The sequence below is a fragment of the Pinus tabuliformis genome, chromosome 6 (genome assembly GCF_031772625.1).
Source record: "Pinus tabuliformis cultivar Carrire ecotype Pingquan chromosome 6, CPIR1, whole genome shotgun sequence".
NCBI classification, from domain to species: domain Eukaryota; kingdom Viridiplantae; phylum Streptophyta; class Pinopsida; order Pinales; family Pinaceae; genus Pinus; species Pinus tabuliformis.
The window spans coordinates 1,613,380,012-1,613,452,100 of NC_142292.1; the positions used below are offsets into that span (position 1 = coordinate 1,613,380,012).

The 72,089-nt window shown below is 37.3% G+C and overlaps 2 protein-coding genes and 3 pseudogenes across 2 annotated transcripts; 2 read left to right on the plus strand and 3 right to left on the minus strand.

The window, feature by feature from the left end:
• Positions 1-13,858: 13,858 nt before the first annotated feature.
• LOC149265055 (uncharacterized) lies at positions 13,859-20,091 on the minus strand (annotated as a pseudogene).
• Positions 20,092-29,808: 9,717 nt separating this feature from the next.
• LOC149265056 (uncharacterized) lies at positions 29,809-30,942 on the plus strand. The gene is made up of 4 exons (XM_089401643.1): positions 29,809-30,445; positions 30,540-30,630; positions 30,714-30,789; positions 30,880-30,942. The coding sequence occupies exons 1-4, from the start codon at positions 29,908-29,910 to the stop codon at positions 30,940-30,942; spliced, it is 768 nt and encodes a 255-aa protein (XP_089257769.1). The 5' UTR covers positions 29,809-29,907.
• A 192-nt stretch (positions 30,943-31,134) lies between these two features.
• Positions 31,135-36,200, minus strand: LOC149265057 (polyadenylate-binding protein RBP45 pseudogene; annotated as a pseudogene).
• Positions 36,201-46,323: 10,123 nt separating this feature from the next.
• LOC149265058 (uncharacterized) lies at positions 46,324-50,002 on the plus strand. Its single transcript, XM_089401652.1, has 3 exons — positions 46,324-46,861; positions 49,631-49,690; positions 49,929-50,002. The coding sequence occupies exons 1-3, from the start codon at positions 46,324-46,326 to the stop codon at positions 50,000-50,002; spliced, it is 672 nt and encodes a 223-aa protein (XP_089257778.1).
• Positions 50,003-50,217: 215 nt separating this feature from the next.
• On the minus strand, positions 50,218-55,914 carry LOC149265059 (polyadenylate-binding protein RBP45 pseudogene; annotated as a pseudogene).
• Between the last annotated feature and the right edge of the window lie 16,175 nt (positions 55,915-72,089).

Consider the following 72,089-nt stretch of genomic DNA (forward strand, 5'->3'; position numbering starts at 1 on the left):
TGTAGCAGCACCATGTTACTAATGTTTTTGAGAAGGGATATGACAAAGGACTTGGTCTAGGGTTTGGGTCTTTGAGTCTCAGTATTAAGCAGATTCTATAAGAAGAGAAGAGTTTACCAGGTTTTACCCTTGGAGGGGTTTTTCAATGGCTAAGAGCCTAATTTTTGTGTCCTCTAATATTAATATTTCGTTCTTGATTTTTTTGATGAAAATATCTAACCAAAAAACAAAAGAAGATTAAGCAAGTTCACAAGCAAATATTAAGGCTAAAGAAAATAAGCTTTAATAGTTTCCACTTTACATTTTCCAACATAAACTCCTTATCATATTGCCACTATATCCCAAGAAATATGTGGAAAACATCCATAGGCATGATGTCACATAACACTTCATTCTTGTAGCTACCAATCTAAAACTCTACATTTCTCTATTCATTTACCAAGATATGTTGTCCTTTCTACAACCAGGACACTCAATAAGGAGTTGGTTGTGCCACTTTTTGTAGTCCTAAATTCTCCACCATCTTTGTAGAGACAAACATGTTAGTGATTCCACTATCTATGATCACTTTACAACATTTTCCCAAAGCTTACTTGTTCCAATCACTATAAGGAAAAAACCTTCTAGGGAAGGTTTTTGCGAAAGGCCCTATAAAAATAGCCCAAAAGTTAGTTTTTAGTGGAGGTGTGTGGGCAGATGTTTTTTGGATGGTGTGTCTACAATCTACAAATGCACCAGTGATTTATTATCCATACAAGCACCAGTGCCACATAGAACATGGTGCACTGTGGAAAAATTATTTTTATAAAATAAAAAAGCACAGTGAGCTAAATAACACAACATAACGATGCCTGAACAATCGATAGCACTAGAAAAATGTTACTTTTAAATTTTATTGGTGTTATATACACTCGTAGCACTGATGCATTCATGTAGTAAAACACCCCGATGCATACCAAGAAGGATCACCACTATAGTTTTTAAATTTAAAAAAAATGAAGTGTTATTTTCCAACAATGCACTGGTGAGGTAGATGTACTAAAACGCCTAAGGCGTCTTTTAAAGAGCACCTGTAGGTGTCTTTTAATTGTAAAGAAATAGCAGTGCTATAGTCAAACAAAGCACAAGTGCAGTACTTGTATTATAATTCCCCATGGCATCTTAACAAAAGCACCGCTATAGATTCTTTAATTTTGAAAAAAAAACGTGGTGCTCCTGGATATCTTCTACACTGGTGCAGTTATAGTAATTCACCAAAGGTGGGTTAAAAAAAAATCCCTATTGATCGTAAATTTAATTTTTACCACCTACAATGTTGGAGAGCTCTGAAGCATCAATGCCACTCTTTCCTCATGCAGGCACCCTGATGTCGGTGCTTCTCTTGCTCACCATCCTTCCAAACTGTGCTCACTGCCTAACTTTCCAATTTCTTCAAACTATGGTAAAATTTTCTTTCCTACATTACATGTCAATAATGCCTCCCCGATGACATAATGTCTAGGTAATGTCTATGTTTCTCTCTAATTTAATTTTTTACAAATCAAAATTGCAAATTAGCTTAAAATTTCCATTTCTTTTGAAAAAAAATTGTCCCTTCATGGTGTACTCGATTTGTTTAGTTCACACTAATAGAAGTGCACCCTGTAAATTTGCAGGGTGCACTGTAGTTTGTTGTGTGAACATAATGCACCGCTATTGTTGCGGTGCATTTTGTAAATGAAAATTCACCTAGAAAGGTAAAAATTGTACATTGGTACATTATGCCCGGTGTGTTTATATTTTCCAAATGTACCACAAAAATAATATTTAAAAATATAGTTATATATCGGTGTGTTCGATAACTTGAACGTTTCGTACATGTGCGAAAGGTTATACGTGCGCACTAGTGTATAAGTGTGATGCACCGAGATGATAATTTTAAATTTTTGAACCAACAATGGTGCGTCATACATATGTGTGCACCAATGCCAGTGTGGTTGTGTTTGACAACGCACCAGACACAATGCATGACTGTGTTTTGGGCGCATCGATGATTTTTTTTTTCAATTGAAAGTTATGTTTCCATATTTATAAATATTTTTTTCATTTAATAACAAAGTTTGTATTTTGTGTATGAGGTTGATGTATTTTATCTATCAATCATGTAGCAAAGTCGCCAACAGAGGGAGCAGCACTAGGAGAAGGAGAAAATGGTAGACCTATACAATATGGTCCGACCATGGGAGGCCAAAGAGAGGTAGAGAAATTTATACCCTCTCCCTATTACTGCAGTGACCTTAACGCTCTTAAGTAATGTAGGCCTCCTAAAGTACTATGAGGAGGCTACATCCTTGAAGGTGCACTATGTCTTATTGGCACATCTGATCTACCAATGGAGTGCCCAAGAATAGGGTTTTTGTGTTAGTCATGCGGAATGGTATAGGTCCTCTGAGGAGGACATATAATTTATCATTGGCCTATCCAGGAGAGGGAAGTATTTTCCCCAGTTCCTTGATGTCGCCCATGGGGTTGCAGCTAAGGCTCAACTTTCCTACACTCACAGATATGTTGGGCCTCATGTAGTACGTCCAACAGATTTTTAGGTGCGTGGAGGAAAATTACAACTTTCTTCTTTTGATGCACAGAAGGTTAGGTGCCTCTCGTTATTAGTCACTGCCATTATATACACTCTATTAGTGTTGGAAAATGCATTAGTTTCCCTCTTTTGTATTATGTCGATTCTTTGATTGAGATGCCACATTGTATTAGACGATTTGCCATTTTTTTGAAGAAGTTTTGTATGGCTTTAGATAGATGTCGTGCATTGAGACATGGGAGGACGAAATTCTCTTTCGCTTCAGAGATTTATTATTATTTTTTGAGAGGTTTCTAGAGACAAGGCCTACAATTGACTGTTGTCCCTCTTAGGTCAATCACTGAGGTCTGTATGTGCATGTGGGGGTAGATGATGCCAAACAGGGGTCTTCCAGAGTATCCAACTAGGATTTCCGGTGAGGAAATGATACTACTAGCTAGTGAGGATGACCATGTGTTTGTCTCGTTGGCATTTCCATACGTGGGGATTGATTGGATACAGTGTCCCAACATCATCTTCACACTGGCTGAGCCTACAGATGATAGAGGTAATATTAGTGTTTTCTTTAAATTAATATAGTTTTAGTTTATCATTTTAATTAATTAGAAAAGAAATTATTCTAGCATGTTATTTAACTTTTTTTATTAAATTGTTTAATGAAATTGTCTAATTATTATTGTTTACTATATATTTTGTAGACATCAACACATTCAATGGGGACATGCCTCCTCCACCATCGCATGGAGGAGATGAGGAGATGGGCGAGGCCCAAGAGGGTGAGGCACATCCTGAAGGGGGCATGGGAGTCTGGGGCCATAGGTATGGTATGCGATTTTCGATGGATTACTGTGATAAATTGGCCAAAGTTTTGGTTGAGGAGGGAGTTCACCCTGCGAGGGCTAAAGATCTCATCACAAATGTTATGTTCGTCGATCTCTGCAAGGATTATCTGTGGAAGATGATTTATCTTATGTGTTATATCGTCGGAGCTAGTAGGGTATTGGCAACGACAAGGGATATAGTGCATGCAGGGGAATATACGTCAAATGAGGGTAGTGATCATGACGATGAGGGAAATGATCATGATCATGTGATGAGAGTGTTGATCATGATCATGATAATGAGGGTGGTGATCATGATGCTTATGGTAGTACTACCCCATCGGATCATGTTCATCACTCGCTTGATCATGAGATGCTTGAGCTAGAGGAAGTGCCTTATGTTTCTCCTGACAGAGCAGACCAACCACCTCCTCCTCCACCTCAGAGTTTGACAGACATTGAGGCAGTAGTTGACCATCCATCATCTTCTACTGTAGAACAAGAAGCTAGCACTGCTGTGTTTCATGTATCAGATATTCGATTCAAGTTATTTGACTTATTTGTATATATATATATATATATATATATATATATGGTGCATTTTTTTGGTTCATGTTTATGTACTTAATTTATATGTTGGTGTTGATGTGTATATTGTTAGGTCATGTTAGATATGTTCATTTAATGTGCTTGCAGATATATGTGTATGTGATAGCAGTTATTTGACATGAGATGTATATTAATTTGAGGATGTGTGTGGTGATGATGTTAGATTACAACGTTTGTGTTTTCTTAGATGTGATCATGATGATGGTGCGCTGTTAGATTATTAGATTTGTGTGCTATATAATGACGTTTATATGTATTATACGTGTATATAATTAGACGATGGTAGTGAATTCGAATGTGTATCTTAGATGATGTCTATGTTTGTTAGATGGTTATCATCATAATATTTATTTTTATGAACTAATATTTATTATAGATTATGTTGGTGAATGTATATCAAACTTTTATATATGAAATTGCATGCAAAACTACTTAAAAAAATGCAAAGATATTTTTATAAATTAAAAAGTTTAGTATGGTTGACACTATGATTGTAAAATTAAGATAAATATTATTTTATTCATTAGATAGTTCATTGATATTCAATCTCAATTAATTAGTAAAATATTTCAATACTCATAAGAAAAAAATAATTAAGGTAAAATAATTTAGTTATGTAACAACACTAGTTAAAATTCCATGTAAATAAAGTTAATAAAGGCAAAATAATAACCATGGTCATGGGACACTTATTCCAAGACGAACTTTGGTAAAGATATCCTAGTGTGGGTGTTAATTTGGTTTATTATGGCTAAGGAAATAGGCAAAGGCAATGGCAAAGGCTTTGGAAAGGCATAAGACATTAATTGGAATTTTATTTATCAAAATAAAGGAAATTAGGAGAAAAGGAAGGTGAAAGGTCAGAGATTGTAGGTGAGGAGGAAAATGAAAGAAAATAATGGAAAATGAGAAAAATAGAGGTATCAATGATAAAAAGGCTTTTAAGGATCAGTTCAAAACTTTTGTCAGTTTAACCTTTTGTCTATTTAGTTTTGTAGCTCTCCCTCTATTCTCTCTCTCACACTCTTGGACACTTCGAGTTTTCTTGGATAACTTTAGCATTGAATCAAGGAAATAAAAGAAGGAAAAGGGAAGCAAAGATCAAGCAAGGAAGAGAAGGATCAAGCGCCAATAGTGGGATTACCTCCAGGTATTGATTTACATGTATGATTTCCTTGTTAGTTTTAGCATTCATGGATATGCATATGTGTTCTTGATTCTCTTGATGTCATGGGTATGGGTTTTTATAGGTGTGACAATGTTTTCTTCCTTGACTTTCCATTTCCGGATAGTCATGGTGTGATGGGTTCTATTTTATTTTGGTTATGCTGGATTGCTGAATGGTTTCGAAACTAAGTGAGGTGGTATCTGAAAGAAAGAACACAAGGCCTAGGAATCCATGGACTGAAGAATGTGGGATTGTGGACAAGAAAAATTTGGTGCGCCTTGGTGGGCCTAGAAATCGTCTATCATTGAATGGTGGGATATACAGTAAATCCTAGGTTTGTGTGCCCTCGATCAAGCCTAAGAATCCTTGACCATTGAATGGCAGGGTATATGGTAAATCGTGGAGGGTGGAGTTTTGATTAGGCTTAGGAATCCTCAACCATTGTATGGTAGGATATACGGTAAATCCTAGAGACTAAGAGGCAGAAAAATTCCTCACAGTGTAGGTGGAGAGATCCGTAGGAATCCATGCTTATTTTGGGTCTAGTGATATGGTGGCGATTGTGGTAAAGCCTAGGGAAACCTAGATTGGTTTTGTTGTGAGCCCCATATTCATGCTTGGAATATGGCACGAGAGTGATTGGCTGAAAGAAATATTTGGTTCAACTAATTTATGGTCAATTGGTATGTGAAAGTGCCAAACCAGGTTGGCTTATGCATTCATTAATAAGAGTTCCTTCTCCTTGTTATTTTATGTGTAAATGCATTGGCTCATATGTGATTTTCATAGCTATTATATCCATGTTATTTATGTTGGTTATATGTTGGTTATGAGTATATTTTATGATAGTCTTGATGTATGGCTCTCATCATGTTTTGATTTGCAAAAGAATGAAAAATGAGTATATGACCTATAGATGATACTGAAACTATTGTAATAAGGCATCAATGCTTCTTTACGAATATCAGATAAGTATGATACCCTTGTGCTCAGATCTGTTGTTATGACATATAGATTACATATTTGTGACATGTTTGACAAAATGTCTTTCATGGCTAGTAGGGGTCCAGTCAAGTCATTGATCAAATGTTTGCATTGGTAACCATGTTTTGATGTTATTTATCATTTCTAAAGGTTTCATGAACTTATGGGAAGTGGCCTGAGACCTAGCCCTCAAAAAGTGGCTCAGAATCAGGGGTTGCTGGCTCATAACTAGCTAAAAAAGTACCCAGTCATTGGCATACTTTGTTGTGCGAGCTACTAGAATGACTCAGTCACATGCATGGCTTGTCATGGGAGAAACTGAAGGTCCTAATCAGTAAAATTCCAAGTTTCCTACACACATGCGTATTGTGTTGTACACCGGATGTAGGAGTATGTATTGTATTTTGTTGTACACTAGGTGTAGGTGTATGTGTTGTGATGTATACCATGTGTAGGTGTATGTATTGTGTGGTATCGTATGTTGTGTGTGGATGTAGTTGTTTTGATGTACATTATGTATGTATACGTGATTGAAGAAAAGAAAAAAGCACTAAGTGCCTTCTGGGTGTGGCAACCAATTTGGTGTGTGTATAAAAGGACAAAGGACAAAGGTAAAAGCAAAAGATCGATTAAAGGATAAGTATCAGTATTTTATTTTAGTTTTATTATGCATGTGATCTATGATTCTGATTTATGATGGTTACTGGTGATCTATGATTTTGGTTTATGATGATTACATGTGATTCATGATTTTGATTATGATGGTTGAGTTTTGAGCTAACCAGATATGATATGTTTATACATGATGATTTGGTTAAGAGTTGCTGTGACTTGTTGTGATAGGAAGTAGACAAAATTACCGATTTACCTTATTGATGGGCCATGGATGAGGTATGGTGTGAATTTATATCAATTCATTTTGAGTCTAATGAAAATTATGTGCTTGGTACAGGAAAGCATGGAAAATGTTTGGTTGGGTGGTTGAAACACATTGTAAGAATTAGCAATGCCAGTGAAAGGAATCGGAACATGCAACAATATGCTGGTAAAGCACTTAAGGAGCAGGGCCATTGTGAGACACTTTTACCCAATAGTTTCCATTGGTTTCCATAAGCATGCTATGAGTGGTGTGAAGGTTTTGAGGCATGTATATGTCTTGTTTTTTGGACCTTCTGGTGTGAGGAAACCTTGAGAAGGAAGGGGTCACCCAAGGGACTATGTAGCAGAGAGGGGTATGCCTATGGAACTTGGAAGGTGTGTGACTGCATGGAAGGGGCGGCCATATTTCCTAAGGGATTGAGTAGTAGAGAAGGGAAGGTTAGGGAAGCATTTCTTTTTGTCATTATCATTTCCAAATGGAATTAGAAACACATTGGGAGTGTACCTTGGAACAATGAGCCAGTGATTATTCATTGTGAGAAAAAGTGGTGCAGGATTGTGGTACTAGACATTGGATGCAACTTTGACTTTGGCAGTGGATTTTGGACTTCCTGGAAAGGACGTGAATCATAGTACTACTTTTGAGGGTGGAGGTGTGAGCCTCTGGATTCTCTTATTGCGTATACATGCATCATATAATTTTATTTGTTGGTTGAGAAAATGTGCATATGTATATATGTGTATGTTATTGTAAATACGGTATCAAGCTCGATTTATAAATCTCCATAGACAATATGATTATTTGTTGGTTGAAGAAAATGTGTATGAGTGTATATGTGGTTATTATTGTAAATATCGTAATGAGTTGTGTTATAAATCTCCAGTAAATGGTATGATTGTCATATCTTCAACAATGGTCATTGTAAGTACTATAACAAGCTATGTGATAAATCTCCATGGGTAGTATGATCGGTTGTTATCAATCTTGTTGGTTGTAGGTGTCAATGAACACCGAGGAGGGTGTTCCCCCAAGGGTGAGTGTTCTGTAATAGCCCCGATTAAAAATTCATGTAAAAAAATATAAGACCAAGCTCATGGGATGTGTATTCTAAGCTGAAGAGTGGGAAAAAAACATCCTAGTCAATGTTTATTTGGATTATTATGGATAATGAGATTGGAAAAGGCGAAGGCATTTGAAAAGGCATGAGGCATTAGTTGGAATTTTATTTATGAAAATAATGGAAAATAGGAGAAAAGGAAGGTGAAAGGTCACAGGTTGCATGTGAGGAGAAAATTGAAGGAAAATAATGGAAAATGAAGAAATTAAAGGCCTCATTGATAAAAAGACTTCTGAGGATTAGTTCATGGCTTTTTATGAGTGTTAGCTTTTTATCAGTTCAGTTTTGGAGCTCTCATTTTCTACCCTCTCTCTCATACTCTTGCACACTTAAAGTTTTCTTGGAGCACTCTTGGAGGAGTGTGGCATACTTGTAGTTTTTGAGCAAGAAGGAAAAGGAAGAGCAAGAAATTGCAAGAGGACATCGGGATCAGAAGCTATCGTGGGTTTTTCTTGCAGGTACCAAGTTGCATGTATGATTTTCTTAATAGTTTCGTCATGCATGGCAGATGCATGTGGTTTCTTGGTTATGATCTGTCATTGGCATGGAGGATTTCATGGATTGAAGGTGGATTTCCCTAGCCTTTCAATTTCCTATATACCCATTGTGTTGTGGGTGTCTTTCCTTTTTTTTTCTGGTTGGTTCTCATGTTCCTTTAGTTATGGGTTGAGTTACTAGTTCCTAGAAACCTTGGTTGGAAAAATGCTCTGGAAGCCCTGTAACAGCTTGGGTTGAGTTACTAGTCCTGGAAGCCTTGGTTGGAAAAATGTTCTGGAAACCCTTGATGGGTTGAGTTACTAGTCTTGGAAGCCCTAGTTGGATAAACACTCTGGAAGCCTAGCAGCAGTTGTGGGTTGAGTTACTAGTCTTGTAAGCCCTAGTTGGAACAAACGCTCTAGAGCCCTGGACAACTTGGGTAGAGACCAATCTGGTTATTATTAGTAATGTCTGACCATGAGGTGGAATCACTAGTTGACGATTGAGGTGGTTTGACCTTTGGAAGCCTTGGTTTGGTTTATTGGATTTGTTCCATGAGATCTCGCATTCATGCTTGGATTATGGCATGAGGGTGATTAGCTGAAAGAAAGATTTGGTTCAACAAATCTATGGTTGGGTGGTACATGGAAGTACCAAACCTCGTTTCATTTTGCATATGTTAATAAGTGTTTCTTTCCTCTTTTATTTGACGGGTAAATATACTTGTTTATATGTGGTTTTTATGGTTGTTATATCCTTGTTATTTATGTTGGTTATACGCTGGTTATGAGCATGTTTTATAACAAACTTAATGTATGGATCCATTCATGTTTTTATTTTCAAATGAATGAATAATGAATATATGACCTAATAGATGATAATGAAGCTATTGTGATAAGACAACAATGCTTCCTTATAAATCCCAGATAAGTATGAGACCCCTATGCTCAGATTTGTCGTTATGACCTGTAGAATGCATATTTGTGACATGTTTGACGAAATGCCTATCATGGCTAGTAGGGTTCAGATCAAGTCTTTGTTTAATTATTTGAATTAGTAGCATTGTTTCTATGTTATTTTTGATTTATAGAGGTTTCATGAAGTTTTGGACAGTGGCCTGAGACCTAGCCCTGAAAAAGTGGCTAAAATTCGAGATTGCAGGCTCAAAACTAGTTTAAAAAGTCCCCAACAGCGGACATGCCCTTGTTGTGGGAGTGACTGAAGGGTCTTAGTCGCATGCATGCCCATGTTATGAGAATGACTTAGGCTCTAGGTCAGTAAAATATTAAGTTACCTCAGGTGTTGGCCACCTAGAAGGGTTGGTTGACGCTTGAAGGTTTTGTAACATGTGTAGAAGGTCAGATTGGTTGTATTTTGTTGGTTCCACTTTCTAAACTATACATGCGGAGTTGAATCAGATCATAGTAGCCTCTCATCACATGTTTACCCCAATATACTTGTTATGTGTGTAAATGTGGGAGGAGGGTGGTTACAGGGTTCATGCAAGTGTGGAAGTGCTAATAGCTACAATTAAATTTTCCCAGCTCTCTGAAATAGAAGACATTAACAAAATGACCCTAATTTCATAATATAGAATGGTTTTAATAGAGACAAGCTGACTAGTAATAATATTGAATTCATTTAAGTGCTCAACAACAGAAGCACCCTCCTTCATCTTCAGATTATAAAGCTTCTTCACCAAGAACCTTCTCATATAGATCATGGAGCTTATTCCATAATCCTTTTGTCATCTTTTCTCATCACACATTGAAATACACATTCTTTGCTAGATACTAGCAGATTGTTGCAATCATCTTGCTATCTAGCTTATGCCATTCTTCATCCGTAATTGATGAAGGTTTCTTTGCCATAACTTCAATCGACAAATACTAATATTTTAAAATTAGGATATCCTCCATCTGTGATTTCCATAGAGAAAAATTAGTCTTGCTCAACTTCTTCATGTGAGTTAATGTTGTTGACTCCATTCTCAATAAAATTCAAGCCTAAAAATACCCCACTTACAAAATAAGAATTTAATTATTACACCCTTCTAAAATAAAAATAAAAAATCCATCTCCTTTAAAAAAAGTTATCATATAACAAAAAAATCACTTCTTAATCTTAATTAATTAATTAATCAAAATAAACGACTTCCAACCCATTCTCAAATTTAAGAGATAAAACCATTATATAATGGTTGCCAACTTAATCAAGTTATTTAGATGGACATCATTCTCAAATATAAGAGATAATGTATTTATATAATCGTTACCAACATAAATTATTTAAATCAATGGCCACCCTCATCAAGTCATTATAAACATTGCCTTTCATTATCGATGTCATCTTGACTTTCTTATTTGAATAGCTATATTCATAAAGATTTGTCAGCGACAACCATGCTAATAGACACGATACCATACAATTCCACTAGTCATCGCCTCTGCCTTGCATAGGTCTCCAACTGATAGCAAAAATTTTCCAGGGAAGGGATCGTTAGTATAGTGCTAAGCCTCAATGTCTTGACATTGAGACAGAGGCATGCACAGGGTGCAAAAGGAGCCACAAGGACTAGAGGTTGTAGGGCATGGAAAGAAGTCGTCAAATAACAAGGGATTAGAGAGAGTCCTCGCCATGCTCTAAACTGTCGAGACATGTCGAAGGATAAACAATTGGTTTTGATAGCATGACAAAGCATGAGAAATCAACGAGAACTCAATCTATGAGATGAATCGACATTGTTCGAGATCAAACAGAACTCACTATATATGAGAGGTACCATATAGTCCAAGACATCAATTGAAACTAGAAATCAGTGAGAAATCAACCTTGGTGAGGCACGGGCTCTGATACCAATTGACGGATTCATAGGAGCACAAAGAAAAGCAAAATCTTGAAACTAGAAATTAGTGAGAAATCAACCTTGGTGAGGAACTGGCTCTGATACGAGTTGATGGGATTCAGAGGAGCACAAAGAAAAGCAAAATCCTTGGCATTAAGAGCATAGTTACCAAGTTCGAATTTGAATTCGGATAATTCGATACGATACAATAAAAATTCGAATAAAAAATTTTCATTTCGGAAAAAATTGGATAGTAGACATCTTAAATATTTAGAAATATATAATTTTCTTTTTGTGATAGTAACCACTTTTGCTCGTTTTCTTCATATTAATTTTAAAATTATATAGACAATTTTAAAATTACAATTCATCAAACAAAACTTTCACTTTTCCCTCGAAAATTTACGTTATTTTCAAAACTCAAAACTTTAATCTAAAATTCATCCCTAATTCTAAATCTTTGTAAATTCAATTTTTAATTAATACATATTTAAACATTAAATATTAAAAAGTTATGTAAAATTTCTGCTCAATGTAAACATATTTAAAAATTCAATTAAACATAAAATTAATTCAAATTCTAACTTTCATTTTTCCCACCAAAATTTATCTTATTTTCAAAACTCAAAACTTTAATCTAAAATTCATTCCTAATTTTAAAATCTTTATAAATTCAATTTTTAATTAATACATATTTAAATATTAGATATCAAAAACTTATATAAAATTTCTACTTAATATAAACATATTTAAAAATTCAATTAAACATAGAATTATCGCTAAATTTACAGTTCAATTTTTTTAAAAAATTCAATTAAACATAGAATTATCGCTAAGTTTACAGTTCAAATTTTTTCATAAGTGAGTTCACCGTTCAAATCTTTTTCAATCCGAAAAAGAAACAATGAAGTTGAAAAACAAAAAAACAATTAAATTGACAAACAAAACCCGGGAATTTCAAATTCTTTCACGTGAAAAGCAAAAACTAGGAATTTCAAATTCTTTCTGCACGTGAAAAAGAAACAATGAAATTGTGAAACAAAACGTAGAAATTTTCCCACCAAATTATAGTTCTGATCCCACCCTCCGCCATTTATTTCGGGTTTAGAGAACATGGTGCTATGATTCACGTAGACATGTGGATATCCGTTAAACTCTAAACCTCATTGACTTTAACCATTGAAAACGAATATATATGATTCAAGTGGTAGGACCATGAGAGATAAGCATTTCAAATGGTTATAAATGAAACACAACGACAAATGTCCACTCTTTTTATCCTTAAATTCCTATTGCACAATATCATATTCAACCATGAATTCCACGCTTTCCAAAATTAACAATATTAAGGTGGTGTGACAGGGAAGGCCACTCCCAACCACTCTACCACTCATTTTCCTCACCTCAAATTTTATATGAAAAAAACTAAGTCTACCACTCATTTTCTCCACCTCAAATTTTATATGAAAAAAACTAGGGGAGGGTCGCCATTACGTGTGCGCTCTCCCCACCATATCATAAAACCACGTGTCAATCAACATGGATCCAGTGCGACACCTATCCACCGTGGAGCTCCATGCGCTGGGCATTGTGTCATCACATAAAACTTTGTGTCCGTGCCATTTCTTCTGTTTGTTTGGGGTCATTGTTGCGATGTTCCATTTTTCATTTGTCTTTCTGCTCGAGGCCGGTTGTTGGTCGAAGCACCCCATCGAAGATGGTGCGGGACGGCCCCAGAACCTGTGCGCTTCGTCTGATATGCAGGTGCTGTTACAAGCGTTTGTTCGAGGTTTAGGGTTTGTGGACCTGCGCTCTTCGTCTGGTATGCAGGTGCTGATGCAAATGCTTGTTCGAGGTTTGTGGTTGGAACATCGCTTCTACTTTTCTTGTGGTTTTCCGCCTGGATTTCTTGGTCATTCTAGACTGCCGATTGTTTAGGGTTTCTCTGGTGGTGGTATTATTCGCAGTTTCTGTTGTTTGGGGAGGAGCCTGTTGTAGTTTTACCGAGCTCAAGGTAATTGTTTAATTTGCTGTTTTGTGCAGGTTTTTTTGCTGGTTTTCTGTTGTCTAATGGCTTTTTCTTCTTGTTGCAGGTGTGGAAAAGGTCGTTGCAGGTGTGGAGGTGGTCTGGCGAGCTCTGGGGAAGGTCGGTGACTATCACCAGTAGGATTTTAATCCTACCAGCAATTTCTGTGTGTTTTTCAACACAAACAACTCTGTTTGGATATTTTGTAAACTTTCTATGGCAGGGTTTAGGGTTTTTGTGGATAAGGGTTTAGGGTTTTTGTAGATATTTTGATGTTGTTTGTGGCTTTCAATGATGGTATTTGTGAATTTGTGAATTTTCGTTGTTTTCGCTGTTATTTTTGATTTTTTCGTAGTCTATTTTGTTATGGCAGGACCTATTCGCATAGGCCTAGAGGAACATAGCATTCCATTCATCTCTGTTATAGCCTAAACCTGCTCATTCCCATCCCCAAATGTTACAAACCCATATCCTTTTGAACGACCTGTAATGTTATCAGTAATAACCTTTGCCCCTTTTACAGATTGGTATACAACTCTGAAGGTCTCTTGTAACAACTCGTTTGTGTCACCAGATGCCAAATCTCCCACGAATATAGTAAAATCTTCCGAACGCTTTTCTGTACCGCTATTCGTTCCCCAATTTAACCTGTAAAATTGTTCAGCCCTGGGCATCTATATGCCATTGTAATTTTGGAGAGCCATCTGGACCGTTGCCTGGCTCGCAAACACCAAGAAGTCATAACCCTCTGATTGCCCAGTCTGCTTATAGCGAATAATCTTAATGGAATGAAGGTCCTGGGCAAAAACTAAACATCGGTGCAGATAATTCTCATCCATCCAATGCTGCAAACAACCGATCCAGAGGGTCCTGATCTCCCCGGCGGAGCTCTCTTGTTGCAGGGATTGCCGCACCATAACCTGAGGTTGGGGTTGGGGTTGGGGTGGCTGGGGCCAAAACCCAGTTTTGGAGGCAGGGGCATCATCATCAATTGTTCTTGATGTTGCTGCTGCTGGGAATCGATCGCGAGGGCTGTCGTGGGGTCTTGCTACATCATTCTGAAATCTTTACAAGAACACGACAAAAAAAATCCCAAATACAGTAACGCGCGCTCCAGTAAATCAATGTCAGCGTGATGGGTATGATAAAATTATATTAAGGCTGGGGAAATTTTGAACCAGAACCTTCCCCGAGCAGAAAGACAAAGGTAAAATGGAACATCACAGCAATGACCCCAAACAAATGGAAGAAACCCTCTTGATATGTCTGATAGATTCCTTGTTTTTGTTGTTATTTTCGTCGTCTGGTGCCATCCTCGGCGGAGGGCTTCGCCCAAGAACCATCCAGGCCAACAATTCCCTCTCCTCTTGGCCAACAATTTTGCTCTCCTCTTGGCATCAAGGACAGAGCAAAGGCTCTGTCTGTCAACAGATAAAATGTGTTTAGGTTCTCTGATGTTAACAAGCCTTCAGAATTGTCTCTGTATATAACATTTCTGTTTGTTTGTTTGTCCCCTTCTCTATTAGTTTACAGGAAAATTTTGTTCACAATGATGGGTTGCCATAGTTGGGCTTCATGCCCTAGCTATCTTGATGTACAGTTCTATATATACATGATTAAATGATACGAGTTTTACTTGACTGTTGCAGTTTGTAGCCACCGCAATTGAAATTTTTGTGTCCTATTTATTTTTGGGGATGAGAAGATGATTAAATGATGCCAGTTTTACTTGACTGTTGCAGTTTGTAGCCACCTCAATTGAAATTTTTGTGTCCTTTTTTTTGGGGGGGTTGAGAAGATGATTAAATGATGTCAGTTTTACTCAACTGTTGCAGTTTGAAGCCACCTCAATTGAATTTTTTGTGTCCTATTTTTTGTAGGGTCAAGAAGAGATTTGGGTTTAGGTATGGTTATTGGTCAGAAATGCATAGGATCAGGATGATTAAACTTCATTTGCTTAAAGATTTAGGTTATTCTCATATTTACAGCAATTATATTGGATGTGACTCTCTGGTCATATGGTGGTGAAGATCTAGACATGGGGTGTGTTGCTATATTAGTGATCTATGTTTGGACCTGGAACCTGAATTTGAATTTGAAGGTTTTCATATTAGTGATCTAGGACCTGGAACCTGAATTTGAATTCGAAGGTTTTCATATGGAAAAAAATATAGAGATGGGGTGTTGTTATTTTAGTAATTTATGTTTGGACATGGAACTAGGATTTTGAATATCTAAATTTAAATTTTAAGGTTTTTTCCTACTCTACTTAATAATGAGTGCTCTCAAAATCTTATTATGAGATAAGACTATCTAGTCATTTGATTTATGTATTTAGCCTTTTTCCTATACCTTTGGCCATTATCTCTTATCTATTGTTCATATCCAGTGTTTCCACTTCTGCAATGTTTATTTCATTTATTGGTCTGTAATAGTATTATAAATTAAAATATTGGTTTTCTTGTTCATCGAACAACAACAAATCATTCTATAGCTTTGTTGGCATATTCCTCTTGTTAATGAGAAATTTTCTTCTTCCCAGGCAATTTTTGGTCAATTTACAATTATTTAATTGTTGGTTTTGTCTCTTGCATAGAGTCTCTACGCCTGCTCGCAACTTTGAATCTACCCTATCGAATCTGAAAAATGACTGAAATAATAATCCTAACGCCCTCAGAATCCTATAATACAAATTTCATTATTTTTTTCCTTTTTATAAATAGATGTCAACTATATTTTAAAGATAAAGATAATTCTAGGCCAGCAATTCCCTCTCCTCTTGGCATCAAGGACAGAGCACAGGCTCTGTCTGTCAACAGATAAAATGTGTTCAGGTTCTCTGATGTTAACAAGCCTTCAGAATTGTCTCTGTATATAACATTTCTGTTTGTTTGTTTGTCCCCTTCTCTATTAGTTTATAGGAAAATTTTGTTCACGATGATGGGCTGCCATAGCTGGGCTTCATGCCTTGGCTATCTTGATGTACAGTTCTATATATACATGATTAAATGATACGAGTTTTACTTAACTGTTGCAGTTTGTAGCCACTGCAATTGAAATTTTTGTGTCCTGTTTATTTTTGGGGATGAGAAGATGATTAAATGATGCTAGTTTTACTCAACTGTTGCAGTTTGTAGCCACCTCAATTGAAATTTTTGTGTCATGTTTTTTGTGGGGTTGAGAAGAGATTTGGGTTTAGGTATGGTTATTGGTCAGAAATGCATAGGAGGATGATTAAACTTCATTTGCTTAAGGATTTAGATTATTCTCGTATTTACAGCAATTATATTGAGATGGGGTGTTGTTATTTTAGTGATCTATGTTTGGACATGGAACTAAGATTTTGAATATCTGAATTTAAATTTGAAGGTTTTTTCCTACTCTTCTTAATAATGAGTGCTCTCAAAAACTTATTATGAGATAAGACTGTCTGGTCATGTGATTTCTGTATTTAGCCTTTTTCATATGCAACTTGATAATGAGTGCTCTCAATTTCTCAAGTGTCCCATCAATGAATAAAATTATCAGTGACTTTTTGAAATTTAATAAAACTTATTATGAGGTAGATTGCCTCCTCATTTGAGACTGTTTGGTCATTTGATTTTTGTATTTAGCCATTTTCCTAAGCCTTTGGCCATTATCTCTTGTCCAGAGTTGGAATGGAATGTTATTATTGAATTCCCAAACATCGCAGCAATGACCCCAAACAAACGGAGGAAATGGCACGGACATAGAGTTTTATGTGATGACACGATGTCCAACACATGGACCTCCACGGTGGACAGGTGTCATACCGGATCCATGCGCTTTGACACACATAATAACTTATAGAAATAGTTTTATCATAAATAAAATTTTATAGAAATACATATTCCATTGAAAATTTCTTTTCAACACAGAGTTAGGTTGCCACAAGAAATCACTACTAGGATGTAAGCCAAAATGTTTCTATGACAAGAAAAAGATACAATCTAGTGTTGTTAGCCAAAATGTTTCTGTGACAAGAAAAAAATACAATCTAGTGTTGTAAGCCAAAATGTTTCTGTGCCAAGAAAAAGATACAATCTTGATGAAAAGACATCTTGGTTATAGGCTAAAACTCCCTTTCTTAAATAAATCTCAACCCTTGACCTGTGGGTTATAGCCCACAGGCCTTATCGGAAGCGTTCTAGGCTTTGAGCCTTTTATAAACAATGGACTTACATTAAACTAGAGCCATGCCTTTATCGGAGCCTAAACACCCTTCGAAAGCATTACAATATATGTATTAAGCCTTAAAACCCCGCGGCCACACATAATACAAATACACGGAAAAAAAACATAAAATCCTCCTCCGAACCCTTGGCCGGAACTCAAAATTAATACACCCGCCTTTATAAATATCGGCGGGTCCGACTATCGGCCATCACAATAATCCCTTAACTCTCCTTCCCTTTTTCTCTGATGCGATAGTCGCAATTCGCTATCGCGAGGTCTAAAGTGTTAACGGACCCGATGCCCTTTTATGCTGCTCCCCTATAACGATATCGGGTCCGGAATATCGGCGGTGTCGTTATCGCGACCTCTCCGGTTTGCGATGCGATGGGTTCTGCAGACCCGATGGCCCTTTATACTCTGCTTTATAATGATTTCGGCTCCGGAATGTCGGAGCTTACACTTCGGCAGTTCCAAAGGCAGCCACTCCTCTACACTCCTCCGATGCGATATTTGGGTCGGACCTGATATCGCATGAATCAATTTAATAAAGTTTCAATTCTGGAACAGTGTTCCGCTAAGGAATTATCGTGAATTCTCTATGTAAACAGAGTTATTCACAAGTAGTTTACGCACACCGATATAATGAAGACGAGCTTCAGTCAAGCATCACTTTAGTACTTCCCTCCTTTAATGGATTCAAAGCTCTCGTTCGATTCTTCTGAATCGCTGCAACTCCTCCTCCAAGGTTGTTCTGTCTTCCACTTGGATTCAATGTCCACAGTGATTCCTCTTAATCACTTCGTTCCCTGTGTCCTGCAGAATTCTGTCTGCAACCTGCAGAGCCTACGAATTCATAGCAATTTATTCACGAAATACTTCTTAAATACATTGACACAGATAGGAAATAACTCAGAATATTTATTAATGGAAAAGCAGGGTTACATTTGAGACCTCGGTCTCGCTCACACGCATGCATAGGTACACATGCCTAAATTTCAATTATACAAGGCCTCCCTCTCTCATAGGCCTGCTTATCAACACTAGTGGCCTTCCTCTTGCCCGTAGGCTTACATATGGTTATATAGAACCGAGATTGGATTACTAATCCCATCCTTTCCCTAAATCACTCAAATAAAAGCTCTACATGCAATGCATACATATGACAAAAAGCCTCTTGAGGCTTTATTCCATCTTTTCCTTGTTTTAAAATAGAAAAGCCTCCTTATCACTTAATGGTCCACATCCATTCCTTTTATGCCTAAAAGCTCTCCCTAGTTCCTATGTTCTCATTTATTTATTTTGAGAACATCTAATTAAATCACACTCAAAAGCCTAAATATTAAACTGACTTGGAACTTAAGAAACTAATTCCAAAAATGCATGACCCCCTATGTCTACTATTTACAATGATTTTCCTTGGGCTGAATGCTCCTGCATCAAACTCCCAAAGTAGAAAATATTCATGCTCTCCTGATCATGTGTCTTCTGGTCTTGGTATTCCTGGATCCCACACTTTGTTCTGCAAGTCATCATGTGCTATTGCTTGCTGTCTTTCTCTGGGTTCAAATGTCTCCAGCAAACATTTCAGCCATTTCTTCTCAAGCATTTCACCAACATGCTGTAAATTAGTTCCAACATAACCTTCGTCTTCCCCTTCGACAATCTTCAGTAATTGTCCATCATCATCTTGATTGATTCTGGCAATCAAATCAAGTTCTTCAAACACTGTAACCTCATCCTCTATCACTGTAGCAGTTCCAAAATTCTGCCCCACAGTTCTCTCTTGGCTATTTAGGCAAGCCAACTCTTTATTATCACCCATGGAAACAAGTTTCTGCATATGAGACATGACTGTCTCATCTTCTTTCTGCAACAATTCTTCTTCCCTCAAGACAATTCCAAGTGATGGACTGTCTTCTACATCACCTGCACTCACAAAACACTTGTTAAAATTAAAAACATAAGGCTATTGTGCCTTATCTTCTTTTGGCTACAATTCAATTTGCTGCTCTGTTTTCTCCTTCTCCTTTGTCAGCATATCAGCATGCTGATTCGAATTCTCAGCAAAATTCATGAGACTGTCCATTAGTCTCTCTTCCACACCATCTGTTCTAATGATGCCTTCCTGCTCTTGTCCACTGTAGTGAACTTCTTCTCCCTTAACCTGTTGCTGATTATCTTCACTTTGAAATTGTTTTCTTTCTATTGCCTCTTTACCATCTTCAAACAATCTCTGCTCAATCTCTTTAATCACATACTCATACTCATTCATGCTGTTTAATGAACCTGCAAACAAATTACTGCATCTTCCTGCTTCCATGCCTACTTGAGACACATCTTCTTCTTCAGAAGCTATGACTGCAACTTCTGTTCTACTGTCAGGTTCTCTCATCAGTATCTCCAGCAGTTTAATCTCCTCTTCACACTTAGCAAGCACTTCATCATAATGCTCTTTCCTTCCAGCTTCATCCTTTACATGTTGTGTTACAGTATTAAAAAACTGTCTTCCTTTGATCCTTGTAGTCTCAAGGTCTTTCTGCTGTAGCAAATCACTACTTCCCTCATTCAAGAGGTCTTCTCCATCATACTATGTTCTTCTAAAGTAATCCTCCAGACTTTTGACATCTCTAAAAGACTGTCCATCCTCTTCAAAACACTCTTTGTTAGTGTTCCTTTTTCCTTTACTAAGTCTTTCCCATAGACTTCCTCTTCCTTAACATCTTTCAGTAGATGTTCTTCTTTCCTATTTTTTGTCTCAACGATTTCCATGGCTATCTCCACTGTGCCTATCATCAGAGTGAATTGATGATCCTTTACTATGTTTTCAGCTAACATAGTCTCTTCCTCAAGTTTTCCTTCAGTCCCTGGCTGTTTATCTCCTCTGAAGATATCTTCAAATGGTTGTTTTTCTCCTGCAGTATCTGCCATCATACACAAACTATCAGTTTTAAAAATATAAGACCTTATGGTCTCACTTGATGGTTCAACCATCATTCCTCCTTGCTGTTCTAAATCATTCATATGATTTAGAAATTCTTCGATGGTCTCTTCTTCAATCTCATCAAGCCCTTCACTTAGTTGCTTGACATCTTCCACCAGTTGTATATGATATCTATCTACCTCATCTTCTTCCAAAACAGAATTTAGATTCTGTTGGTCTTTTTCCTTGTTCATGACAATATCAGCCAATTGTCTTTCACCTGCAAACATACACAAATTGTCAGATTTAAAACTATGTGACTCTTCGGTCTTACTTGAAGTTTCAGTCTTCAAGTCTTCATCTTCACTATCTCCCAGAAATTCTCCTTGTTCTGGTTCACAAATGGATTCTTCCATTTCAACTTCCTTGAGTTTTCCCTTCAACCACTTCACTTCCTTTTGTTGCAGCCTTGTCTGCAACTTATGCCACTTTACTGCCTTCTTACTTAAGACCCAACCTAGTTTCTAGCTTTCCTCAAGCATTCTCCTTAATGCATTGAGTTGTTCTTTTAATTCGGAAATCTCTTTATCAATTTCCTCTTGACTCATCTTCTTGCCATTTACCTTGGCATCCTCTTTCTTATATCCTCTACTGTGGCTTTTCTCTGAACCTCTGCTATGACTATCAGTAGTCATCTTCTTCTCTTCTTTCTTCATGAGCTCCTTTGCAACAAGCCTCCGCAACAGCTAGTCCTCCTGGCTGCAATCTTGCCTCACTAAGCTCTCCTCACTTAGTCTTTTGGTAAGTACGGGTCCTTTGTCTGGAACCTCTTCCTGAGCAACACCTTTGCTCCTTCTAGGCTTTTGCAATCTCTCGCTCTCTCTTGAGAACACTTCAGTTGTCCTCTCTATCCAATTTCTTATTGGATTCTTCAGGTTCACTGCCACTTCTCTATAAGGGTATTCTCCTTACTTTATCTTTAAGAACTCACTTGGTTCTTCTCTCACAACTTTTCTTGCTATCACCTATGCATTAGCATAAAAACACACATTCTTAATTTAAAACAGAATATAACATATTACCTCTCTTTCAAGATCTCAGCATGATCTTATTCCACCCATTCTTCTGCACTTTGAATGGTTTCTCCTCTGGTTGGTTTCTCAAGTCCTTTTTCCTTCAGAACTTGCATTAACCAATCTTGCTTTCTCCTTCCTTTAAGGAATTCTCTATTCCTATTTACTCCAAGCCTCTGCTGGAATTGCTACAATCTCCCACTGTAGTCTTTTATCATTCAACTCATTGCCTTTTCCTGTGTGCATGTTCCTCTTCAAAGAAATCTTCCCTGCTTTATTTTGGTTCTGACAGTAATGCTGCTTTTACCTCAATCCTTCTCTGATACCAACTTTTCCTTTCTGGAATCCTTCTCCCCGCAGGAAACTTTCCTTGCTCTGATACCACTTGATGAAAAGAGATCTTGGTTATAGGCCAAAACCCCCTTTTTTAAATAAATCTCAACCCTTGACCTGTGGGTTATAGCCCAGAGGCCTTATCGAAAGCATTCTAGGCTTTGAGCCATTTATAAACAATGGACTTACATTAAACTAGAGCCATGCCTTTATCGGAGCCTAAACACCCTTCGCAAGCATTACAATATATGTATTAAGCCTTAAAACCCCGCGGCCACACATAATACGAATACACGGGAAAACAACATAAAATCCTCCTCCGAACCCTTGGCCGGAACTCAAAATTAATACACCCGCCTTTATAAATATCGGCGGGTCCGACTATCGGCCATCGCAATAATCCCTTAACTCTCCTTCCCTTTTTCTCCGATGCGATAGTCGCAATTCGCTATCGCGAGGTCTAAAGTGTTAACGGACCCGACGCCCCTTTATGCTGCTCCCCTATAACGATATCAGGTCCGGAATATCGGCGGTGTCGTTATCGCGACCTCTCCGGTTTGCGATGCGATGGGTTCTGTAGACCCGATGGCCCTTTATACTCTGCTTTATAATGATTTCGGCTCCGAAATGTCGAAGTTTACACTTCGGCGGTTCCAAAGGCAGCCACTCCTTTACACTCCTCCGATGCGATATTTGGGTCGGACCCGATATCGCATGAATCAATTTAATAAAGTTTCAATTCCGGAACAGTGTTCCGCTAAGGAATTATCGTGAATTCTCTATGTAAACAGAGTTATTCACAGGTAGTTTACGCGCACCGATATAATGAAGACGAGCTTCAATCAAGCATCACTTTAGTACTTCCCTCCTTTAATGGATTCAAAGCTCCCGTTCGATTCTTCTGAATCGCTACAACTCCTCCTCCAAGGTTGTTCTGTCTTCCACTTGGATTCAATGTCCATAGTGATTCCTCTTAATCACTTCGTTCCGTGTGTCCTGCAGAATTCTGTCTGCAACCTGCAGAGCCTACGAAATCATAGCAATTTATTCACGAAATACTTCCTAAATACATTGAAACAGATAGGAAATAACTCAGAATATTTACTAATGGAAAAGCAGGGTTACATTCGAGACTCCTCGGTCTCGCTCACACGCATGCATAGGCACACAGGGCTAAATTTCAATTATGCAAGGCCTCCCTCTCTCACAGGCCTGATTATCAAAACTAGTGGCCTTCCTCCTGCCCGTAGGCTTACATATGGTTATATAGAACTGGGATTGGATTACTAATCCCATCCTTTCCCTAAATCACTCAAATAAAAGCTCCAAAGCTCTACATGCAATGCATACATATGACAAAAAGCCTCTTGAGGCTTTATTCCATATTTTCCCTGTTTTAAAATAGAAAAGCCTCCTTATCACTTAATGGTCCACATCCATTCCTTTTATGCGTAAAATCTCTCGCTAGTTCCTATGTTCTCATTTATTTATTTTGACTCTTGAGAACATCTAGTTAAATCACACTCAAAAGCCTAAATATTAAACTGACTTGGAACTTAGGAAACTAATTCTAAAAATGCATGACCCCCTATGTCTACTATTTACAATGATTTTCCTTGGGCTGAATGCTCCTGCATCAAATCCATCCAAAATCCACATCATAATGTGGTTAGAACCAAAAACATATGACACCCCTATTCTTTATGGCCCTGAGAATCTTGAGTGCCAAAACTCCCCGAGTTACCTTATTGAGCCAGGTAGGTTAGCCTACCAGTCAAGGGCTGATTAGGAAATGGTTGATTGCTGCCATATTATGGATTCCAATTTGCAGCTTCCAACCATGGAGGTACTGAGTATCCATACCTCACATGTGCACTACTGACCCTTGCATTAAATGGAGGTGTGTAATGAGCATACAGAGAATTGACACCAACTCTAGTGGGAACAAGGCAAGTGGGTAAACCCTCAGTTTGATAGTGGGGCACTTGAATGTTTATGAGATCTTGGAATAATGGTGTATTATTTGCAATGGATTCCAATGAGTTTGAAATAATCCTGGTTTCATCAGCTATTCTTGTATCGTTGATCATCCCTTGTTCCTTTTCAAGCATTTGTTGTGCCTTTCGTTTTTCCTTTTCCTGTCTTGCCATTTGATTTTGTTGGTCCTTAACTTTCCTTGCTTTATCTCTTTCAATCCTTTTATCTGCTCGATGCTATGTTGCAACAATCCTTGCTGCCTTCTTCTCCTTGACTAGATCTTTCTTTTTCTGTTTTAATTCTTGCATTTCAAATTTCTTTTTTTCAGACTCAACTAACAAGCTTATATATTCCTCTGAGGTGAGTAACTATGAGCTTCGGCCCAGACGAAGACTACCCAGTGCACCTTTCTTTTTTTTCATTGATACTCTCTCTACTGGTAGCTTTAGGAACCGTCCAAGTGTCTTCTCCACCCCTCCCACCTGCATGTCATTGGTTGGTACTTCCCTTTCAGTATCTATTGGAACTGATTGAACTATATCATCATCTTCATTTGATGCCTCATTATGTCCGTCATCTTCTTCCATTGATCTATTGTCCACAAAAAAATGAACATTTCCACTGTTCAATTCTATTGGTTGTGAGGGCATGTTCATGCTTTCTTCATTAGTTGCTGAGACACTATGTGCATTCATATTGATCATTGCTTCTGCTAGCCATGACGGTGGGGTTACTTGTCTTGGCAATGTCAATTGGTCATTGTCAACTGCATGTTCAACAATATCATTAACAATATCAACAACAAGAATTTCATGTTCTTGAGTTGGTGGAACGATCTCCATGTTACTGTGAATTTGTTCATTATTATATTGTGTTTCACATACAGTTTCATCATCTTCAGCATATAAGTGTCATTGAGACAGGGAAATCATATTACCAGCTACAACAACATCATCTTGGTCATCTACTTCTTGCACTTCAACACCTGTTTGGGCATTCCCTTCTTCCTAGCCATCCACATGAAACGCTTGGCTACAACCAGTATCATGCATAAGAGCATCATAGTTCAGTGGCCAGATTCCTATCCTCCTAAAGCCAGCCTTGATATTTGATGGTGTCAAAGCCCTTTTAAAAGCTTTACTTGCAAGCTTTGCTAGCTCAAATCTTTTCACCTTAACTCCTAGATTCTTTGCCATCCATGCAGCGTGCTCCGACCTGAAATAGTTCTTGAAAGGGCCAAACACACTAACATCAAGGGGTTGTAGTCTGTGAGTGGTATGAGCGGGAGTCAACAGGTTGATGCCTAAATTGTTTGCTTCCTCAATTGTTTGTACAGCCATGTGGCTCCCATGGCCATCTAATATCAAAAGGTGTTTGTTATTAGGGGAGACACCACCTGGTACCAATGCAGCAAAGTGAAAAAGCCAACTTAGAAACAGTTCTTTAGTCATCCATGCATGGGGATGTGCAGCCATGCATGCACCTGGTTCACAGTTCTGTATATAGTTTTTCAGTTGATTTTTACCTTTGAATAGATAAAATCCTAGGATTGAAGTACCAATTGCACTAACACAACATAAAATAGTTATCCACTCCCTGCTCTTAGGAAACATCTTTGGCACATTTCGGCTCCCTCTCTTGGCAATTGCCTGCATGCCACAATTCCTCCCTGCCTGTAAACCTGTTTCATCACAGTTCCATATATGGTCTGCTCCATAAGAATGTTTATCGTAAGCATTAGAAAGTGTGTCATAGAACTTTTGCACAACTGTCGGGCGCAAATTTAATGCTCTGTCTCTGTCAAGGCCCTCAGTAGTACGCAATACAAGTTCTGGATGCCTTTTTTTTAACCCAAACCACCATGATTGACTAGGAAACCCACCTTTGAATGGGTTTGGCCTCCCTTGACAGATTTGAGCAACTGTTGATTTGAGTTGTTTCAACTCTAGCCCGTGTCCCAGTTGGGCCATCTCTTTACACCACTCAACCACCTCGGTCTCTTCCTCCTCAGTCATAACTGTAAGAGGCCCTCTATGTTTTGTATGAGTCAGTCCATTTATCCAATAATGTATTGATGAGGGAGGAATACCATGTTTTTTTGCAGATGCTCGAACTGCGTATCCTTTAAACTCTATGTCGTCAATTGCAACTGACATTTGTTCTTTTGTCCATCCTCTTATAGCACTGATCTTTTTCGTTGAGCTTTCCCCTTGGACTATTGTTGATGGTGGTTCTGTGGCTGATGGCGTGTTAACATCAGCTGCTGTCACATGGTCATTCTCAACAATGTTCCCTGGTGCATTGTTGGCATTGACATCAGTTGTCCTGTCCTCATCAGACGATGTGCATCGCAGCTGCGCACCCCTTGTCACTCTCCTGCCACTTCTCCTTGTACGAGCAGAGTAACTTCCTTTTGCCATAGATGCAACAACCTGTAAAATTATTCCATGCATTTAGACATTAGAATATTTGTAAATTATGCTTTATTACTTTTGCAGAAATACTTTTCCTTTATTACAGGAAATTATCAACATGTATGTTACAATAAATTGAATTGCATTACTTATGTTACAGGAAATCGAATTGCATTACTTCGTAGTCTCTCAATTGCCTGCCTGTTCATCAGTGTAGCAAATTTTATATGGATTCAAGTAGGATTCTATGATAGTTGTTTTAAATATCATTTTCCATTTTTTTTCTTTTTAGCGTTGCTAAAAATGTCTCAGTACTGCAACTTCTCCATTGCAGTCCATGGCCACCATTCCAGGCATAAATTCTATGTTGGGAACAACTTGCAGCTGCGATCAGCCTTGTGGTCTCTCAATTGCCTGCCTGTTCATCAATTTAGCAACTTTTATATGGATTCAAGTAGGATTCTATGATAGTTGTTTCAAATTTCATTTTCCTTTTTTTTTGCTGTTTGGCATTGCCAAAAATGTCTCAGTACTGCAACTTCTCCATTTCAATCCACGGACACCATTCCAGACATAAATTCTATGTTGGGAACAACTTGCAGTTGTGATAAGCTTTGGAATGGACTTATCAATCATAAAAAGTTTTAGAAAATTGAACTGAAAAAATTAAGTATGTTGAACGCATTCATTTTTTATTTTTATTTTAAGGAATGGTTTTAACTTTTCTAAATAACTGTATTTAGAACCTAATTTTTATTCAATGGTTGTTTGTGAAACCATCCAGCTATCCTTTTAGCAGTTATGGCCAGACAGATCATGTAAGAACTCTGATAAATGAAAACAATGAAAACAGAACTGTAAGAACAATGACTTTCAATGGCTATTTGTGAAACCATCCAGGTATCCTTTTAGCAGTTATGGCCAGACAGATCATGTAAGAACTCTGATAAATGAAAACAATGAAAACATAACTGTAAGAACAATGACTTTCAATGGCTGTTTGTGAAACCATCCAGGTATCCTTTTAGCAGTTATGGCCAGATAGATCATGTAAGAAATCTGATAAATGAAAAAAACATAACTGTAAGAAGAATGAGTTGTAATTCATATAACTAACATGGATATATTGACAACTGTATTGTGATGTTGTCTTCAAGTTCGCTGAATAGTTTGAAAGCATAAGATGCAACTTCAAAAGTGGGTGGACTTCTTTTATAGTTTTGAGCACTTGAATTTAATTGGTGGACATGGATGCACATGGATTGCAATGGCTTCATTTTGAATGTGTGGTCTGGATTTAATTTGGTGTGATCTAATCGTTGGGAATTGGTTATTTGTTGATCCATATGCTTTGATCTATTTTAATGAGAAATAGAGTGAGTTGGGTGTCATTTATTGCAGTTATTGGATCTGGGTGTCATTTATTGAACAAAGTGGGTTTAAATGTTATTGGGTTGGGTGTCATTTATTGAACATAGGGTGTTTAGTTGTTGAACAACACAGTAGTTATGGCTGACATACATTCCCTTTTGTTATGTGCAAGTAGGCATATTTATTTGGGATGCAAAGCTGCAGTTCTGATGAGTGGGGGTTGAAGTGACTGCTGCTTTGTACTTCTGGAATAGACCATTTTGGAAGCCTTTATGGTTTTAGTTGTTTTTTAGTTTGGTCAATATGGTTTGCAGTGTTAAGTAGTAAAATACTATTTATGGACAGTTGTGGGCCCAGTCAATGTATGGGGAAATTTTGGACATAAGTTAATACTTATTTATACTTAATGTTATTTATTTTTGTTTAAATATTGGTTTCAAAAGTCTCAATTTATGGTAGTTTGGTGGACCAGTGCTATATCAATTACTGGTCCTGCACAACATCAATTGAAACTCGCTATCAATGAGAAATCAACCTTGGTGAGGAACTAGATGGATACTAGTTGATGGGATTTAGAGGAGCACATCAAAAAGCAAAATTCCTGACATTGAGAGCATAGTTACTTGAAAAATTTTCAATTCTGAAAAAATTCAATAGTAGACATCTTAAATATTTAGAAATATATATTTTTCTTTCTGTACTAGCAACTACTTTTGCTCATTTTCTGCATATTAATTTTAAAATTATATAAACAATTTTAAAATTACAATTCATCAAACATAATTTTCACTCCTCTCCAAAATTTACTTTCTTTTTAAAACTCAAAACTTTAAGCTAAAATTCATCCCTAATTTTAGAATCTTCCTAAATTCCATTTTTAATTAATACATATTTAAATATTAAATATTAAAAACTTATATAATTATTTTTGCCCAACGTAAACATATTTAAAAATTCAATTAAACATAGAATTATTGCTGAGTTGATAGTTCAAATTCTTTCTATAGCTAAATTCACCTTTCAAATTCTTTCTAAACCTGAAAAAGAAACAATGAAATTGCAAAAACAAGCAGCATCAATTAAAATGAAAAGCAAAATCTAGGAATTTCAAATTCTTTCTACACTGGAGAAAAAAAACAAAAAAATTGAAAAACAAAAAAAACAATGAAATTGAAAAGCGAAAACTAGGAATTTCAAATTCTTTCTGCACGTGAAAAAGAAACAATGAAATTGAAAAAAGAAACAATGAAATGGAAAAGCAAAAAGTACGAATTTCAAATTCTTTCCGCACGTGAAAAAGAAACGACGAAATTGGAAAACAAAACGTAGAAAATTTCCCACCAAATTATGTTCTGGTCTAGAGAACATGGCGCTATGGATTCACGTAGACACCAACAAATCTGTGGATATCTGTTCAACTCTGAACCTGATTGGGTTTAACCATTGAAAACGGGTGTATATGATTCAAGTTGTAGGACCACAAATGGCCACACTCTTCTTCTCCTTAAAGTCCTACCGCACAATATAATCTTCAACCATGAATTCCACGCTTTCCAAAATTAACAATATTAAGGTGGTGTGACAGGGAAGGCCACTCCCACCCACCCGAAGTCTACCGCTCATTTTCTCGGCAATTCCTATTTCCAACCCCATTGAAACATAAATGCAGCCTGACATGCAAGGGATATAGCAGTTCTCTTGTATTTATGTTTCAATGGGGTTGACTTTGGCATTTTAGCAACAAAGCAACTGCTATATCCCTTGCATGTCAGGCTGCATTTATGTTTCAATGGGGTTGGAAATAGGAATTGCCCATTTTCTCCACCTCAAATTTTATATGAAAAAAACTATGTACTGCTTATCGTATTGAATATACATACCAACTATTGTATTTATTTCGTGGAAGCATCCCAAAATCCCACGTTTAGGAAGAAAAATAGATGAATATCACATTCTGAGTTCACGCATAAATAAAGGTTTGAACCTTTGAAGCACATCGTCGTGAAATCTAGTCACGCATCCTGAACACCCCGCCACACAGAAGTGGGTCGGTTACTAAACTCCAAGTCCATATAAGGAAAACAAATCCGCATACGGAGAGGCCGAAGAGCTCTAGCAAAATGGTTGCAAATATCAGGAGTCAGGTGCCAACGAATTCCTTCCATGTGATGAGAACGCCGATTGCAGTCATGTCTGTGGCTCCCTTCAGCCCCCACAGAGACTTGAATAGTCCCACCAGGCATCGCCCTTCAAAGCTACACAGGGGCACCATAATCCCAAGGACTGGTGCCAGGTTGGAATCCCTGGAGCCAACTTCGCCCAAAGTAGACAGTTTGGGACACATTAAGTTGAGGCGGAAATGGACCAAGTCCTCCAATCACAACGCAGAAAAGAAACCCGGGCAAACGACGAAGGGTAACTTGCTATGCCAGATCATGAAGTTTATCTTCGGTAGCCATGGAGGGGGAGGGCAAGGAGATTGTGGGGCGGCCAGCAGTGGTGATTGTCCTACAAAAGAAGGTTGTAGGACGCCCTACCCTTTGCTAGGGCAACTCAAACGATACGCCTCAAGTTCATATGATGCTAAATTTAGCGATATTTATACCCGGACACACCCTTTTGTTGATCCATCGGGGTCACCATATAATAGGAGTCTGGGTAACTAAATTTTAATTTTGCAGGTTCGGGATTTTTGGGTCAGAAATTATCAAAACAATAACATAGAGGCATTGGCGCTTCGTCTGATATGCAGGTGCTGTTACAAGCGTTTGTTCGAGGTTTAGGGTTTGTGGACCTACGCGCTTCGTCTGGTATGCAGGTGCTGATGCAAATGCTTGTTCGAGGTTTGTGGTTGGAACATCGCTTCTGCTTTTCTTGTGGCTTTCCGCCTGGATTTCTTGGTCATTCTAGACTGCCGATTGTTTAGGGTTTCTCTGGTGGTGGTCTTATTCGCAATTTCTGTTGTTTGGGGAGGAGCTTGTTGCAGTTTTACCGAGCTCAAGGTAATTGTTTAATTTGCTGTTTTGTGCAGGATTTTTTGCTGGTTTTCTATTGTCTAATGGCTTTTTCTTCTCGTTGTAGGTGTGGAAAAGGTTGTTGCAGGTGTGGAGGTGGTCTGGCGAGCTCTGGGGAAGGTCGGTGACTATCACCAGTAGGATTTTAATCCTACCAGCAATTTCTGTGTGTTTTTCAACACAAACAACTCTGTTTGGATATTTTGTAAACTTTCTATTCCAGGGTTTAGGGTTTTTGTAGATATTTTGATGTTGTTTGTGGCTTTCAATGATGGTATTTGTGAATTTGTGAATTTTCGTTGTTTTCGCTGTTATTTTCGATGTTTTCGTAGTCTATTTTGTTATGGCAGGACCTATTCGCATAGGCCTAGAGGAACAGAGCATTCCATTCATCTCTGTTATAGCCTAAACCTGCTCATTCCCATCCCCAAATGTTACAAACCCATATCCTTTTGAACGACCTGTAATGTTATCAGTAATAACCTTTGCCCCTTTTACAGATTGGTATACAACTCTGAATGTCTCTTGTAGCAACTCGTTTGTGTCACCAGATGCCAAATCTCCCACGAATATAGTAAAATCTTCCGAACGCTTTTCTGTACTGCTATTCGTTGCCCAATTTAACCTGTAAAATTGTTCAGCCCTAGGCATCTGTATGCCATTGTAATTTTGGAGAGCCATCTGGACCGTTGCCTGGCTCGCAAACTCCAAGAAGCCATAACCCTCTGATTGCCCAGTCTGCTTATAGCGAATAATCTTAATGGAATGAAGGTCCTGGAAAAAAACTAAACATCGGTGCAAATAATTCTCATCCATCCAATGCTGCAAACAGCCGATCCAGAGGGTCCTGATCTCCCCGACGGAGCTCTCTTGTTGTGGGGATTGCCGCACCATAACCTGAGGTTGGGGTTGGGGTTGGGGTTGGGGTGGCTGGGGCCAAAACCCAATTTTGGAGGCAAGGGCATCATCATCAATTGTTCTTGATGTTGCTGCTGCTGGGAATCGATCGCGAGGGCTGCCGTGGGGTCTTGCTACATCATTATGAAATCTTTACAAGAACACAACAAAAAAAATCCCAAATACAGTAACGCGCGCTCCAGTAAATCAATGTCAGCGTGATGGGTATGATAAAATTATATTAAGGCTGGGGAAATTTTGAACCAGAACCTTCCCCGAGCAGAAAGACAAAGGGAAAATGGAACATCGCAGCAATGACCCCAAACAAATGGAAGAAACCCTCTTGATATGTCTAATAGATTCCTTGTTTTTTTGTTATTTTCGTCGTCCCGTGCCATCCTCGGCAGAGGGCTTCGCCCAAGAACCATCCAGGCCAACAATTCCCTCTCCTCTTGGCCAACAATTCTGCTCTCCTCTTGGCATCAAGGACAGAGCAAAGGCTCTGTTTGTCAACAGATAAAATGTGTTTAGGTTCTCTGATGTTAAGAAGCCTTCAGAATTGTCTCTGTATATAACATTTTTGTTTGTTTGTTTGTCCCCTTCTCTATTAGTTTACAGGAAAATTTTGTTCACAATGATGGGCTGCCATAGTTGGGCTTCATGCCCTAGCTATCTTGATGTACAGTTCTATATATACATGATTAAACGATACGAGTTTTACTTAACTGTTGCAGTTTGTAGCCACCGCAATTGAAATTTTTGTGTCCTATATATTTTTGGGGATGAGAAGATGATTAAATGATGCCAGTTTTACTTGACTGTTGCAGTTTGTAGCCACCTCAATTGAAATTTTTGTGTCCTTTTTTTGGGGGGGGTTGAGAAGATGATTAAATGATGTCAGTTTTACTCAACTGTTGCAGTTTGTAGCCACCTCAATTGAAATTTTTGTGTCCTATTTTTTGTAGGGTCGAGAAGAGATTTGGGTTTAGGTATGGTTATTGGTCAGAAATGCATAGGATCAGGATGATTAAACTTCATTTGCTTAAGGATTTAGGTTATTCTCATATTTACAGCAATTATATTGGATGTGACTCTCTGGTCATATGGTGGTGAAGATCTAGACATGGGGTGTGTTGCTATATTAGTGATCTATGTTTGGACCTGGAACCTGAATTTGAATTTGAAGGTTTTCATATTAGTGATCTAGGACCTGGAACCTGAATTTGAGTTTGAAGGTTTTCATATGGAAAAAAATATAGAGATGGGGTGTTGTTATTTTAGTAATTTATGTTTGGACATGGAACTAGGATTTTGAATATCTAAATTTAAATTTGAAGGTTTTTTCCTACTCTACTTAATAATGAGTGCTCTCAAAATATTATTATGAGATAAGACTGTCTATTCATTTGATTTCTGTATTTAGCCTTTTTCCTATACCTTTGGCCATTATCTCTTATCTATTGTTCATATCCAGTGTTTCCACTTCTGCAATGTTTATTTCATTTATTGGTCTGTAATAGTATTATAAATTAAAAGATTGGTTTTCTTGTTCATCGAACAACAACAAATCATTCTATAGCTTTGTTGCAATATTCCTCTTGTTAATGAGAAATTTTCTTCTTCCCAGGCAATTTTTGGTCAATTTACAATTATTTAATTGTTGGTTTTGTCTCTTGCATAGTCTCTCTACGCCTGCTCGCAACGTTGAATCTACCCTATCGAATCTGAAAAATGACTGAAATAATAATCCTAACGCCCTCAGAATCCTATAATACAAATTTCATTATTTTTTTCCTTTTTATAAATAGATGTCAACTATATTTTAAAGATAAAGATAATTCTAGGCCAGCAATTCCCTCTCCTCTTGGCATCAAGGACAGAGCACAGGCTCTGTCTGTCAACAGATAAAATGTGTTCAGGTTCTATGATGTTAACAAGCCTTCAGAATTGTCTCTATATATAACATTTCTGTTTGTTTTTTTGTCCCCTTCTCTATTAGTTTACAGGAAAATTTTCTTCACAATGATGGGTTGCCATAGCTGGGCTTCATGCCCTGGCTATCTTGATGTACAGTTCTATATATACATGATTAAATCATACGAGTTTTACTTAACTGTTGCAGTTTGTAGCCACTGCAATTGAAATTTTTGTGTCCTGTTTATTTTTGGGGATGAGAAGATGATTAAATGATGCTAGTTTTACTCAACTGTTGTAGTTTGTAGCCACCTCAATTGAAATTTTTGTGTCATGTTTTTTGTGGGGTTGAGAAGAGATTTGGGTTTAGGTATGGTTATTGGTCAGAAATGCATAGGAGGATGATTAAACTTCATTTGCTTAAGGATTTAGATTATTCTCATATTTACAGCAATTATATTGAGATGGGGTGTTGTTATTTTAGTGATCTATGTTTGGACATGGAACTAGGATTTTGAATATCTGAATTTAAATTTGAAGGTTTTTTCCTACTCTACTTAATAATGAGTGCTCTCAAAAACTTATTATGAGATAAGACTGTCTGGTCATGTGATTTCTGTATTTAGGCTTTTTCATATGCAACTTGATAATGAGTGCTCTCAATTTCTCAAGTGTCCCCTCAATGAATAAGGCCTTATCAGAAGTGTTCTAGGCTTTGAGCCTTTTATAAACAATGGACTTACATTAAACTAGAGCCATGCCTTTATCGGAGCCTAAACACCCTTTGAAAGCATTACAATATATGTATTAAGCCTTAAAACCCCACAGCCACACATAATACGAATACACAGGAAAAAAACATAAAATCCTCCTCCGAACCCTTGGCCGGAACTCAAAATTAATACACCTGCCTTTATAAATATCAGTGGGTCCGACTATTGGCCATCACAATAATCCCTTAACTCTCCTTCCCTTTTTCTCTGATGCGATAGTCGCAATTCACTATCGCGAGGTCTAAAGTGTTAACGGACCTGACGCCCCTTTATGCTGCTCCCTTATAACGATATCGGGTCAGGAATATCGGCGGTGTCGTTATCGCGACCTCTCCGGTTTGCGATGCGATGGGTCCTGCAGATCCGATGGCCCTTTATACTCTGCTTTATAATGATTTCGGCTCCGGAATGTCGGAGCTTACACTTCGGCGGTTCCAAAGACAGCCACTCCTCTACACTCCTCCGATGCGATATTTGGGTCGGACCCGATATCGCATGAATCAATTTAATAAAGTTTCAATTCCGGAACAGTGTTCTGCTAAGGAATTATCATGAATTCTCTGTGTAAACAGAGTTATTCACAGGTAGTTTACGCACACCGATATAATGAAGACGAGCTTCAGTCAAGCATCACTTTAGTACTTCCCTCCTTTAATGGATTCAAAGCTCCCATTCGATTCTTCTGAATCGCTGCAACTCCTCCTCCAAGGTTGTTCTGTCTTCCACTTGGATTCAATGTCCACAGTGATTCCTCTTAATCACTTCGTTCCCTGTGTCCTGCAAGATTCTTTCTACAACTTGCAGAGCCTACGAATTCATAGCAATTTATTCACGAAATACTTCTTAAATACATTGACACGGATAGGAAATAACTCAGAATATTTATTAATGGAAAAGCAGGGTTACACTCGAGACTCCTCGGTCTCGCTCACACGCATGCATAGGCACACAGGCCTAAATTTCAATTATACAAGGCCTACCTCTCTCAGAGGCCTGCTTATCAACACTAGTGGCCTTCCTCCTGCCCGTAGGCTTACATATGGTTATATAGAACCGGGATTGGATTACTAATCCCATCCTTTCCCTAAATCACTCAAAAAAAAGCTCTACATGCAATGCATACATATGACAAAAATCCTCTTGAGGCTTTATTCCATCTTTTCCCTGTTTTAAAATAGAAAAGCCTCCTTATCACTTAATGGTCCACATCCATTCCTTTTATGCCTAAAAGCTCTCCCTAGTTCCTATGTTCTCATTTATTTATTTTGAGAACATCTAATTAAATCACACTCAAAAGCCTAAATATTAAACTGACTTGGAACTTAAGAAACTAATTCCAAAAATGCATGACACCCTATGTCTACTATTTACAATGATTTTCCTTGGGCTGAATGCTCCTGCATCAAACTCCCAAAGTAGAAAATATTCATGATCTCCTGATCATGTGTCTTCTGGTCTTGGTATTCCTGGATCCCACACTTTGTTCTGCAAGTCATCATGTGCTATTGCTTGCTGTCTTTCTCCAGGTTCAAATGTCTCCAGCAAACATTTCAGCCATTTCTTCTCAAGCATTTCACCAACATGCTGTAAATTAGTTCCAGCATAACCTTCGTCTTCCCCTTCAACAATCTTTAGTAATTGTCCATCATCATCTTGATTGATTCTGGCAATCAAATCAAGTTCTTCAAACACTGTAACCTCATCCTCTATCACTGTAGCAGTTCCAAAATTCTGCCCCACAGTTCTCTCTTGGCTATTTAGGCAAGCCAACTCTTTATTATCACCCATGGAAACAAGTTTCTGCATATGAGACATGACTGTCTCATCTTCTTTCTGCAACAATTCTTCTTCCCTCAAGACAATTCCAAGTGATGGACTATCTTCTACATCACCTGCACTCACAAAACACTTGTTGAAGTTAAAAACATAAGGCTGCTGTGCCTTATCTTCTTTTGGCTACAATTCAATTTGCTGCTCTGTTTTCTCCTTCTCCTCTGTCAGCATATCAGCATGCTGATTCGAATTCTCAGCAAAATTCATGAGACTGTCCATTAGTCTCTCTTCCACACCATCTGTTCTAATGATGCCTTCCTGCTCTTGTCCACTGTAGTGAACTTCTTCTCCCTTAACCTGTTGTTGATTATCTTCACTTTGAAATCGTTTTCTTTCTATTGCCTCTTTACCATCTTCAAACAATCTCTGCTCAATCTCTTTAATCACATACTCATACTCATTCATGCTGTTTAATGAACCTGCAAACAAATTACTGCATCTTCCTGCTTCCATGCCTACTTGAGACACATCTTCTTCTTCAGAAGCTATGACTACAACTTCTATTCTACTGTTGGGTTCTCTCATCAGTATCTCCAGCAGTTTAATCTCCTCTTCACACTTAGCAAGCACTTCATCACAATGCTCTTTCCTTCTAGGTTCATCCTTTACATGTTGTGTTACAGTATTAAAACACTATCTTCCTTTGATCCTTGTAGTCTCAAGGTCTTTCTACTGTAGCAAATCACTACTTCCCTCATTCAAGAGGTCTTCTCCATCATACTCTGTTCTTCTAAAGTACTCCTCCAGACTTTTGACATCTCTAAAAGACTGTCCATCCTCTTCAAAGCACTCTTTGTTAGTGTTCCTTTTTCCTTTACTAAGTCTTTCCCATAGACTTCCTCTTCCTTAACATCTTTCAGTAGATGTTCTTCTTTCCTACTGTTTGTCTCAACGGTTTCCATGGCTATCTCCACTGTGCCTATCATCATAGTGAATTGATGATCCTTTACTATGTTTTCAGCTAACATAGTCTCTTCCTCAAGTTTTCCTTCAGTCCCTGGCTGTTTATCTCCTCTGAAGATATCTTCAAATGGCTGTTTTTCTCCTGCAGTATCTGCCATCATACACAAACTATCAGTTTTAAAAATATAAGACCTTATGGTCTCACTTGATGGTTCAGCCATCATTCCTCCTTGCTGTTCTAAATCATTCATATGATTCAGAAATTCTTCGATGGTCTCTTCTTCAATCTCATCAAGCCCTTCACTTAGTTGCTTGACATCTTCCACCAGCTGTATATGAGATCTATCTACCTCATCTTCTTCCAGAACAGAATTTAGATTCTGCTGGTCTTTTTCCTTCTTCATGACAATATCAGCCAATTGTCTTTCACCTGCAAACATACACAAATTGTCAGATTTAAAACTATGTGACTCTTCGGTCTTACTTGAAGTTTCAGTCTTCAAGTCTTCATCTTCACTATCTCCCAGAAATTCTCCTTGTTCTGGTTCACAAATGGATTCTTCCATTTCAACTTCCTTGAGTTTTCCCTTCAACCACTTCACTTCCTTTTGTTGCAGCCTTCTCTGCAACTTACGCCACTTTACTGCCTTCTTACTTAAGACCCAACCTAATTTCTGGCTTTCCTCAAGCATTCTCCTTAATGCATTGAGTTGTTCTTTTAATTCAGAAACCTCTTTGTCAATTTCCTCTTGACTCATATTCTTGCCATTTACCTTGGCATCCTCTTTCTTATATCCTCTACTATGGCTTTTCTCTGAACCTCTGCTATGACTATCAATAGTCATCTTCTTCTCTTCTTTCTTCATGAGCTCCTTTGCAACAAGCCTCCGCAACAGCTAGTCCTCCTGGCTGCAATCTTGCCTCACTAAGCTCTCCTCACTTAGTCTTTTGGTAAGTACAGGTCCTTTGTCTGGAACCTTTTCCTGAGCAACACCTTTGCTCCTTATAGGCTTTTTCAATCTCTCACTCTCTCTTGAGAACACTTCAGTTGTCCTCTCTATCCAATTTCTTATTGGATTCTTCAGGTTCACTACCACTTCTCTATAAGGGTATTCTCCTTACTTTATCTTTAAGAACTCACTTGGTTCTTCTCTCACAACTTTTCTTGCTATCGCCTATGCATTAGCATAAAAACACACATTCTTAATTTAAAATAGAATATAACATATTACCTCTCTTTCAAGATCTCAGCATGATGTTATTCCACCCATTCTTCTGCACTTTGAATGGTTTGTCCTCTGGTTGGTTTCTCAAGTCCTTTTGCCTTCAAAACTTGCATTAACCAATCTTGCTTTCTCCTTCCTTTAAGGAATTCTCTATTCCTGTTTACTCCAAGCCTCTGCTGGAATTGCTACAATCTCCCACTGTAGTCTTTTATCATTCAGCTCACTGCCTTTTCCTGTGTGCATGTTCCTCTTCAAAGAAATCTTCCCTGCTTTATTTTGGTTCTGACAGTAATGCTGCTTTTAAATAAATCTCAACCCTTGACGTGTGGGTTATAGCCCAGAGGCCTTATCGGAAGCGTTCAAGGCTTTGAGCCATTTATAAACAATGGACTTACATTAAACTAGAGCCATGCCTTTATCGGAGCCTAAACACCCTTCACAAGCATTACAATATATGTATTAAGCCGTAAAACCCCGCGGCCACACATAATACGAATACACAGGAAGACAACATAAAATCGTCCTCCGAACCCTTGGCCGGAACTCAAAATTAATACACCCGCCTTTATAAATATCGGCGGGTCCGACTATCGGCGATCGCAATAATCCCTTAACTCTCCTTCCCTTTTTCTCCGATGCAATAGTCGCAATTCGCTATCGCGAGGTCTAAAGTGTTAACGGACCCGACGCCCCTTTATGCTGCTCCCCTATAACGATATCGGGTCTAGAATATCGGCAGTGTCGTTATCGCGACCTCTCCGGTTTGCGATGCGATGGGTTCTGCGGACCCGATGGCCCTTTATACTCTGCTTTATAATGATTTCGGCTCCGGAATGTCGGAGCTTACACTTCGGCGGTTCCAAAGGCAGCCACTCCTCTACACTCCTCTGATGCGATATTTGGGTCGGACCCGATATCGCATGAATCAATTTAATAAAGTTTCAATTCCGGAACAGTGTTCCGCTAAGGAATTATCATGAATTCTCTGTGTAAACAGAGTTATTCACAGGTAGTTTACGCACACCGATATAATGAAGACGAGCTTCAATCAAGCTTCACTTTAGTACTTCCCTCCTTTAATGGATTCAAAGCTCCCGTTCGATTCTTCTGAATCGCTGCAACTCCTCCTCCAAGGTTGTTCTGTCTTCCACTTGGATTCAATGTCCACAGTGATTCCTCTTAATCACTTTGTTCCGTGTGTCCTGTAGAATTCTGTCTGCAACCTGCAGAGCCTACGAATTCATAGCAATTTATTCACGAAATACTTCTTAAATACATTGACATAGATAGGAAATAACTCAGAATATTTATTAATGGAAAAGCAGGGTTACATTCGAGACTCCTCGGTCTCGCTCACACGCATGCATAGGCACACAGGGCTAAATTTCAATTATGCAAGGCCTCCCTCTCTCACAGGCCTGATTATCAAAACTAGTGACCTTCCTCCTGCCCGTAGGCTTACATATGGTTATATAGAACTAGGATTGGATTACTAATCCCATTCTTTCCCTAAATCACTCAAATAAAATCTCTAAAGCTCTACATGCAATGCATACATATGACAAAAAGCCTCTTGAGGCTTTATTCCATCTTTTCCCTGTTTTAAAATAGAAAAGCCTCCTTATCACTTAATGGTCCACATCCATTCCTTTTATGCGTAAAAGCTCTCCCTAGTTCCTATGTTCTCATTTATTTATTTTGAGAACAACTAGTTAAATCACACTCAAAAGCCTAAATATTAAACTGACTTGGAACTTAGGAAACTAATTCTAAAAATGCATGACCCCCTATGTCTACTATTTACAATGATTTTCCTTGGGCTGAATGCTCCTGCATCAAATCCATCCAAAATCCACATCATAATGTGGTTAGAACCAAAAAAATATGACACCCCTATTCTTTATGGCCCTGAGAATCTTGAGTGCCAAAACTCCCCGAGTTACCTTATTGAGCCAGGTAGGTTAGCCTACCAGTCAAGGGCTGATTGGGAAATGGTTGATTGCTGCCATATGATGGATTCCAATTTGCAGCTTCCAACCATCGAGGTACTGAGTATCCATACCTCACATGCGCACTACTAACCCTTGCATTAAATGGAGGTGTGTAATGAGCATACAGAGAATTGACACCAACTCTAGTAGGAACAAGGCAAGTGGGTAAACCCTCAGTTTGATAGTGGGGCACTTGAATGTTTATGAGATCTTGGAATAATGGTGTATTATCTGCAATGGATTCCAATGAGTTTGAAATAATCCTGGTTTCATCAGCTATTCTTGTATCGTTGATCATCCCTTGTTCCTTTTCAAGCATTTGTTGTGCCTTTCGTTTTTCCTTTTTCTGTCTTGCCATTTGATTTTGTTGGTCCTTAACTTTCCTTGCTTTATCTCTTTCAATCCTTTCATCTGCTCGATGTTGTGTTACAACAATCCTTTCTGCCTTCTTCTCCTTGACTAGATCCTTCTTTTTCTGTTTTAATTCTTGCATTTCAAATTTCTTTTTTTCAGACTCAACTAACGAGTTTATATATTCCTCTGAGGTGAGTAACTATGAGCTTCGGCCCAGACGAAGACTACCCTATGCACCTTTCTTTTTTTTCATTGATACTCTCTCTACTGGTAGCTTTAGGAACCGTCCAAGTGTCTTCTCCACCCCTCCCACCTGCATGTCATTGGTTGGTACTTCCCTTTCAGTATCTATTGGAACTGATTGAACTATATCATTATCTTCATTTGATGCCTCATTATGTCCGTCATCTTCTTCCATTGATCTATTGTCCACAAAAAAATGAACAATTCCACTATTCAATTCTGTTGGTTGTGAGGGCATGTTCATGCTTTCTTCATTAGTTGCTGAGACACTATGTGCATTCATATTGATCATTGCTTCTGCTAGCCATGAAGGTGGGGTTACTTGTCTTGGCAATGTCAATTGGTCATTGTCAACTGCATGTTCAACAATATCATTAACAATATCAACAACAAGAATTTCATGTTCTTGAGTTGGTGGAACGATCTCCATGTTACTGTGAATTTGTTCATTATTATATTGTGTTTCACATACAGTTTCATCATCTTCAGCATACAAGTGTCATTGAGACAGGGAAATCATATTACCAACTGCAACAACATCATCTTGTTCATCTACTTCTTGCACTTCAACACCTGTTTGGGCATTCCCTTCTTCCTAACCATCCACATGAAACGCTTGGCTACAACCAATATCATGCATAAGAGCATCATAGTTCAGTGGCCAGATTCCTATCCTCCTAAAGCCAGCCTTGATATTTGATGGTGTCAAAGCCCTTTTAAAAGCTTTACTTGTAAGCTCTGCTAGCTCAAATCTTTTCACCTTAACCCCTAGATTCTTTGCCATCCATGCAGCGCGCTCCGACCTGAAATAGTTCTTGAAAGGGCCAAACACACTAACATCAAGGGGTTGCAGTCTGTGAGTGGTATGAGCGGGAGTCAACAGGTTGATGCCTAAATTGTTTGCTTCCTCAATTGTTTGTACAGCCATGTGGCTCCCATGGCCATCTAATATCAAAAGGTGTCTGTTATTAAGGGAGACACCACCTGGTACTGATGCAGCAAAGTGAAAAATCCAACTTAGAAACAGTTCTTTAGTCATCCATGCATGGGGATGTGCAGCCATGCATGCACCTGGTTCACAGTTCTGTATATAGTTTTTCAGTTGATTTTTACCTTTGAATAGATAAAATCCTAGGATTGAAGTACCAATTGCACTAACACAACATAAAATAGTTATCCACTCCCTGCTCTTAGGAAAAATCTTTGGCACATTTCAGCTCCCTCTCTTGGCAATTACCCACATGCCACAATTCCTACCTGCCTGTAAACCTATTTCATCACAGTTCCATATATGGTCTGCTCCATAAGAATGTTTATCGTAAGCATTAGAAAGTGTGTCATAGAACTTTTGCACAACTATCGGGCGCAAATTTAATGCTCTGTCTCTGTCAAGGCCCTCAGTAGTACGCAATACAAGTTTTGGATGCCTTTTTTTAAACCCAAACCACCATGATTTACTAGGAAACCCACCTTTGAATGGGTTTGGCCTCCCTTGACAGATTTGAGCAACTGTTGATTTGAGTTGTATCAACTCTAGCCCATGTCCCAGTTGGGCCATCTCTTTACACCACTCAACCACCTCGGTCTCTTCCTCCTCAGTCATAACTGTAAGAGGCCCTCTATGTTTTGTATGAGTCAGTCCATTTATCCAATAATGTATTGATGAGGGAGGAATACCATGTTTTTTTGCAGATGCTCGAACTGCGTATCCTTTAAACTCTATGTCGTCAATTGCAACTGACATTTGTTCTTTTGTCCATCCTCTTATAGCACTGATCTTTTTCGTTGAGCTTTCCCCTTGGACTGTTGTTGATGGTGGTTCTATGGCTGATGGCGTGTTAACATCAGCTGCTGTCACATGGTCATTCTCAACAATGTTCCTTGGTGCATTGTTGGCATTGACATCAGTTGACCTGTCCTCATCAGACAATGTGCATCGCAGCTGCGCACCCCTTGTCCCTCTCTTGCCACTTCTCCTTGTACGGGCAAAGTAACTTCCTTTTGCCATAGATGCAACAACCTGTAAAATTATTGCATGCATTTAGACATTAGAATATTTGTAAATTATGCTTTATTACTTTTGCAGAAATACTTTTCCTTTATTACAGGAAATTATCAACATGTATGTTACAATAAATTGAATTGCATTACTTATGTTACAGGAAATCGAATTGCATTACTTATGTTACATGAAATTATCAACATGTATGTTACAGGAAATCGAATTGCATTACTTATGTTATAGGAAATCGAATTGCATTACTTCGTAGTCTTTCATTGCAAATTACTTCGTAGTCTCTCAATTGCCTGCCTGTTCATCAGTTTAGCAACTTTTATATGGATTCAAGTAGGATTCTATGATAGTTGTTTTAAATATCATTTTCCATTTTTTTTCTTTTTAGCGTTGCTAAAAATGTCTCAGTACTGCAACTTCTCCATTGCAGTCCATGGCCACCATTCCAGGCATAAATTCTATGTTGGGAACAACTTGCAGCTGTGATCAGCCTTGTGGTCTCTCAATTGCCTGCCTGTTCATCAATTTAGCAACTTTTATATGGATTCAAGTAGGATTCTATGATAGTTGTTTCAAATTTCATTTTCCTTTTTTTTTGCTGTTTGGCATTGCCAAAAATGTCTCAGTACTGCAACTTCTCCATTTCAATCCACGGACACCATTCCAGACATAAATTCTATGTTGGGAACAACTTACAGTTGTGATAAGCTTTGGAATGGACTTATCAATCATAAAAAGTTTTAGAAAATTGAACTGAAAAAATTAAGTATGTTGAACGCATTCATTTTTTATTTTTATTTTAAGGAATGGTTTTAACTTTTCTAAATAACTGTATTTAGAACCTAATTTTTATTCAATGGCTGTTTGTGAAACCATCCAGCTATCCTTTTAGCAGTTATGGCCAGACAGATCATGTAAGAACTCTGATAAATGAAAACAATGAAAACAGAACTGTAAGAACAATGACTTTCAATGGCTGTTTGTGAAACCATCTAGGTATCCTTTTAGCAGTTATGGCCAGACAGATCATGTAAGAACTCTGATAAATGAAAACAATGAAAACAGAACTGTAAGAACAATGACTTTCAATGGCTGTTTGTGAAACCATCCAGGTATCCTTCTAGCAGTTATGGCCAGATAGATCATGTAAGAAATCTGATAAATGAAAAAAACATAACTGTAAGAAGAATGAGTTGTAATTCATATAACTAACATGGATATATTGACAACTGTATTGTGATGTTGTCTTCAAGTTCGCTGAATAGTTTGAAAGCATAAGATGCAACTTCAAAAGTGGGTGGACTTCTTTTATAGTTTTGAGCACTTGAATTTAATTGGTGGACATGGATGCACATGGATTGCAATGGCTTCATTTTGAATGTGTGGTCTGGATTTAATTTGGTGTGATCTAATCGTTGGGAATTGGTTATTTGTTGATCCATATGCTTTGATCTATTTTAATGAGAAATAGAGTGAGTTGGGTGTCATTTATTGCAGTTATTGGATCTGGGTGTCATTTATTGAACAAAGTGGGTTTAAATGTTATTGGGTTGGGTGTCATTTATTGAACATATGGTGTTTAGTTGTTGAACAACACAGTAGTTATGGCTGACATACATTTCCTTTTGTTATGTGCAAGTAGGCATATTTATTTGGGATGCAAAGCTGCAGTTCTGATGAGTGGGGGTTGAAGTGATTGCTGCTTTGTACTTCTGGAATAGACCATTTTGGAAGCCTTTATGGTTTTAGTTGTTTTTTAGTTTGGTCAATATGGTTTGCAGTGTTAAGTAGTAAAATACTATTTATGGACAGTTGTGGGCCCAGTCAATGTATGGGGAAATTTTGGACATAAGTTAATACTTATTTATACTTAATGTTATTTATTTTTGTTTAAATATTGGTTTCAAAAGTCTCAATTTATGGTAGTTTGGTGGAACCAGTACTATATCAATCACTGGTCCCTGCACAACATCAATTGAAACTTGCAATCAATGAGAAATCAACCTTGGTGAGGAACTAGATCCGATACAGTTGATGGGATTCAGAGGAGCACATCAAAAAGCAAAATTCCTGACATTGAGAGCATAGTTACCTGAAAAATTTTCAATTCCTAAAAAATTCAATTGTAGACATCTTAAATATTTAGAAATATATAATTTTCTTTCTGTAAAAGCAACTACTTTTGCTCATTTTCTTCATATTAATTTTAAAATTATATAAACAATTTTAAAATTACAATTCATCAAACATAATTTTCACTCTTCCCTCCAAAATTTACCTTATTTTTAAAACTCAAAACTTTAACCTAAAATTCATCCCTAATTTTAAAATCTTCCTAAATTCAATTTTTAATTAATACATATTTAAATATTAAATATTAAAAACTTATATAATCATTTTTGCTCATTGTAAACATATTTAAAAATTCAATTAAACATAGAATTATTGCTGAGTTGATAGTTCAGATAGTTCAAATTCTTTCTATAGCTGAATTCACCTTTCAAATTCTTTCTAAACCTGAAAAAGAAACAATGAAATTGCAAAAACAACAAGAATCAATTAAATTGGAAAACAAAATCTGGGAATTTCAAATTCTTTCTACACTTGAGAGAACAAAAAAAAAATGAAATTGAAAAGCGAAAAGTAGGAATTTCAAATTCTTTCTGCACGTGAAAAAGAAACAATGAAATTGGAAAAAAAGAAACAATGAAAGGGAAAAGCAAAAAGTACGAATTTCAAATTCTTTCCGCACGTGAAAAAGAAACGACGAAATTGGAAAACAAAACGTAGAAAATTTCCCACCAAATTATGTTCTGGTCTAGAGAACATGGCGCCATGGATTCACGTAGACATCAACAAATCTGTGGATATCTGTTCAACTCTGAACCTGATTGGGTTTAACTATTGAAAACGGGTATATATGATTCAAGTTGTAGGACCACAAATGGCCACACTCTTCTTCTCCTTAAAGTCCTACCGCACAATATAATCCTCAACCATGAATTCCACGCTTTCCAAAATTAACAATATTAAGGTGGTGTGACAGGGAAGGCCACTCCCACCCACCCGAAGTCTACCGCTCATTTTCTCCACCTCAAATTTTATATGAAAAAAACAATGTACTGCTTATCGTATTAAATATACATACCAAGTGTTGTATTTATTTCGTGGAAGCATCGCCACAATCCCACGTTTAGGAAGAAAAATAGATGACTATCACATTCTGAGTTCACGCATAAATAGAGGTTTGAACCTTTGAAGCACATCGTCGTGAAATCTAGTCACGCATCCTGAACACCCCGCCACACAGAAGTGGGTCGGTTACTAAAAGGAAAACAAATCCGCATACGGAGAGGCCGAAGAGCTCTAGCAAAATGGTTGCAAATATCAGGAGTCAGGTGCCAACGGATTCCTTCCATGTGATGAGAACGCCGATTGCAGTCATGTCTGTGGCTCCCTTCAGCCCCCACAGAGACTTTAATAGTCCCACCAGGCATCGCCCTTCAAAGCTACACAGGGGCACCATAATCCCAAGGACTGGTGCCAGGTTGGAATCCCAGGAGCCAACTTCGCCCAAAGTAGACTGTTTGGGACACATTAAGTTGAGGCGGAAATGGACCAAGTCCTCCAATCACAGCGCAGAAAAGAAACCCGGGCAAACGACGAAGGGTAACTTGCTATGCCAGATCATGAAGTTTATCTTCGGTAGCCATGGAGGGGGAGGGCAAGGAGATTGTGGGGCGGCCAGCGGTGGTGATTGTCCTACAGAAGAAGGTTGTAGGACGCCCTACCCTTTGCTAGGGCAACTCAAACGATACGCCTCAAGTTCATATGATGCTAAATTTAGCGATATTTATACCCGGACACACCCTTTTGTCGATCCATCGGGGTCACCATATAATAGGAGTCTGGGTAACTAAATTTTAATTTTGCAGGTTCGGGATTTTTGGGTCAGAAATTATCAAAACAACATAGAGGCGTTGGCATCGTCAATATTACTTATTTCGACCTGGGCTGCGAAGCAGCTGTCGCTGCAGTTTGGGACCTGGGTTAGATTACCACTCTGAGAGATTATTATGCATTCTGAGATTTAAATATATCCTCTTTTGGCGTGACCAAGATAGTATTCCTTTAAAAATCATTAATTTCGAGAGTTGTGCTGTACAGTTATTTTGTTTGTTCTCAAAGAGTAGAAACTTTGCGATCTAGAGCTATTTTGTGTTTTCTCAAAGAGCAGAAACTTGTGCTCAGAGGCAGTATAAATACTTGTCATCTAGAGCTATTTTGTTTTTTCTCGAATGGCAGAAACTTGTGTTCAGAGGCAGTAGAAATTATACTGTGTAACCTTATTTGAATGGAGTAGAAATCAGGAAAAATTTTAAATAAATATCAAAATAACGAGTATAATATGAATTAAGAAAAAATTTAAAATAAATATCAAAATAACAAGTATACTATACAGAGTTGTTTCTTAGTATTTGCTTTTTATACCCAAAAAAAAAAGAAAAAAGAAAAGAGTGGTGGATAAGAGTATTGAATAGTCCTTGCTTTTTATACAAAAATATAAAAAAGTATTGAATAGTACTTACGTCTTATAAATTTAATAATGAAATATATAGTTGAGAAAAATTAGTCTTTCTCAACTTCTTCATGTGAGTTAATGTTGTTGATTCCATTCTCAATAAAATTCAAGCCTAAAAATACCCCACCTACAAAATAAGAATTTAATTATTACACCCTTCTAAAATAAAAAAATCCATCTCCTTTTAAAAAAAGTTATCATATAACAAAAAAAAATCACTTCTTAATCTTAATTAATTAATTAATCAAAATACACGACTTCCAACCCATTCTCAAATTTAAGAGATAAAACCATTATATAATGGTATTTAGATGGACATCATTCTCAAATCTAAGAGGTAATATATTTTTATAATCGTTACCAACATAACTTATTTAAATCAATGGCTACCCTCATCAAGTCATTATAAACATTACCTTTCATAATCGATGTCATCTTGACTTTCTTATTTGAATAGCTATATTCATAAAGATTTGTCAGCGACAACCATGCTAATAGACACGATGCCATACAATTCCACTAGTCATCGCCTTTGCCTTGCATAGGTCTCCAACTGATAGCAAAAATCTGCTAGGGAAGGGATCGTTCGTATAGTGCTAAGCCTCAATGTCTTGACACTGAGACAGAGGCATGCACAGGGTGTCAAAAGAGGCCACAAGGACTAGAGGTTGTAGGGCATGGAAAGAAGTCGTCAAATAACAAGGGATTAGAGAGAGTCCTCGCTATGCTCTAAACCGTCAAGACATGTCGAAGGATAAACAATTGGTTTTGATAGCATGAGAAATCAACGAGAACTCAATCTATGAGATGAATCGACATTGTTTGAGATCAAACAGAACTCACTGTATATGAGAGGTACCATATAGTCCAAGACATCAATTGAAACTAGAAATCAGTGAGAAATCAACCTTGGTGAGGTATTGGCTCTGATACCAATTGACGGATTCATAGGAGCACAAAGAAAAGCAAAATCTTGAAACTAGAAATCAGTGAGAAATCAACCTTGGTGAGGAACTGGCTCTGATACCAGTTGATGGGATTCAGGGGAGCACAAAGAAAAGCAAAATCCTTGGCATTAAGAGCATAGTTACCAAGTTCGAATTTGAATTCGGATAATTCCAGACACAAAAAAAATTTCGAATAAATAATTTTCAATTCGGAAAAAAATGGATAGTAGACATTTTAAATATTTAGAAATATATAATTTTCTTTCTATAATAGTAACCACTTTTGCTCATTTTCTTCATATTAATTTTAAAATTATATAGACAATTTTAAAATTACAATTCATCAAACAAAACTTTCACTTTTCCCTCGAAAAAAAATTTATGTTATTTTCAAAACTCAAAACTTTAATCTAAAATTCATCCCTAATTCTAAATCTTTCTAAATTCAATTTTTAATTAATACATATTTAAACATTAAATATTAAAAACTTATGTAAAATTTATGCTCAATGTAAACATATTTAAAAATTCAATTAAACATAAAATTAATTCAAATTCTAACTTTCATTTTTCCCACCAAAATTTATCTTATTTTCAAAACTCAAAACTTTAACCTAAAATTCATCCCTAATTTTAAAATCTTTATAAATTCAATTTTTAATTAATACATATTTAAATATTAAATATCAAAAACTTGTATAAATTTTCTACTCAATATAAACATATTTAAAAATTCAATTAAACATAGAATTATCGCTAAATTTACAGTTCAATTTTTCTTAAAATTCAATTAAACATAGAATTATCGCTAAGTTTACAGTTCAAATTTTTTCATAACTGAGTTCACCGTTCAAATCTTTTTCAATCCGAAAAAGAAACAATGAAATTGAAAAACAAAAAAAAAAATACGACACCTATCCATTGTGGAGCTCCACGCGCTGGGCATTGTGTCATCACATAAAACTTTGTGTCCTTGCCATTTCTTCTGTTTGTTCGGGGTCATTGCTGCGATGTTCCATTTTCCATTTGTTTTTCTGCTCGGGGCCGGTTGTTGGTCGAAGCACCCCGCCAAAGATGGTGCGGGACGGCCCCAGAACCTGTGCGCTTCGTCTGATATGCAAGTGCTGTTACAAGCGTTTGTTCGAGGTTTAGGGTTTGTGGACCTGCGCGCTTCGTCTGGTATGCAGGTGCTGATGCAAATGCTTGTTCGAGGTTTGTGGTTGGAACATCGCTTCTGCTTTTCTTGTGGCTTTCCGCCTGGATTTCTTGGTCATTCTAGACTGCCGATTGTTTAGGGTTTCTCTAGTGGTGGTCTTATTCGCAGTTTCTGTTGTTTGGGGAGGAGCTTGTTGCAGTTTTACCGAGCTCAAGGTAATTGTTTAATTTGCTGTTTTGTGCAGGATTTTTTGCTGGTTTTCTGTTGTCTAATGGCTTTTTCTTCTCGTTGTAGGTGTGGAAAAGGTTGTTGCAGGTGTGGAGGTGGTCTGGCGAGCTCTGGGGAAGGTCGGTGACTATCACCGGTAGGATTTTAATCCTACCAGCAATTTCTGTGTGTTTTTCAACACAAACAACTCTGTTTGGATATTTTGTAAACTTTCTATTCCAGGGTTTAGGGTTTTTGTGGATAAGGGTTTAGGGTTTTTGTAGATATTTTGATGTTGTTTGTGGCTTTCAATGATGGTATTTGTGAATTTGTGAATTTTCGTTGTTTTCACTGTTATTTTCGATGTTTTCGTAGTCTATTTTGTTATGGCAGGACCTATTCGCATAGGCCTAGAGGAACAGAGCATTCCATTCATCTCTGTTATAGCCTAAACCTGCTCATTCCCATCCCCAAATGTTACAAACCCATATCCTTTTGAACGACCTGTAATGTTATCAGTAATAACCTTTGCCCCTTTTACAGATTGGTATACAACTCTGAAGGTCTCTTGTAGCAACTTGTTTGTGTCACCAGATGCCAAATCTCCCACGAATATAGTAAAATCTTCCGAACGCTTTTCTGTACTGCTATTCGTTGCCCAATTTAACCTGTAAAATTGTTCAGCCCTGGGCATCTATATGCCATTGTAATTTTGGAGAGCCATCTGGACCGTTGCCTGGCTCGCAAACTCCAAGAAGCCATAACCCTCTGATTGCCCAGTCTGCTTATAGCGAATAATCTTAATGGAATGAAGGTCCTGGAAAAAAACTAAACATCGGTGCAGATAATTCTCATCCATCCAATGCTGCAAACAGCCGATCCAGAGGGTCCTGATCTCCCCGACGGAGCTCTCTTGTTGTGGGGATTGCCGCACCATAACCTGAGGTTGGGGTTGGGGTTGGGGTTGGGGTGGCTGGGGCCAAAACCCAATTTTGGAGGCAAGGGCATCATCATCAATTGTTCTTGATGTTGCTGCTGCTGGGAATCGATCGCGAGGGCTGCCGTGGGGTCTTGCTACATCATTCTGAAATCTTTACAAGAACATGACATAAAAAATCCCAAATACAGTAACGCGCGCTCCAGTAAATCAATGTCAGCGTGATGGGTATGATAAAATTATATTAAGGCTGGGGAAATTTTGAACCAGAACCTGCCCCGAGCAGAAAGACAAAGGGAAAATGGAACATCGCAGCAATGACCCCAAACAAATGGAAGAAACCCTCTTGATATGTCTGATAGATTCCTTGTTTTTTTTGTTATTTTCGTCGTCCCGTGCCATCCTCGGCGGAGGGCTTCGCCCAAGAACCATCCAAGCCAACAATTCCCTCTCCTCTTGGCCAACAATTCTGCTCTCCTCTTGGCATCAAGGACAGAGCAAAGGCTCTGTCTGTCAACAGATAAAATGTGTTTAGGTTCTCTGATGTTAAGAAGCCTTCAGAATTGTCTCTGTATATAACATTTTTGTTTGTTTGTTTGTCCCCTTCTCTATTAGTTTACAGGAAAATTTTGTTCACAATGATGGGCTGCCATAGTTGGGCTTCATGCCCTAGCTATCTTGATGTACAGTTCTATATATACATGATTAAACGATACAAGTTTTACTTAACTGTTGCAGTTTGTAGCCACCGCAATTGAAATTTTTGTGTCCTATATATTTTTGGGGATGAGAAGATGATTAAATGATGCCAGTTTTACATGACTGTTGCAGTTTGTAGCCACCTCAATTGAAATTTTTGTGTCCTTTTTTTTGGGGGGGTTGAGAAGATGATTAAATGATGTCAGTTTTACTCAACTGTTGTAGTTTGTAGCCACCTCAATTGAAATTTTTGTGTCCTATTTTTTGTAGGGTCGAGAAGAGATTTGGGTTTAGGTATGGTTATTGGTCAGAAATGCATAGGATCAGGATGATTAAACTTCATTTGCTTAAGGATTTAGGTTATTCTCATATTTACAGCAATTATATTGGATGTGACTCTCTGGTCATATGGTGGTGAAGATCTAGACATGGGGTGTGTTGCTATATTAGTGATCTATGTTTGGACCTGGAACCTGAATTTGAATTTGAAGGTTTCATATTAGTGATCTAGGACCTGGAACCTGAATTTGAGTTCGAAGGTTTTCATATGGAAAAAAATATAGAGATGGGGTGTTGTTATTTTAGTAATTTATGTTTGGACATGGAACTAGGATTTTGAATATCTAAATTTAAATTTGAAGGTTTTTTCCTACTCTACTTAATAATGAGTGCTCTCAAAATCTTATTATGAGATAAGACTGTCTAGTCATTTGATTTCTGTATTTAGCCTTTTTCCTATACCTTTGGCCATTATCTCTTATCTATTGTTCATATCCAGTGTTTCCACTTCTGCAATGTTTATTTCATTTATTGGTCTGTAATAGTATTATAAATTAAAAGATTGGTTTTCTTGTTCATCGAACAGCAACAAATCATTCTATAGCTTTGTTGCAATATTCCTCTTGTTAATGAGAAATTTTCTTCTTCCCAGGCAATTTTTGGTCAATTTACAATTATTTAATTGTTGGTTTTGTCTCTTGCATAGTCTCTCTACGCCTGCTCGCAACGTTGAATCTACCCTATCGAATCTGAAAAATGACTGAAATAATAATCCTAACGCCCTCAGAATCCTATAATACAAATTTCATTATTTTTTTCCTTTTTATAAATAGATGTCAACTATATTTTAAAGATAAAGATAATTCTAGGCCAGCAATTCCCTCTCCTCTTGGCATCAAGGACAGAGCACAGGCTCTGTTTGTCAACAGATAAAATGTGTTCAGGTTCTATGATGTTAACAAGCCTTCAGAATTGTCTCTATATATAACATTTCTGTTTGTTTGTTTGTCCCCTTCTCTATTAGTTTACAGGAAAATTTTGTTCACAATGATGGGTTGCCATAGCTGGGCTTCATGCCCTGGCTATCTTGATGTACAGTTCTATATATACATGATTAAATGATACGAGTTTTACTTAACTGTTGCAGTTTGTAGCCACTGCAATTGAAATTTTTGTGTCCTGTTTATTTTTGGGGATGAGAAGATGATTAAATGATGCTAGTTTTACTCAACTGTTGTAGTTTGTAGCCACCTCAATTGAAATTTTTGTGTCATGTTTTTTGTGGGGTTGAGAAGAGATTTGGGTTTAGGTATGGTTATTGGTCAGAAATGCATAGGAGGATGATTAAACTTCATTTGCTTAAGGATTTAGATTATTCTCATATTTACAGCAATTATATTGAGATGGGGTGTTGTTATTTTAGTGATCTATGTTTGGACATGGAACTAGGATTTTGAATATCTGAATTTAAATTTGAAGGTTTTTTCCTACTCTACTTAATAATGAGTGCTCTCAAAAACTTATTATGAGATAAGACTGTCTGGTCATGTGATTTCTGTATTTAGCCTTTTTCATATGCAACTTGATAATGAGTGCTCTCAATTTCTCAAGTGTCCCCTCAATGAATAAAATTATCAGTGGCTTTTTGACATTTAATAAAACTTATTATGAGGTAGATTGCCTCCTCATTTGAGACTGTTTGGTCATTTGATTTTTGTATTTAGCCATTTTCCTAAGCCTTTGGCCATTATCTCTTGTCCAGAGTTGGAATGGAATGTTATTATTGAATTCCCAAACATCGCAGAAATGACCCCAAACAAACGGAGGAAATGGCGCGAACATAGAGATTTATGTGATGACACGATGCCCAACACATGGACCTCCACGGTGGACAGGTGTCGTACCGGATCCATGCGCTTTGACACACATAATAACTTATAGAAATAGTTTTATCATAAACAAAATTTTACAAAAATACATATTCCATTGAAAATTTCTTTTCAACACAGAGTTAGGTTGCCACAAGAAATCACTACTAGGATGTAAGCCAAAATGTTTCTATGACAAGAAAAAGATACAATCTAGTGTTGTAAGCCAAAATGTTTCTGTGACAAGAAAAAAATACAATCTAGTGTTGTAAGCCAAAATGTTTCTGTGCCAAGAAAAAGATACAATCTTGATGAAAAGAGATCTTGGTTATAGGCTAAAACTCCCTTTCTTAAATAAATCTCAACCCTTGACCTGTGGGTTATAGCCCACAGGCCTTATCAGAAGCGTTCTAGGCTTTGAGCCCTTTATAAACAATGGACTTACATTAAACTAGAGCCACGCCTTTATCGGAGCCTAAACACCCTTCGAAAGCATTACAATATATGTATTAAGCCTTAAAACCCCACGGCCACACATAATACGAATACACAGGAAAAAAACATAAAATCCTCCTCCGAACCCTTGGCCGGAACTCAAAATTAATACACCTGCCTTTATAAATATCAGCGGGTCCAACTATCGGCCATCACAATAATCCCTTAACTCTCCTTCCCTTTTTCTCTGATGCGATAGTCGCAATTCGCTATCGCGAGGTCTAAAGTGTTAACGGACCCGACGCCCCTTTATGCTGCTCCCTTATAACGATATCGGGCCAGGAATATCGGCGGTGTCGTTATCGCGACCTCTCCGGTTTGCGATGCGATGGGTCTTGCAGACCCGATGGCCCTTTATACTCTGCTTTATAATGATTTCGGCTCCGGAATGTCGGAGCTTACACTTCGGCGGTTCCAAAGGCAGCCACTCCTCTACACTCCTCCGATGCGATATTTGGGTCGGACCCGATATCGCATGAATCAATTTAATAAAGTTTCAATTCCGGAACAGTGTTCTGCTAAGGAATTATCATGAATTCTCTGTGTAAACAGAGTTATTCACAGGTAGTTTACGCACACCGATATAATGAAGACGAGCTTCAGTCAAGCATCACTTTAGTACTTCCCTCCTTTAATGGATTCAAAGCTCCCGTTCGATTCTTCTGAATCGCTGCAACTCCTCCTCCAAGGTTGTTCTGTCTTCCACTTGGATTCAATGTCCACAGTGATTCCTCTTAATCACTTCGTTCCCTGTGTCCTGCAGAATTCTTTCTACAACCTGCAGAGCCTACGAATTCATAGCAATTTATTCACGAAATACTTCTTAAATACATTGACACGGATAGGAAATAACTCAGAATATTTATTAATGGAAAAGCAGGGTTACACTCGAGACTCCTCGGTCTCGCTCACACGCATGCATAGGCACACAGGCCTAAATTTCAATTATACAAGGCCTACCTCTCTCACAGGCCTGCTTATCAACACTAGTGGCCTTCCTCTTGCCCGTAGGCTTACATATGGTTATATAGAACCGGGATTGGATTACTAATCCCATCCTTTCCCTAAATCACTCAAATAAAAGCTCTACATGCAATGCATACATATGACAAAAAGCCTCTTGAGGCTTTATTCCATCTTTTCCCTGTTTTAAAATAGAAAAGCCTCCTTATCACTTAATGGTCCACATCCATTCCTTTTATGCTTAAAAGCTCTCCCTAGTTCCTATGTTCTCATTTATTTATTTTGAGAACATCTAATTAAATCACACTCAAAAGCCTAAATATTAAACTGACTTGGAACTTAAGAAACTAATTCCAAAAATGCATGACCCCCTATGTCTACAATTTACAATGATTTTCCTTGGGCTGAATGCTCCTGCATCAAACTCCCAAAGTAGAAAATATTCATGATCTCCTGATCATGTGTCTTCTGGTCTTGGTATTCCTGGATCCCACACTTTGTTCTGCAAGTCATCATGTGCTATTGCTTGCTGTCTTTCTCCAGGTTCAAATGTCTCCAGCAAACATTTCAGCCATTTCTTCTCAAGCATTTCACCAACATGCTGTAAATTAGTTCCAGCATAACCTTCGTCTTCCCCTTCAACAATCTTTAGTAATTGTCCATCATCATCTTGATTGATTCTGGCAATCAAATCAAGTTCTTCAAACACTGTAACCTCATCCTCTATCACTGTAGCAGTTTCAAAATTCTGCCCCACAGTTCTCTCTTGGCTATTTAGGCAAGCCAACTCTTTATTGTCACCCATGGAAACAAGTTTCTGCATATGAGACATGACTGTCTCATCTTCTTTCTGCAACAATTCTTCTTCCCTCAAGACAATTCCAAGTGATGGACTATCTTCTACATCACCTGCACTCACAAAACACTTGTTGAAGTTAAAAACATAAGGCTGCTGTGCCTTATCTTCTTTTGGCTACAATTCAATTTGCTGCTCTGTTTTCTCCTTCTCCTCTGTCAGCATATCAGCATGCTGATTCGAATTCTCAGCAAAATTCATGAGACTGTCCATTAGTCTCTCTTCCACACCATCTATTCTAATGATGCCTTCCTGCTCTTGTCCACTGTAGTGAACTTCTTCTCCCTTAACCTGTTGCTGATTATCTTCACTTTGAAATTGTTTTCTTTCTATTGCCTCTTTACCATCTTCAAACAATCTCTGCTCAATCTCTTTAATCACATACTCATACTCATTCATGCTGTTTAATGAACCTGCAAACAAATTACTGCATCTTCCTGCTTCCATGCCTACTTGAGACACATGTTCTTCTTCAGAAGCTATGACTACAACTTCTGTTCTACTGTTGGGTTCTCTCATCAATATCTCCAGCAGTTTAATCTCCTCTTCACACTTAGCAAGCACTTCATCACAATGCTCTTTCCTTCTAGCTTCATCCTTTACATGTTGTGTTACAGTATTAAAACACTATCTTCCTTTGATCCTTGTAGTCTCAAGGTCTTTCTACTGTAGCAAATCACTACTTCCCTCATTCAAGAGGTCTTCTCCATCATACTCTGTTCTTCTAAAGTACTCCTCCAAACTTTTAACATCTCTAAAAGACTGTCCATCCTCTTCAAAGCACTCTTTGTTAGTGTTCCTTTTTCCTTTACTAAGTCTTTCCCATAGACTTCCTCTTCCTTAACATCTTTCAGTAGATGTTCTTCTTTCCTACTGTTTGTCTCAACGGTTTCCATGGCTATCTTCACTGTGCCTATCATCATACTGAATTGATGATCCTTTACTATGTTTTCAGCTAACATAGTCTCTTCCTCAAGTTTTCCTTTAGTCCCTGGCTGTTTATCTCCTCTGAAGATATCTTCAAATGGCTGTTTTTCTCCTGCAGTATCTGCCATCATACACAAACTATCAGTTTTAAAAATATAAGACCTTATGGTCTCACTTGATGGTTCATCCATCATTCCTCCTTGCTGTTCTAAATCATTCATATGATTCAGAAATTCTTCGATGGTCTCTTCTTCAATCTCATCAAGCCCTTCACTTAGTTGCTTGACATCTTCCACCAACTGTATATGAGATCTATCTACCTCATCTTCTTCCAGAACAGAATTTAGATTCTGCTGGTCTTTTTCCTTCTTCATGACAATATCAGCCAATTGTCTTTCACCTGAAAACATACACAAATTGTCAGATTTAAAACTATGTGACTCTTCGGTCTTACTTGAAGTTTCAGTCTTCATCTTCACTATCTCCCAGAAATTCTCCTTGTTCTGGTTCACAAATGGATTCTTCCATTTCAACTTCCTTGAGTTTTCCCTTCAACCACTTCACTTCCTTTTGTTGCAGCCTTCTCTGCAACTTATGCCACTTTACTTCCTTCTTACTTAAGACCCAACCTAGTTTCTGGCTTTCCTCAAGCATTCTCCTTAATGCATTGAGTTGTTCTTTTAATTCAGAAACCTCTTTGTCAATTTCCTCTTGACTCATATTCTTGCCATTTACCTTGACATCCTCTTTCTTATATCCTCTACTATGGCTTTTCTCTGAACCTCTGCTATGACTATCAATAGTCATCTTCTTCTCTTCTTTCTTCATGAGCTCCTTTGCAACAAGCCTCCACAACAGCTAGTCCTCCTGGCTGCAATCTTTCCTCACTAAGCTCTCCTCACTTAGTCTTTTGGTAAGTACAGGTCCTTTGTCTGGAACCTTTTCCTGAGCAACACCTTTGCTCCTTATAGGCTTTTTCAATCTCTCACTCTCTCTTGAGAACACTTCAGTTGTCCTCTCTATCCAATTTCTTATTGGATTCTTCAGGTTCACTGCCACTTCTCTATAAGGGTATTCTCCTTACTTTATCTTTAAGAACTCACTTGGTTCTTCTCTCACATCTTTTCTTGCTATCGCCTATGCATTAGCATAAAAACACACATTCTTAATTTAAAATAGAATATAACATATTACCTCTCTTTCAAGATCTCAGCATGATGTTATTCCACCCATTCTTCTGCACTTTGAATGGTTTGTCCTCTGGTTGGTTTCTCAAGTCCTTTTGCCTCCAAAACTTGCATTAACCAATCTTGCTTTCTCCTTCCTTTAAGGAATTCTCTATTCCTGTTTACTCCAAGCCTCTGCTGGAATTGCTACAATCTCCCACTGTAGTCTTTTATCATTCAGCTCACTGCCTTTTCCTGTGTGCATGTTCCTCTTCAAAGAAATCTTCCCTGCTTTATTTTGGTTCTGACAGTAATGCTGCTTTTAAATAAATCTCAACCCTTGACCTGTGGGTTATAGCCCAGAGGCCTTATCGGAAGCGTTCAAGGCTTTGAGCCATTTATAAACAATGGACTTACATTAAACTATAGCCATGCCTTTATTGGAGCCTAAACACCCTTCGCAAGCATTACAATATATGTATTAAGCCTTAAAACCCCGCGGCCACACATAATATGAATACACAGGAAGACAACATAAAATCCTCCTCCGAACCCTTGGCCGGAACTCAAAATTAATACACCCGCCTTTATAAATATCGGCGGGTCCGACTATCGGCCATCGCAATAATCCCTTAACTCTCCTTCCCTTTTTCTCCGATGCGATAGTCGCAATTCGCTATCGCGAGGTCTAAAGTGTTAACGGACCCGACGCCCCTTTATGCTGCTCCCCTATAACGATATCGGGTCCGGAATATCGGCGGTGTCGTTATCGCGACCTCTCCGGTTTGCGATGCGATGGGTTCTGCGGACCCGATGGCCCTTTATACTCTGCTTTATAATGATTTCGGCTCCGGAATGTCGGAGCTTACACTTCGGCGGTTCCAAAGGCAGCCACTCCTCTACACTCCTCCGATGCGATATTTGGGTCGGACCCGATATCGCATGAATCAATTTAATAAAGTTTCAATTCCGGAACAGTGTTCCGCTAAGGAATTATCGTGAATTCTCTGTGTAAACAGAGTTATTCACAGGTAGTTTACGCGCACCGATATAATGAAGACGAGCTTCAGTCAAGCATCACTTTAGTACTTCCCTCCTTTAATGGATTCAAAGCTCCCGTTCGATTCTTCTGAATCGCTGCAACTCCTCCTCCAAGGTTGTTCTGTCTTCCACTTGGATTCAATGTCCACAGTGATTCCTCTTAATCACTTTGTTCCGTGTGTCCTGTAGAATTCTGTCTGCAACCTGCAGAGCCTACGAATTCATAGCAATTTATTCACGAAATACTTCTTAAATACATTGACATAGATAGGAAATAACTCAGAATATTTATTAATGGAAAAGCAGGGTTACATTCGAGACTCCTCGGTCTCGCTCACACGCATGCATAGGCACACAGGGCTAAATTTCAATTATGCAAGGCCTCCCTCTCTCACAGGCCTGATTATCAAAACTAGTGGCCTTCCTCCTGCCCGTAGGCTTACATATGGTTATATAGAACTGGGATTGGATTACTAATCCCATCCTTTCCCTAAATCACTCAAATAAAATCTCTAAAGCTCTACATGCAATGCATACATATGACAAAAAGCCTCTTGAGGCTTTATTCCATCTTTTCCCTGTTTTAAAATAGAAAAGCCTCCTTATCACTTAATGGTCCACATCCATTCCTTTTATGCGTAAAATCTCTCCCTAGTTCCTATGTTCTCATTTATTTATTTTGAGAACATCTAGTTAAATCACACTCAAAAGCATAAATATTAAACTGACTTGGAACTTAGGAAACTAATTCTAAAAATGCATGACCCCCTATGTCTACTATTTACAATTATTTTCCTTGGGCTGAATGCTCCTGCATGAAATCCATCCAAAATCCACATCATAATGTGGTTAGAACCAAAAACATATGACACCCCTATTCTTTATGGCCCTGAGAATCTTGAGTGCCAAAACTCCCCGAGTTACCTTATTGAGCCAGGTAGGTTAGCCTACCAGTCAAGGGCTGATTGGGAAATGGTTGATTGCTGCCATATGATGGATTCCAATTTGCAGCTTCCAACCATCGAGGTACTGAGTATCCATACCTCACATGTGCACTACTAACCCTTGCATTAAATGGAGGTGTGTAATGAGCATATAGAGAATTGACACCAACTCGAGTAGGAACAAGGCAAGTGGGTAAACCCTCAATTTGATAGTGGGGCACTTGAATGTTTATGAGATCTTGGAATAATGGTGTATTATCTGCAATGGATTCCAATGAGTTTTAAATAATCCTGGTTTCATCAGCTATTCTTGTATCGTTGATCATCCCTTGTTCCTTTTCAAGCATTTGTTGTGCCTTTCGTTTTTCCTTTTTCTGTCTTGCCATTTGATTTTGTTGGTCCTTAACTTTCCTTGCTTTATCTCTTTCAATCCTTTCATCTGCTCGATGTTGTGTTACAACAATCCTTGCTGCCTTCTTCTCCTTGACTAGATCCTTCTTTTTCTGTTTTAATTCTTGCATTTCAAATTTCTTTTTTTCAGACTCAACTAACGAGTTTATATATTCCTCTGAGGTGAGTAACTATGAGCTTCGGCCCAGACGAAGACTACCCTGTGCACCTTTCTTTTTTTTCATTGATACTCTCTCTACTGGTAGCTTTAGGAACCGTCCAAGTGTCTTCTCCACCCCTCCCACCTGCATGTCATTGGTTGGTACTTCCCTTTCAGTATCTATTGGAACTGATTGAACTATATCATTATCTTCATTTGATGCCTCATTATGTCCGTCATCTTCTTCCATTGATCTATTGTCCACAAAAAAATGAACAATTCCACTATTCAATTCTGTTGGTTGTGAGGGCATGTTCATGCTTTCTTCATTAGTTGCTGAGACACTATGTGCATTCATATTGATCATTGCTTCTGCTAGCCATGAAGGTGGGGTTACTTGTCTTGGCAATGTCAATTGGTCATTGTCAACTGCATGTTCAACAATATCATTAACAATATCAACAACAAGAATTTCATGTTCTTGAGTTGGTGGAACGATCTCCATGTTACTATGAATTTGTTCATTATTATATTGTGTTTCACATACAGTTTCATCATCTTCAGCATATAAGTGTCATTGAGACAGGGAAATCATATTACCAGCTGCAACAACATCATCTTGTTCATCTACTTCTTGCACTTCAACACCTGTTTGGGCATTCCCTTCTTCCTAACCATCCACATGAAACGCTTGGCTACAACCAGTATCATGCATAAGAGCATCATAGTTCAGTGGCCAGATTCCTATCCTCCTAAAGCCAGCCTTGATATTTGATGGTGTCAAAGCCCTTTTAAAAGCTTTACTTGTAAGCTCTGCTAGCTCAAATCTTTTCACCTTAACCCCTAGATTCTTTGCCATCCATGCAGCGCGCTCCGACCTAAAATAGTTCTTGAAAGGGCCAAACACACTAACATCAAGGGGTTGCAGTCTGTGAGTGGTATGAGCGGGAGTCAACAGGTTGATGCCTAAATTGTTTGCTTCCTCAATTGTTTGTACAGCCATGTGGCTCCCATGGCCATCTAATATCAAAAGGTGTCTGTTATTAAGGGAGACACCACCTGGTACCGATGCAGCAAAGTGAAAAATCCAACTTAGAAACAGTTCTTTAGTCATCCATGCATGGGGATGTGCAGCCATGCATGCACCTGGTTCACAGTTCTGTATATAGTTTTTCAGTTGATTTTTACCTTTGAATAGATAAAATCCTAGGATTGAAGTACCAATTGCACTAACACAACATAAAATAGTTATCCACTCCCTGCTCTTAGGAAAAATCTTTGGCACATTTCAGCTCCCTCTCTTGGCAATTACCCACATGCCACAATTCCTGCCTGCCTGTAAACCTGTTTCATCACAGTTCCATATATGGTCTGCTCCATAAGAATGTTTATCGTAAGCATTAGAAAGTGTGTCATAGAACTTTTGCACAACTGTCGGGCGCAAATTTAATGCTCTGTCTCTGTCAAGGCCCTCAGTAGTACGCAATACAAGTTTTGGATGCCTTTTTTTAAACCCAAACCACCATGATTTACTAGGAAACCCACCTTTGAATGGGTTTGGCCTCCCTTGACAGATTTGAGCAACTGTTGATTTGAGTTGTATCAACTCTAGCCCATGTCCCAGTTGGGCCATCTCTTTACACCACTCAACCACCTCGATCTCTTCCTCCTCAGTCATAACTGTAAGAGGCCCTCTATGTTTTGTATGAGTCAGGCCATTTATCCAATAATGTATTGATGAGGGAAGAATACCATGTTTTTTTGCAGATGCTCGAACTGCGTATCCTTTAAACTCTATGTCGTCAATTGCAACTGACATTTGTTCTTTTGTCCATCCTCTTATAGCATTGATCTTTTTATTTGAGCTTTCCCCTTGGACTGTTGTTGATGGTGGTTCTGTGGCTGATGGCGTGTTAACATCAGCTGCTGTCACATGGTCATTCTCAACAATGTTCCCTGGTGCATTGTTGGCATTGACATCAGTTGACCTGTCCTCATCAGACAATGTGCATCGTAGCTGCGCACCCCTTGTCCCTCTCCTGCCACTTCTCCTTGTACGAGCAAAGTAACTTCCTTTTGCCATAGATGCAACAACCTGTAAAATTATTGCATGCATTTAGACGTTAGAATATTTGTAAATTATGCTTTATTACTTTTGCAGAAATACTTTTCCTTTATTACAGGAAATTATCAACATGTATGTTACAATAAATTGAATTGCATTACTTATGTTACAGGAAATCGAATTGCATTACTTATGTTACATGAAATTATCAACATGTATGTTACAGGAAATCGAGTTGCATTACTTCGTAGTCTTTCATTGCAAATTACTTCGTAGTCTCTCAATTGCCTGCCTGTTCATCAGTTTAGCAACTTTTATATGGATTCAAGTAGGATTCTATGATAGTTGTTTTAAATATCATTTTCCATTTTTTTTCTTTTTAGCGTTGCTAAAAATGTCTCAGTACTGCAACTTCTCCATTGCAGTCCATGGCCACCATTCCAGGCATAAATTCTATGTTGGGAACAACTTGCAGCTGCGATCAGCCTTGTGGTCTCTCAATTGCCTGCCTGTTCATCAATTTAGCAACTTTTATATGGATTCAAGTAGGATTCTATGATAGTTGTTTCAAATTTCATTTTCCTTTTTTTTTGTTGTTTGGCATTGCCAAAAATGTCTCAGTACTGCAACTTCTCCATTTCAATCCACGAACACCATTCCAGACATAAATTCTATGTTGGGAACAACTTGCAGTTGTGATAAGCTTTGGAATGGACTTATCAATCATAAAAAGTTTTAGAAAATTGAACTGAAAAAATTAAGTATGTTGAACGCATTCATTTTTTATTTTTATTTTAAGGAATGGTTTTAACTTTTCTAAATAACTATATTTAGAACCTAATTTTTATTCAATGGCTGTTTGTGAAACCATCCAGCTATCCTTTTAGCAGTTATGGCCAGACAGATCATGTAAGAACTCTGATAAATGAAAACAATGAAAACAGAACTGTAAGAACAATGACTTTCAATGGCTGTTTGTGAAACCATCCAGGTATCCTTTTAGCAGTTATGGCCAGACAGATCATGTAAGAACTCTGATAAATGAAAACAATGAAAACATAACTGTAAGAACAATGACTTTCAATCGCTGTTTGTGAAACCATCCAGGTATCCTTTTAGCAGTTATGGCCAGATAGATCATGTAAGAAATCTGATAAATGAAAAAAACATAACTGTAAGAAGAATGAGTTGTAATTCATATAACTAACATGGATATATTGACAACTGTATTGTGATGTTGTCTTCAAGTTCGCTGAATAGTTTGAAAGCATAAGATGCAACTTCAAAAGTGGGTGGACTTCTTTTATAGTTTTGAGCACTTGAATTTAATTGGTGGACATGGATGCACATGGATTGCAATGGCTTCATTTTGAATGTGTGGTCTGGATTTAATTTGGTGTGATCTAATCGTTGGGAATTGGTTATTTGTTGATCCATATGCTTTGATCTATTTTAATGAGAAATAGAGTGAGTTGGGTGTCATTTATTGCAGTTATTGGATCTGGGTGTCATTTATTGAACAAAGTGGGTTTAAATGTTATTGGGTTGGGTGTCATTTATTGAACATAGGGTGTTTAGTTGTTGAACAACACAGTTGTTATGGCTGACATACATTCCCTTTTGTTATGTGCAAGTAGGCATATTTATTTGGGATGCAAAGCTGCAGTTCTGATGAGTGGGGGTTGAAGTGACTGCTGCTTTGTACTTCTGGAATAGACCATTTTGGAAGCCTTTATGGTTTTAGTTGTTTTTTAGTTGGGTCAATATGGTTTGCAGTGTTAAGTAGTAAAATACTATTTATGGACAGTTGTGGGCCCAGTCAATGTATGGGGAAATTTTGGACATAAATTAATACTTATTTATACTTAATGTTATTTATTTTTGTTTAAATATTGGTTTCAAAAGTCTCAATTTATGGTAGTTTGGTGGGACCAGTACTATATCAATCACTGGTCCCTGCACAACATCAATTGAAACTCCCAATCAATGAGGAATCAACCTTGGTGAGGAACTAGATCTGATACCAGTTGATGGAGGAATCAACCTTGGTGAGGAACTAGATTTGATACCAGTTGATGGGATTCAGAAGAGCACATCAAAAAGCAAAATTCCTGACATTGAGAGCATAGTTACCTGAAAAATTTTCAATTCGGAAAAAATTCAATAGTAGACATCTTAAATATTTAGAAATATATCTGTAATAGCAACTACTTTTGCTCATTTTCTTCATATTAATTTTAAAATTATATAAACAATTTTAAAATGACAATTAATCAAACATAATTTTCACTCTTCCCTCCAAAATTTACCTTATTTTCAAAACTCAAAACTTTAACCTAAAATTCATCCCTAATTTTAAAATCTTCCTAAATTCAATTTTTAATTAATACATATTTAAATATTAAATATTAAAAACTTATTTAATTATTTGTGCTCAACGTAAACAAATTTAAAAATTCAATTAAACATAAAATTATCGCTGAGTTGATAGTTCAAATTCCTTCTATAGCTGAATTCACCTTTCAAATTCTTTCTAAACCTGAAAAAGAAACAATGAAATTGCAAAAACAAGAAGAATCAATTAAATTGAAAAACAAAATCTAGGAATTTCAAATTCTTTCTACACGAGAAAAAAAACAATAAAATTGAAAAACTAAAAAACCAATGAAATTGAAAAGCGAAAACTAGGAATTTCAAATTCTTTCTGCACGTGAAAAAGAAACAATGAAATGGAAAAGCAAAAAGTACGAATTTCAAATTCTTTCCGCACGTGAAAAAGAAACGACGAAATTGGAAAACAAAACGTAGAAAATTTCCCACCAAATTATGTTCTGGTCTAGAGAACATGGCGCCATGGATTCACGTAGACATCAACAAATCTGTGGATATCTGTTCAACTCTGAACCTGATTGGGTTTAACCATTGAAAACGGGTATATATGATTCAAGTTGTAGGACCACAAATGGCCACACTCTTCTTCTCCTTAAAGTCCTACCGCACAATATAATCCTCAACCATGAATTCCTCGCTTTCCAAAATTAAGAATATTAAGGTGGTGTGACAGGGAAGGCCACTCCCACCCACCCGAAGTCTACCGCTCATTTTCTCCACCTCAAATTTTATATGAAAAAAACAATGTACTGCTTATCGTATTAAATATACATACCAACTATTGTATTTATTTCGTGGAAGCATCGCCACAATCCCACGTTTAGGAAGAAAAATAGATGACTATCACATTCTGAGTTCACGCATAAATAGAGGTTTGAACCTTTGAAGCACATCGTCGTGAAATCTAGTCACGCATCCTGAACACCCCGCCACACAGAAGTGGGTCGGTTACTAAACTCCAAGTCCATATAAGGAAAACAAATCCGCATACGGAGAGGCCGAAGAGCTCTAGCAAAATGGCTGCAAATATCAGGAGTCAGGTGCCAACGGATTCCTTCCATGTGATGAGAATGCCGATTGCAGTCATGTCTGTGGCTCCCTTCAGCCCCCACAGAGACTTTAATAGTCCCACCAGGCATCGCCCTTCAAAGCTACACAGGGGCACCATAATCCCAAGGACTGGTGCCAGGGTCGAATCCCTGGAGCCAACTTCGCCCAAAGTAGACTGTTTGGGACACATTAAGTTGAGGCGGAAATGGACCAAGTCCTCCAATCACAGCGCAGAAAAGAAACCCGGGCAAACGACGAAGGGTAACTTGCTATGCCAGATCATGAAGTTTATCTTCGGTAGCCATGGAGGGGGTGGGCAAGGAGATTGTGGGACGGCCAGCGGTGGTGATTGTCCTACAGAAGAAGGTTGTAGGACGCCCTACCCTTTGCTAGGGCAACTCAAACGATACGCCTCAAGTTCATATGATGCTAAATTTAGCGATATTTATACTCGGCCACACCCTTTTGTCGATCCATCGGGGTCACCACATAATAGGAGTATTGGGGGCTCGGGTTGAGGGAGCCATTTTCAGCATGATCCTGGACTTGTTCGGCGTCTGGGTAACTAAATTTTAATTTTGCAGGTTCGGGATTTTTGGGTCAGAAATTATCAAAACAATAACATAGAGGCGTTGGCATCGTCAATTTTAGAATTTTTGCAGTTGAATATTACTTATTTCGACCTGGGCTGCGAAGCAGCTGTCGCCGCAGTTTGGGACCTGTGTTAGATTACCACTCTCAGAGATTATTATGCATTCTGAGATTTAGATATATCCTCTTTTGGCGTGACCAAGAGAGTATTCCTTTAAACATCATTAGTTTCGAGAGTTGTGCTGTACAGTTATTTTGTTTGTTCTCAAAGAGTAGAAACTTGTGACCTACCGCTATTTTGTCTTTTCTCAAAGAGCAGAAACTTGTGCTCAGAGGCCGTATAAATACTTGTCATCTAGAGCTATTTTGTTTTTTCTCGAATGGCAGAAACTTGTGTTCAGAGGGAGTAGAAATTATACTGCGTAACCTTATTTGAATGGAGTAGAAATCAGGAAAAATTTTAAATAAATATCAAAATAACGAGTATAATATGAATTAAGAAAAATTTTAAAATAAATATCAAAATAACAAGTATAATATACGGAGTTGTTTCTTAGTATTTGCTTTTTATACACCAAAGTGGTGGATAGGAGTATTGAATAGCACTTGCTTCTTATACCGAAAGTATGGAATAGAATTTACTTTTTATAACAAAAAGTGGTGGATAGGGAGTATTGAAAATGAATAAATTTATAAATTTAATAATAAAACACATTTAAATCTCACAAAAAAATATAACAAAAATAATTAATGCACTAAATAACATTGGAACAAAATAGAAATAAATACATAAATAATTTTGGATAAAATATCTACATCATCATTTATTACGAAAGTTAAAACTTTATTAAAATAATTTTAGAAATTGTCCATCATGTTTTCTTATATATATAATAAATATTTTTTTAAAACTAATTATTATAAAATATTATTTATTTAACTTTAAATTTATAATTTTGTACTAAATTAATAATCTACTGTAAATTTCTGTGTCTGGAAAATAAAATTTATATAAAATCTTGAATAAAAAATTTATATATAATAAAATATCTCATATAAAAAATTAAAATATATAATATATTAAAATAAAATATTTAGTTACTCAAAAAAATTTTAAATATTAATTTTTTTATTTAATATTTTTAAAATTATGATTAAAATAATTGTTCTTTCTCTGCACATGACAGGTGTGCAGATCCTTACTCTCGCTCATGTGTTTATTTATTTCTTTCTCTCCACGTCTCTAATCAGCCTCGTGTGTTTCTACACGTATATCACCCGCGCATTTCACCATGAGTTAGTCCCAGCAGTATTTGGTAAAGGTTTATAGATAGACCGATGATAATCCCTAGAGTAGCCGCTCACGCACCTCGTGAAATGAGTTTATGTATAAGAAAATTGTATTTATTTTAGTTTCGATTTAAATTTTATTTTTTATATTGTATTATGATTTAAAACCAGATTGTGAAAATAAATTTTATTTTTATATTTTTATATTGTATTATGATTTAAAATGAGATTGTGAAAATATATAATATAGGTAAAATTTATTGAAGAAAATGATTGAACTAAGTCTATTCAATAATAAAAATCAACAAAAGAGAAATATGAAGAAAATAGGCCAGGAAAAATAAGTGTAATATGCATTACTGTTTTTGTTTTTTAAGTCAGTTAGTTTTTATAGTTAGTAAAAGCCCAAAATATAATGATAACTATTTTTTGGAAAAAAATATTAATTTTGGAATATATTTTGGAATATATATATATATATATATCACCAAGGTTTTTAATTTTAAATCACATAAAAATTAGTATATCACCAATAGTTAGTTTTTTATTTTAAATCACATGTTGAAAATATAATTTTACCAAAGTTCAAAAAAAAATTGTACATTAATTTTTTATTTTATTTTACAAATTAATTAAAATTCAAAACATTTTCACTCAAATTAATTACAATATACTCCAAATTGCAATATACTCCAAAGCGATATAATAACAAATCAACTTATTTTAATTAAACCAACAAAATTGCAATATACTCCAAAGCAATATAATAACAAATCAACTTATTTTAATTAAACCAACAAAACTAACATTATAATGCTTTTAATTCTTAAAAGCCATGTGATTAATTTGTTTGAAATCACTTAAGGCTAACGTTTTTAATCACTTGCTAGTGTTCCCAAACCATTTGACAAGGAATGGAACCATAGGCAAGTGTTAGTTTTTTGTACACGATTTAGAATTATTAATCTGTTTTCCATTTAGAAATATGATTATTCCGTACATTGTTGAGAGCAATGGAGAACACCACTTCAAAATGAGTTTTCAAAATTTTTTTCCCATTCTTTTAACTAGTTTTTAATACAAAAGATTCCATTAACTAGTTTTTAATACAGAATTATATATATATATATATATATATATATATAATTTTAAAGATTTAGAGTATGTTTTATAATTTTTTATGTTTGGCTAAAAATTTATCTTTTTAGTAAGGAAACAGTTTAACAACCCAAAATCCAGAGACGTCTGGGAGTGAAAGCTTGCCCCCTTACAAACTACCACCTGTAGTTTTCCTTGAATAAGGGTGATGATTCATGGATAACACAGCTTGAAATCACTGTCCTTACGGATAATACAACTTGAAATAGCTTTCCTCACTATTAATTTGACAACTAAATTATGATAAATTTTCCCACTTGGGAAAAAAATATATTTTATTTTATATTTTAATTTAAAATAAATTTAACTTAATTCATGAATGTAAAGAAAACAATAATATAATATTTTGTTAAAATATTCTCTAGTATAAAAATTAATGGTTCCAAATTTTATAAACAAAAATCTAACCATATTAAAAACTAAACTTATTTTAATAAGTTAAATGCCCTCGATTAAAAGCAAGAATACTCAAATCACAAACTATTATACAATCATCTTACGACTAAACTTTCTCTCTATAATTCTTTAAAATTATTTTTTTTAATATTTAAAATATGTAAAATACATAATAAAAATACATTTTATATTATTAATAAATAAATTTTCAAAATAAAATTATTATTGTTATTTTTGTTTATTAAACCAAATTAAATGATCGCGGCACTGCATAAAATTCATGTTTTGAATCTCCCATAAATCTTAAAAAAAATAAATCAAAAGACAATTCAATTAACAATAACGAGATTATAAATATTATTGTTGCTATATTAAAAAAATAAAAAAATCTTGGAAGCGTGCTCCTTACCTTTGGTCATACTCCTCTTTACCTTTCAACCCTCTTTATTTCCTTAATCTTTTATTACTCTATTTTTTACTTAATAAATTTTTTATTTATTTTCTTCATTTTAATTCTATCTCAAATCTTTTCATTTTTATATCAATAAATGAATAATATTTTTAAAATTATTATAATAATAATAACATTAATATTATTATTATAGTAATAAATAACTTTTATTTTTATATTATTTTTTTATATTATTTTTTATAATAATATATTAATTAAATATGTGTATTTATAAAGTTATTTATATTTATTTTATAAATTTTATTTTGAGTAATTATTATTTTAATTTTTATATTATGAGTATTTTGGTTGGGAAGCTTTTTATTTTAAAAGTGATATTTATTATGTTATGTAAATATTTTAATTGAGTCAAACTATATAAAAATAAAAAATAAAAATAAAAATAAAATAATTATTATAATTAGAATTAATAATTAAAACATTTTTATTTCGTCACGTTACAAAAAAAAATTAAAAAAATTAAGAAAAATAATAATAATAATTATAATTATAATATATTTTTTAATTCAATATTCTATTCAGTGGGCATAAAATATATACATCAGACGTTTAGAAAAGTAGTTGATCTCACCTTAACTAGGGTTGTTGACCACTGTATGAAAAAGGTGACAAATATACAAAAAAGATGCTAGAGACATAGTCACACCTCGAGAGGGCTAGTGATTCCAAGAAACAAGTAATGCCAAGAGGGCACCTGTGATCATGTTATTCATCAAAAGTGATGGAAGCTGGGTTACCCAGGGTTATTCCTAAAGGAGGCAGCGGACTAAAGGCACATTGGACATGCCCTTCGAAGTGATCCATCTATGACTCCAGCTTCCACCTTTTTGGAGAGCAGGTTTTGGCCACACCAAACCACCACCACTCACTCACTAACGTGGCATTCGAGGTAGTGCATTCTATCTAAGGCAACCACCAACTCTACATGTTCCTCCCTTCTGATTCTCTCAGCTGTTTCCATCCGATCTAGTAAAGGATGGAATAATTCTCGTCAATTCTCCAGGCAACAATGTTGAATTTCCCACAGGTCGGTTTCCAAGAAACTGCCAAACCCACGACTCCTCTTCCCATCACGCTTCGTTCCTCCTCGCCTCTGGGCCTATAGAGGACACCTGCTTTTCCTTGTTGCCTGCTCACCACCTCCGCATCCCCCTCACGCACCACTAGTGGGCCACTTAGAACGTCCCATAACCTTGCCTCCCCGACTTGACCCAACACCCTCCTACCCCAAATTCACTGGTGGGATGACCAATTTCGGGTCTTCACGTCTCGTCGGGCTATGCTTCGTAGGGAGTGAAGACCGACGATGCCGTGGGAATGGCCTCATCCTAAAGGGGCCTGCGACACGACAACAATCACTACAAATAGGAAAGATGGAGAGGCCACCCACTCACGAGGTGAGCTCAGCTTCGAAACACCACCGTCGCCTTTATGAAATCCAAACCCTCCCGTCACCTGAGAAAGAATGTGAACCACCAATACCTCTCTCGAACCAGCACCTTGCTTCCCACCACCCTTCGCCACTGCACTGATCAATTCCACTGTGGAAGTGGTTGGATAGAGTGCCAAGGTGGTCGAATTCCATGCTTAGAGTGATCCAAATGAACCCCACTCCGACCAAAGAACACCAACACCCTTCTTGTTGAATACTTCGACACTCAAACCTAGTGAATTGGAGGAGTGTATCTCTGCTTCCCTGGGTATGTACCGAAAACCACAAGAGCCACACATTGTGGCTCCACTCATCCCACCAGAGACTTCCCCCGCACACGCACCTTCTACAACCATCAGAGAACTAGAATCCAACACCTTCCACATTCAAATTGAACCAAAAAATCCGGGTGGTTATTGTTACCTCAATTTGCGCTACACCAGACCAGAAAATCCCAGGGAACCCTTCCAAGCAGAGGCATAGGGCCAGACAACCTCACTCAAACCCAAAGAGAAAACGCTTCCAATGCCTCCAAAACTAAAAGGCCAGACTCCTCTACCTTCACTATTGTGCATAAAACCACTCAGACGCATGAAGCTGAACCACCACCTCAACATGAATGTCATTCAAATTACCCATTTGTCACCTTAGAACATCTCCTCCCACACTCAACGAGGC

Excerpts from the sequence above, each read along its gene's own strand:
- LOC149265056 (XM_089401643.1), top strand. The coding sequence starts at position 29,908 with ATGGTTGCAAATATCAGGAGTCAGGTGCCAACGAATTCCTTCCATGTG. Across the intron at positions 30,446-30,539 it reads ACCATATAATAGGAGTCTGG|GTGCTGTTACAAGCGTTTGT; the intron begins GTAACTAAATTT and ends TCTGATATGCAG. Across the intron at positions 30,631-30,713 it reads GATGCAAATGCTTGTTCGAG|GGTTTCTCTGGTGGTGGTCT; the intron begins GTTTGTGGTTGG and ends CCGATTGTTTAG.
- LOC149265058 (XM_089401652.1), top strand. The coding sequence starts at position 46,324 with ATGGTTGCAAATATCAGGAGTCAGGTGCCAACGGATTCCTTCCATGTG. Across the intron at positions 46,862-49,630 it reads ACCATATAATAGGAGTCTGG|GGTTTGTGGACCTGCGCGCT; the intron begins GTAACTAAATTT and ends TTCGAGGTTTAG. Across the intron at positions 49,691-49,928 it reads GATGCAAATGCTTGTTCGAG|GTGTGGAAAAGGTTGTTGCA; the intron begins GTTTGTGGTTGG and ends TTCTCGTTGTAG.